Source organism: Balaenoptera physalus, assembly GCF_965194825.1.
Source record: "Balaenoptera physalus genome assembly, chromosome: 16".
NCBI lineage: Eukaryota > Metazoa > Chordata > Mammalia > Artiodactyla > Balaenopteridae > Balaenoptera > Balaenoptera physalus.
In genome coordinates this window covers 27487604-27559692 of record NC_138898.1, presented here as the reverse complement: position 1 = coordinate 27559692, position 72089 = coordinate 27487604, and the positions used below count along the sequence as shown (strand labels likewise).

At 38.6% G+C, this 72089-nt stretch overlaps 1 protein-coding gene and 1 long non-coding RNA gene across 2 annotated transcripts; both read right to left on the bottom strand.

Annotated features, from left to right (window-relative positions):
* Positions 1 to 2538: 2538 nt before the first annotated feature.
* LOC309646198 lies at positions 2539 to 19939 on the bottom strand. Its single transcript, XR_014255210.1, has 3 exons — positions 15745 to 19939; positions 10341 to 15405; positions 2539 to 2843 (listed from the first exon to the last, which is right to left on the bottom strand). It is a non-coding gene; the product is annotated as an uncharacterized lncRNA (long non-coding RNA).
* A 30762-nt stretch (positions 19940 to 50701) lies between these two features.
* On the bottom strand, positions 50702 to 71019 carry LOC309645123 (beta-defensin 119). Its single transcript, XM_082429757.1, has 2 exons — positions 67501 to 71019; positions 50702 to 58733 (listed from the first exon to the last, which is right to left on the bottom strand). Exons 1-2 carry the CDS (start codon positions 67556 to 67558, stop codon positions 58540 to 58542), a joined length of 252 nt encoding a protein of 83 aa, XP_082285883.1. The 5' UTR covers positions 67559 to 71019; the 3' UTR covers positions 50702 to 58539.
* Positions 71020 to 72089: the final 1070 nt, after the last annotated feature.

The window sequence follows — 72089 nt, the reverse complement described above, 5'->3', positions numbered from 1 at the left end:
TGTTGAGATTTTGGAAGTGGTTGAGATGTGATGAATTTATTTTCCATGTGAGATGAAATCTTTGGGAATTAGAATGTGGACTTTAGTAGGCAGAATAATGACCTCCCAAAGATGTCTACGTCTTAATCCACATAACTTGTGGATATGTTACATGGCATAGGAAAATGGAAATAAGGTTGTAGATGGTATTAGAGTTGATAATCATCCAATCTTAAAATAAGAAAACAATCCTAGTTTATCTGGGTTGGGGACTGATATAATCATGTGTCCTTTAATATGGAAGCAGAAGGCAGAATAAGAAGTTAGAATAGTGTGATATGATAAGACCCACTGTTAGTGGCTTTTAAGATGGAATAAAGACAAGGAATGTAGAAAGTCTCTAAAAGATGGAAAGAGCAAGGAAACAGAATATCTCCTAGGGCTTCCAGTAAGAAATTCAGCCCTGACAAAACTTTTATTTCACCCCAGTAGGATTCATTGTGAACTTCTGAAATACATAACTGTAAAAAAATTAATTTTTGTTGATTTAAGTTACTAAGTTTGTTGTAACTTATTACTGCAGCCATAGAAAACTAAGACAGTAGGCAAGATATTGGACTAAGCAGAGAAAGACTTCAATGCAGTTATTATAAATATGTTCAAATAACTAAAATAAACCATGTTTAAGTAATTAAAATAAAATATGATGATGATAGCTTATCAAATTTGTTTGAGTTCATTTATTGAGTGGTTTCAGGGTCATGGGTACAGCAATAGCTTGAGACTCAGTGCATAAGAACTTTTCAAGCCTATGCTTGTATTGTTTTTGTTAACATCCCATTGGCCTAAGTAAGTCACTTGGCCAGACTACAGTCAAGTAGGTACCTTTAAATGGGAGGATATACAACATCCCATTGCAAGGGCATGGCTGCTGGTGGGGGTGGGGGAGAATCTGTAGCCTTTATACAGTCTTGTGTAGGAACAGAGAGTTTTTTAATGGATTATCTTCATCTTGATAAATATGCTATTTTTATTAATAACTTACTTTGAGGCCTTAAATTCTGAGTGATAAATAAATACTTGATATATTAATACATTGAAATTTCAAAGTTTGTTACCTCAGCTTAACTGAAAAGATGTAGGATAAAGCCTTCCTCTCCTGGACAGATGTGTGACTAACTTGTATATTAAGAAGTTTCAGGAAAAAAAACCCATGTCCTTAAAGAATAGAGCCATAAGAATAGGAAGTTCGCATGATGTGAATAGTCCTACAGAGAATTCTGGCCATAACCCTAAGTCTCTTGGGTCTTTTTAAAAAATAATCATTTTACTTGAAGCATAACATATCTATAAAACAGTGCAAAAAGCATAAGTATATAGTCTGATGAATTATCACAAAAGTAACAAGTCCATGTCACAAATACCCAGGTCAAGAAATAAAATTACCAGCATTATAGACATTCAATTCATTTTCCTTTGCAAAGGTTATCACTATCCTGATTTCTAATACCATATAACTATTTTTATTCTTTTTAAACTCTATGTAAAAGGGAATCATGGTTTTCTTTACTCACCATTGTGTTAGCGAGTTTGATCCATGTTATTGTGCAGAGAAACAGTCTATTAATTGTCATTGTAATGTAGTATATTTATTCTCTTGTTAATGCACTTTACAGCTAAGAAAATGCTTCTACGAACATTCTTGTACATGCCTTTTTGTGAACATATGTACTCATTTCTGTTATGTATATGTATATGGTGAAGCATATGAGATGCATATGTTGAGTTTTTCATTTATATACCTACAAGGAGTATATAAGGGTTCCAGTTCCTCCGCACCCTTAGCAACATATGGAATTATCATATGTTCAGCCATTTGTCATATGTTAAGTAACACCTCACTGATGTGGTTCTTTTTTTTTAATATAAATTTATTTATTTATTTAATTTTGGTGACATTGGGTCTTCGTTGCTGCACATGGGCTTTCTCTAGTTGTGGTGATTGGGGGCTAGTCTTTGTTGTAGTGCATGGACTTCTCATTGCGGTGGCTTCTCATTGTGGATCACAGGCTCTAGGCGCATGGGCTTCAATAGTTGTGGCATATGGGCTCAGTAGTTGTGGCTCGTGGGCTCTAGAGCACAGGCTCAGTAGTTGTGGCGCACTGGCTTAGTTGCTCCATGGCATGTAGGATCTTCCTGGACCAGGGCTCGAACCCATGTCCCCTGCATTGGCAGGTGGATTCTTAACCACTGCACCACTAGGGAAGCCCCTCACTGATTATTTAATTGAGTTTTACTTGATAGCTAATGAGTATTGACACCCTGTTTAGTGACCATTTAGATACCCAATTTTGTGACTTGCTTGCTCATGTTTTTTTTCACACTCTGTGGTAAGCAAGCAAGATATAATCTCCCTTCCTCTGTATTCTCTACATCTACTGAACTATCCCAGAATTTTATTTGTTTTTTTTTTTCTGGAACATTTTACCAAATTCTATGGCTTCCTCCCAACTTTCCTCCTCTAATCATGAATCTTCATAGAGTAAAAGACAGACCGAGGAGGCTGGAATGAAATTTAATAATGAAAAAAAAATTGACAGGAAGGTTTTCAAAAGGGGAAAAGGTTGATAATCTTCAGTAAGTAGGTTGACTTGTGGTGACTATAAATTTTGACCAGTTAATATTCTCCTCTACTACATGAGAAAGCATGGTCGAATATGATTTCATACAGCACTTTCTGCCATTTGCACAGTAGTGCAGTTCAACTTCATAAGTTCTGCATTTCTTTCTGCATAATCCTTGGTCTTTCTCACATGTACTTCCAAAATCTGTCTTCTGATTTCTTAGTAAGTTCTTCATGCTTCCTGAGAAAGATATGACTATGGTTAATCTCTATGCAACATGATACCAGAAGACATACAACGTTAAGTGCATAGGAGCTGTAATAAAAATCATCTAGATTCAAACCTTGGCTCTGTCATTTACTAGATCTTGGTCTTTGAACAAGTAACTTAAGCTCTCTGTCTCTCTATTGTTCTCATCTCTACAATGGCAATAATAATAAACTACATTTTAAGGTTATCGTGAGTTAATGACATGAGTTAATGTCTTTTAAAATGTTTAGAATAGTGCCTGGCACTTACTAAGAGGTAACCAAACTTTAGCTTTTGTTGTTGTCCCTAGTGTTATTATTATTACATAAAGGTATTTTCCTGAGAGTTTAAGAAAACAGTATTTGCCTATGTGAGCATTGTTGGGCAAGATGTCATTTGCCTGAACAGATGTCTGCTCCTAATGCTCAACTACTTCAAGATAGCCAGGGTCTACTTCAAGTCAGGACACACATATATTTGCTCACATGTTTATCAATACCTCCATGCTTTTAAACAATAAACATGTACTATGTATGAAACACTTTGTGCACTGAGAGAGGTACAGTATATCAATGGGCACATTGGCATGTATACATGTGTACAATTCAATTTATTTACAGATCCATAATCACACACAAACTGAACATGGACATAAGGGCTTACTATACACACCCATTGGTGTGCCTTCATAACCATGTATCAATCACATGCCAACAAATCAGTCACTCAGATATATACCTGTGTATACAAGACTGTTGACTAAAAATACTTTAGTGATAAAGTTCCTGACATATTCTATAAGCATTAATTATTAGAAATATTTAGGTTTCTTAAAAGAAAAAGAGGCCTTTAGAAAGAAAATAATGACAATTATCAAACATTTAACACTACTTGTGCCAAGAATTTTTATTGAATATTGATTTTTCAATGAAAACTTACAACAACCTGTCATTATCTCTATTTTTCAAATAAGAAAACTGAAGCACAAAAAAAGACCATGTTCCTGCTAAGACCACCAAACTGATAAGGGAGAGAGCCAAGATTTAATTTCTGGTGTACATGACTCAAAACTGTGGAGTGACAACTCTCTTGGGAGAGGGAAGGGAGGTGGGGCAAGATATGTGTAGGGTATTATGAGGTGCAAACTATTATGTATAAAATAAATAAGTAATAAAATATATTGTACAGCACAGAGAAATGTATCCATTATTTTGTAATAACTTTAAATGGAGTACAGTTTATAAAAATATTGAATCACTATGTTGTACACCAGAAACTAAATAATATTGTAAATAAACTATACTTCAACTTTAAAAAACGATTTCAGGGTAATCATAAAAAGGCTCAATGAAGAAGAATGGATTAACACCATGAGAAGTTGAAATAAGAGTTAGAAAATAGAAACAAGAACCAAAGAGCTGAAGTGTACAAAAACTGAAATAAAAAATACACCAGAAGGAATCAACAGTACATTAGATGATACAGAAGAATGGAACAGCAACTGGAAGGCAGAGTAGTGGAAATCACCCTAGTAGTACCACAACAAAAATAATTTTAAAAATGAGGACAGTTTAAGAAAACTCTGGGACAACATCAAGCATAATAACATTCACATTATGGGGATCCCAGAAGAAGATAGAAAAAAAGGGACAGAGGGCATATTTGAAGAAATAAAAGCTGAAAATTTTTCTATACTGGGAAAGGAAGAGACATCCTTACCCAGGAAGCACAGAGAGTCCCAAACAAAAACAACCTAAAGCATTCCACACTGAGGCACCTTATATTCAAAATGACAAAAATTAAAGATAAAGAGAGATTATTAAAAGCAGCAAGTGAAAAGGCAACTGCTTATGTACAAGAGAACTTCCGTAAGACTATCAGCTGACTTTTCAATGGAAAAGTTGCAGGACAGAAGGGAGTGGCAAATACATTTAGAGTAATGAAATGGAAAAACTTACAACCAAGAATACTCTACCCAGCAAGGCAATCATTCAGATTTGAAGGAGAGATAAAGAGTTTTACAGATAAGCAAAAGCTAAAGTTCAGCACCACTAAACAAGCTTTGCAAGATATTAAAGGGATTCCTATTAGTGGCGGGGAAAAAAGACCACAACTAAAAATATAAAAGTTGTGAAAGGAAAAATCTCATTGGTAAAGGCAAATATACAGTAAAGGTAGTAGATCAACCTCTTATAAAAAGTGAGTAGAAATGTTAATAAAACAAAATCTATATACACAGAAAGTAGTAAAGGGATACACAAAGCAAAAAGATGTAAAATACAGTGTCAAGCATAATTAATATGGGGAGGTAGTAAAAATGCAGGATAGTCAAAATGAATTGAATTTAAGAGATCAACTTAAAATAATCCCATATATATGTTGTTATATATGAACTTTATGGTAACCAAAAACCGAAATATCTGTAAGATGTAAACACACCAAAAAGAGAAAAGAATCCAAACATAATAGTAAGATAGTCATCAAATCACAAAGGAAGACAGAAAAAGAAGAAAGGAACAAAAAAGAACTACAGAAACATGTCAAAAACAATTAACTAAATGGCAATAAGTACATAACTATCAATAATGACTTTAAATGTGAATGGATTAAATGCTCCTATCAAAAGACATAGAGTGGCTAAACAAATAAAAGAAACACACACACACACACACACACATATTGCCTATGAGAGACTAACCATATATAAAAACACACACAGATGGAAAGTGAGGGGATGGTAAAATGTAATCCTCACAGATTGAAATTAAGAGAAAGCTAGGGTAGCAATACTTATATCAGACAAAATAGACATTAAAACAAAACCTGTAACAAGAGACAAAGAAGGACATTACATAATGATAAAGGGATTGATCCAACAAGAAGATGTAACTTTTCTAAATATATATGCACCCAACATAGGAACACCTAAATACATAAAACAAATATTAACAAACATTAAGGGAGAAATTGACAATAATATAAAAATAGTAGAGGAATTTAACTTATACTTACATCATGGACAGATCATCCAGGCAGAAAATCAATAAGAAAACCTTGGCCTTAAACAACTCATTAGACAGGATGGACTTAATATATATGTAGAACATTCTATCTAAAAGTAGCAGAATACACATTCTTTTCAAGTGCTCATGGAACATTCTCCAAGATAGATCGATCACATGCTAGGCCACAAAACAAGTCTCAATAAATTTAAGAGGAGTGAAATGACACAAGCATCTTTTCTGACCAGAACACTATGAGACTAGAAATCAACTATAACAATAAAACCCTGCCAAAAAAAAAAAAATTGACGCCTAAACATATGATACTAAAAACCAATAGGTTACTGAAAAACTCAAAGAGGAAATAAAAATACCTAGAGAAAAAATGAAAATGAAAATACAATGATCCAAAATCTAGGGACTTCCCTGGTGGCACAGTGGTTAAGAATCCGTCTGTCAATGCAGAGGACATGGGTTTGAACCCTTGTCTGGGAAGATCCCACATGCTGCAGAGCAACTAAGCCCGTGCATCACAACTGCTGAGCCTGTGCTCTAGAGCCCGCGAGCCACACCTACTGAAGCCTGCATGCCTAGAGCCTGTGCTCCGCAACAAGAGAAGCCACTGCAATGAGAAGCTTGTACAGAACAATGAAGAGTAGCCCCTACTTGCTGCAACTAGAGAAAGCCTGCACACAGCAACGAAGACCCAACACACCTAAAATTAAAACTAATTAATTAATTAATTAATTAATTAATACAAAATCCATGGGTCACAACAAAAGAAGTTCTAAGGGGAAAGTTTATAGTGATACAAGCCTACCTTAAGAAACAAGAAAAATCTCAAATAAACAACCCAACATTACACCTATAGGAAAAAGAAAAAGATGAACAAAGAAATCCCAAAGTCAAAGAAAAAGAAATATTTAAGATCAGAGCATGAATAAATGAAAAAGAGACTAAAACAAAATAGAAAACATCAATGAAAATAAGAGTTGGTTCTTTGAAAAAATAAACAAAATTGATAAACATTTAGCCTGACTCATAAAGAAAAAAAAAAAACAGAAAGGGTTCAAATCAATAAAATCAGAAATGGAAAAAAAAAAGATATTCTGACACCACAGAAATGCACAGAATTATAAGAGATTACTCTGAACAATTATACACCAATAAAATGGACAACATAGAAGAAATGGGCAAATTACTAAGAATGCACAATCTCCTAAGACTAAATAAGGAGGAAATAGAAAATATGAACAGACCAATTACTAGTAATAAAATTGTATCAGTAATTTTAAAATAACTTACAAACAAAAGGCCAGGACCAGAGGGCTTCACAGGTGAATTCTACCAAACATTTAGAGAAAGAGGAAACATCTATCTTTCTGAAGCTATTCCCCAAAATTGCAGAAGGAACACTTCCAAACTCATTCTATGAGGCCACCATCACCCTTATACCAAAACCAGACAAAGATATCATGAAAAAGAAAATTACAAGTCAGTATCACTGGTGAACATAGCTCCAGAAATCCACAACAAAATACTAGCAAACAAACTCCAAAAATGCACTTAAAGGCTCATACACCATTATCAAGTGGGATTTATCCAAGGGATGCAAGGATTTTTCAATATCCACAAATCAAACAATGTGATACACCACATTAACAAATTGAAAATAAAAGTCAAATGATCATGACAAAAATCTCTCAATAATGTGGTTATAGGCAGAATATACCTCAACATAATAAAGGCCATATATGACAGGTCCACCGCTAACATCATACTCAATGGTGAAAACCTGAAAACATTTTCTCTAAGATAAGGAACAAGACAAGGATGTCCACTACCACCTCTTTTATTCAACATAGTAAAGGAAGTCCTAGCTCCAGCAATAAGGGAAGAAAAAGATATAAATTAATCTGAATTTGAAATGAAGAAGTAAAACCATCACTGTTTGCAGATGACATGATACCTTATATAGACAATCTTAAACATGCTTCCAAAAATTCATTAGAACTAATACATAAATTCAGTAAAGTTTCAGGATACAAAATTAATATACAGAAATCTGTTGTGTTTCTATACATTAACAATGAACTATCAGAAAGAAAAGTTAAGAAAACAATCTTATTTACAATTGCATTCAAAAGAATAAAATACCTGGAAATAAATCTAACCAAGGAGGCTCCAGGCTACCAGTGGGCTCCTGTGAATTCAGGCCTTCTGCTCACCTCAGTGCCTGACAGCTCCAGTGGTCCCAGGCAGCCCCTGCTACCCCAGGCAATATCTGTGGCACCAGGTTCCTGGCAGGCCCCTGCAAATCCAAACCCCGAACTCATCCCAGCATCTGCTGGCTCCTGAGGTCCCAGGCAGTGTCATTGGTGTAGACTACTGATAGGTCCTGTAAATCAAGGGCCCCAGCTCAATCTGGCATGTACTGGCTCCAGGCAACTTCCATGGAACCAGGTGGTTTCCAAAGCACTAGGCTTCCTGTAAGCTCCCACAAACCCAAGACCAATCAAAAAAAAATGGCTGAATGCATTAAAAACAACAACAAAAAAAACAAGACCCAACTATATGCTGCCTATAAGAGATTCACTTCAACATTAAAAGAACACATGAGCTCAAAGTGAAGAGACAGAAAAAGATACTCCATGCAAACAGAAACCAAAATACAGAATGAGTATCTGTTATAATATCAGACAAAATATATTTTAACTCAAAAACTATCTCAGGAGACAAAGAAGGTTATTATATAATGATATAATATCATATACTAATGGTATATGTTATTATATAAGTCAATTCATCAAGAGGACATAAAAATTGTAAATGTATATGTACCCAACATGAGAACACCTAAATATGTTATGCAATTACTAACATATCTGAAGAGAGGAATAGACAACCATACAATAATAGAAGGGAACTTAATACCTAACTTTCAATAATGGATAGATCATCCAGACAGAAAATCAATAAGAAAGCAAAGGACTTGAACTATACCTTAGACAAAATATATCTAACAGACACATATGGAACATCCCAACAACAACAGAATAGACATACTTCTCACACACACACAGAACATTCTCCAGAATAGATCATACATTAATTCATAAAACAAGCCTTTGCAAATGTAAGAAGACTGAAATAATGCCAAGCATCTTTTACAACCACAATAGTATAAAACTAGAATCAATAATAGAAGAAAAATAGAAAAATTCAAAAATGTGTGGAAATTAAATAACACACTCCTGAACAACCAATGAGTCAATGAATAAATCAAAAACAGAAATCAGAAAATATCTTGAAACAACTGAAAATGGAAACAAAACATATCAAAATTTGGGGATGCAGCAAAAGGAGTTTTAATATGGAAATTTAAAGCAATAAATGTCTACATTAAGAAAAAAGAAATCTCAAATAAGTGACCTAATATTATACCTCAAGGAATTAGAAAAAGAATAAAAAACGAAGCCCAACTAGCAGAAGTAAGGAAATAAACATCTAGTGAGAATAAATGAAATAGGAACAAGAAAAAAAATTAAGAAAGATCAATAAAACTAAGAGCTGGTTTTTTAAAAGATAAACAAAATTGAGAATGCTGAGCTATAATAATTAAGAAAAAAAGGAGAAGAATCAATTAAATAAATAAATAAGAAATTAAGGAGAAAAATTATAACTGATGCAACTAAATATAAGGAATCATAAGGGATTACTATGAACAATTATAGGCCAAAAAATTGGATAATGTAGAAAAAAATGTATAAATACCATAAATATACAACCTATTATGACTGAACCATGATAAAATAGAATATTTAAACACACCAATAATGAGTAGGGAGATTAAATCAGTAATTTAAAAAAACAAAACAAAAACAAAAATAAAACCCATCAAAAAAAGCCTGAGACGTTATGATTTCATTGGTTAAAGAAAAACTAACACTTACGCTTCTCAAACTCTTCCAAAAATTCAAGAGGAGGGAACACTCCCAAACTTATTTTATAAGACCAGCCTTACTCTGATACCAAAGACAGATAAGGACACTACAAGCAAAAACAAAAACCAAACAAACAGAGGAGACCTTCAAGATGGCGTAGGAGTAAGACGTAGAGATCACCTTCCTCCGCACAAATACATCAGAAAAACTTCTACATGTGGAACAACTCCTACAGAACACCTACTGAATGCTGGCAGAAGACCTCAGACTTCCCAAAAGGCAAGAAATTCCCCACGTACCTGGGTAGGGCAAAAAAGAAAAAAGAAAAAACAGAGAAAAAGGAATAGGGATGGGACATGAACCAGTGGGAGGGAGCTGTGAAGGAGAGAAAGTTTCCACACAGTAGGAAGCCCCTTCACTGGTGGAGACAGGGGGTGGCAAGGGGGAACCTTTGGAACCACGGAGGAGAGCACAGCAACAGGGGTGCGGAGGGCAAAGCAGAGAGATTCCCGAACAGAGGATCGGTGCCGACCAGCACTCACCAGCCCGAGAGGCTTGTCTACTCATCCGCTGGGACGGGTGGGGGATGGGAGCTCAGGCTCGGGCTTCGGAGGTCAGATCCCAGGGAGAGGACTGGGGTTGGCTGAGTGAACACAGCCTGAAGGGGGCTAGTGCAGTACAGCTAGCTTGGAGGGAATCTGGGAAAAAGTCTGGACTTGCCTAAGTGTCAAGAGACCATTGTTTCAGGCTGCGCAAGGAGAGGGGATTCAGAGCACTGCCTAAATGAGCTCCAGAGACTGGGGCGAGCCACGGCTATTAGCTCGGACACCAGAGACGGGCATAAAATGCTAAGGTTGTGGCTGCAGCCACCAAGAATCCTGTATGCAAGGACAGGTCACTATGCACACCTCCCCTCCCGGGAGCCTGTGCAGCCCGCCACGGCCAGGGTCCCATTATCCAGGGACAACTTCCCAGGAGAACACCTGGCACACCTCAGGCTGTTGCAACGTCATGCTGGCCTCTGCCACTGCAGGCTTGCCCTGCATTCCAATTATAACTACCGTACCCCTCCCTCCCCTGGGCTAAGTGAGCCAGAGCACCCTAATCAGCTGCTACTTTAACCCTGTCTTGTCTGAGTGAAGAAAAAAGGCCCTCAGGTGACTTACACACAGAGGCAGAGCCACATCCAAAGCTGAACACCAGGAGGTGTGCGAAAAAAGAAGAGAAAGGGAAATTTCTCCCAGCAGCCTCAGGAACAGCCGATTAAATCTCCACAATCAACTTGATGTACCCTGCATCTGTGGAATACCTGAATAGACAACGAATCATCCCAAAATTGAGGCGGTGGACTTTGGGAGCAACTGTAGACTTGGAGTTTGCTTTCTGCATCTAATTTGTTTCTGGTTTTATGTTAATCTTAGTTTAGTATTTAGAGTTTATTATCATTGGTAGATTTGTTTATTGATTTGGTTGCTGTCTTCCTTTTTTTTAATATATATATATTTTTTTCCTTTTTCTCTTTTTGTGAGTGTCTATGTGTATGCTTCTTTGTGTGGCTTTGTCTGTATAGTTTTGCTTTTACCATTTGTCCTAGGGTTCTGTCTGTCCAGGGTTTTTTTTGTTCTTTTTTGGTTTTCTTTTTTTTTTTCTTTTTAGTATAGATTTTAAGTGCTTGTTATTATTGGTGGATTTGTTTTTTGGTTTGGTTGCTCTCTTTTTTCTTTCTTTCTCTCTTTTTTCTTTTTTTAATTACATTTAATTTTTTTCCTTTTAATAGTTATTTGTTTATTTTTTATTTTAATAACTTTGTTTTGTTTTATTTTATATTTTCTTTCTTTCTTTTTTATCCCCCTTTTCTTCTGAACCGTGTAGCTGACAGGGTCTTGGTGCTCCAGCCAGGCATCAGGCCTGAGCCTCTGAGGTGGGAGAGCCAAGTTCAGGACACTGGTCCACCAGAGACCTCCTGATTCCATGTAATATCAAATGGTGAAAGCTCTCCCAGAGATCTCCATCTCAACACTTAGACCAACTCCACTCAATGACCAGCAAGCTACAGTGCTAGACACCCTGTGCCAAATAACTAGCGAGACAGGAACACAACTCTACACATTAGCAGAGAGGCTGCCTAAAATCATAATAAGGTCACAGAACCCAAAAACACACCACCAGAGATGGTCCTGCTCACCAGAAAGACAAGATCCAGACTCATCCACCAGAACACAGGCCCTACTTCCTATCACCAGGAAGCCTACATAACCCACTGAACCAAATTTAGCTGGGAGCAGACACCAAAAACAAAGGGAACTATGAACCTGCAGCCTGCAAAAAGGAGACCCTAAACACAGTAAATTAAGCAAAATGAGAAGACAGAGAAACACACAGCAAATGAAGGAGCCAGGAAAAAACCCACCAGACCAAACAAATGAAGAGGATATAGGCAGTCTACCTGAAAAAGAATTCAGACTAATGATAGTAAGCATGACCGAAAGTCTTGCAAATAGAATGGAGGAAATACAAGAAACGTTTAACAAGGACCTAGAAGAACTAAAGAGCAAACAAAAATGATGAACAACACAATAAATGAAATTAAAAATTCTCTAGAAGGAATCAATAGCAGAATACCTGAGGCAGAAGAACGGATAAGTGACCTGGAAGATAAAATAGTGGGAATAACTACTGCAGAGAAGAATAGAGGAAAAAAGAATGAAAAGAATTGACAACAGTCTCAGAGACCTCTGGGACAACATTAAACGCACCAACATTCGAATTATAGGGGTCCTAGAAGAAGAAGAGAAAAAGAAAGGGACTGAGGAAATATTTGAAGAGATTATAGTTGAAAACTTCCCTAATATGGGAAAGGAAATAGTTACTCAAGCTCAGGAAGTTCAGAGAGTCCCATACAGGATAAATCCAAGGAGAAACACACCAAGACATATTGGCCAAACTATCAAAAATTAAATACAAAGAAAAAATATTAAAAGCAGCAAAGGAAAAGCAACAAATAACATACCAGGAAATCCCCATAAAGTTAACAGCTGATCTTTCAAAAGAAACTCTGCAAGCCAGAAGGGAGTGGCAGAACATATTTAAAGTGATGAAAGGGAAAAACCTACAACCAAGATTACTCTACCCAGCAAGGATCTCATTCAGATTCGACGGAGAAATTAAAACCTTTACAGACAAGCAAAAGCTAGGAGAATTCAGTACCACCAAACCAGCTTTACAACAAATGCTAAAGGAACATCTCTAGGCAGGAAAAACAAGAGAAGGAAAAGACCTACAATAACAAACCCAAAACAATTAAGAAAATGGTTATAGGAACATACATATTGATAACTACCTTAAATGTAAATGGATTAAATGCTCCAACCAAAAGACATACACTGGGTGAATGGATACAAAAACAAGACCTGTATATATGTTGTTTACAAGAGACTCACTTCAGACCTAGGGATACATACAGACTGAAAGTGAGGGGATGGAAAAAGATATTCCATGCAAATGGAAGTCAAAAGAATGTTGAAGTAGCAATTCTCATATCAGACAAAATAGACTTTAAAATAAAGACTCTTACAAGAGACAAAGAAGGGCACTACATAATTATCAAGGGATCAATCCAAGAAGAAGTTAAAACGATTGTAAATATTTATGCACTTAACATAGGATCACCTCAATACATAAGGTAAATGCTAACAGCCATGAAAGGCAAAATTGACAGTAACACAATCATAGTAGGGGACTTTAACACTCCACTTTCACCAATGGACAGATCATACAAAATCAAAATCAATAAGGAAACACAAGCTTTAAATGATACATTAAAGAAGATGGACTTAATTGATAGTTATAGGACATTCCATCCAAAAACAATAGAATACACTTTCTTCTCAAGTGCTCATGGAACATTGTCCAGGATAGATCATATCTCGGGTCACAAATCAAGCCTTGGAAAATTTAAGAAAATTCAGATCTTATCAAGTATCTTTTCTGACCACAACGCTATGAGATGAGATATCAATTACAGGAAAAAAATACGTAAAAAATACAAACAGATGGAGGCTAAACATTACACTACTAAATAAACAAGAGATCACTGAAGAAATCAAAGAGGAAATCAAAAGTACCTAGAAACAAATGACAATGAAAACACGACGACCCATAACCTATGGGATGCAGCAAAAGCAGTTCTAAGAGGGAAGTTTATAGCAATACAGTCCTACATCAGGAAACAAGAAACACCTCAAATAAACAACCTAAACTTACACCTAAAGCAATTAGAGAAAGAAGAAGAAAAAAACCCCAAAATTAGCAGAAGGAAAGAAATCATAAAGATCAGATCAGGAATAAATGAAAAAGAAATGAAGGAAACAATAGCAAAGATCAATAAAACTAAAACCTGTTTCTTTGAGAAGATAAACAAAATTCATAAACCATTAGCCAGACTCATGAAGCAAAAAAGGGAGAAGACTCAAATTAATAGAATTAGAAATGAAAAAGGAGAAGTAACAACTGACACTGCAGAAATACAAGGGATCATGAGAGTTTACTACAATCAAGTATATGCCAATAAAATGGACAACCTGGAAGAAATGGACAAATTCTTGGAAAAGCACAATCTTCTGAGACTGAACCAGGAAGAAATAGAAAATGTAAACAGACCAATCACAAGCACTGAAATTGAAACTGTGATTAAAAATCTTCCAACAAACAAAAGCCCAGGACCAGATGGCTTCACAGGCGAATTCTATCAAACATTTAGAGAAGAGCTAACACCTATCCTTCTCAAACTCTTCCAAAATATAGCAGAGGCAGGAACACTCCCAAATTCGTTCTATGAAGCCATCATCACTGTGATACCAAAACCAGACAAAGATATCACAAAAAAAGAAAACTACAGGCCAATATCACTGATGAACATAGATGCAAAATCCTCAACAAAATACTAGCAAACAGAATCCAACAGCACATTAAAAGGATCATACAGCATAATGAAGTGGGGTTTATCTCAGGAATGCTAGGATTCTTCAATATATGCAAATCAATCAGTGTGATATACCATATTAACAAATTGAAAGATAAAAATCATATGATCATCTCAATAGTTGCAGAAAATGCTTTCAACAAAATCCAACACCGGTTTATGATAAAAACCCTCCAGAAAGTAGGCATAGAGGAAACTTACCTCAACATAATAAAGGCCATATATGACAAACCCACAGCCAACAACGTTCTCTATGGTGAAAAATGGAAACCTTTTCCACTAAGATCAGGAAGGAGACAAGGTTGCCTACTCTCACCACTATTATTCAACATAGTTTTGGAAGTTTTAGGCACAGCAATCAGAGAAGAAAAAGAAATAAAAGGAATCCAAATCAGAAAAGAAGAAGTAAAGCTGTCACTGTTTGTAGATGACATGATAGTATACATAGAGGATCTGAAAGACTCTACCAGAAAGGTACTGGAGCTAATCAATGAATATGGTAAAGAAGCAGGATACAAATTAATGCACAGAAATCTCTTGCATTCGTATACATTAATGATGAAAAATCTGAAAGAGAAATTAAGGAAATACTCCCATTTACCACTGCAATGAAAAGAATAAAATGCCTAAGAGGGCTTCCCTGGTGGTGCAGTGGTTGAGAATCTGCCTGTCAATGCAGGGGACACGGGTTCGAGCCCTGGTCTGGGAAGATCCCACATGCCGCGGAGCAACTGGGCCCGTGAGCCACAATTACTGAGCCTGCGCGTCTGGAGCCTGTGCTCCGCAACAAGAGAGGCCGTGATAGTGAGAGGCCCGCGCACCGCGATGAAGAGTGGCCCCCACTTGCCACAACTAGAGAAAGCCCTCGCACAGAAATGAAGACCCAACACAGCCATAAATAAAATAAATAAATAAAATAAAATAAAATAAAAAAAGAAGAGAATCTTTAAAAAAAAAAAAAAAACCTAAGAATAAACCTACCTAAGGAGACAAAAGACCTGTATGCAGAAAACTATAAGACACTGATGAAAGAAATTAAAGATGATACAAATAGATGGAGAGATATACCATGTTCTTGGAATGACAGAATCAACATTGTGAAAATGACTCTCCTACCCAAAGCAATCTACAGATTCAATGCAATCCCTATCAAGTTACCAATGGCATTTTTCACAGAACTAGAACAAAAAATTTCACAATTTGTATAGAAACACAAAAGATCCCGAATAGCCAAAGCAATCTTGAGAAAGAAAAACGTAGCTGGAGGAATCAGGCTCCCAGACTTCAGACTATACTACAAAGCTACAGTAATCATGGCAGTTTTGTACTAGCATAAAAACAGAAAAATACATCAATGGAATAGGATAGAAAGCCCAGACATAAACCCACACACATATGGTCACCTTATTTTTGATGAAGGAAGCAAGAATATACAATGGAGAAAAGACAGCCTCTTCAAAAGTTGTGCTGGGAAAACTGGACAGCTACATGTAAAAGAATGTAATTAGAACACTCCCTAACACCATACACAAAAATAAACTCAAAATAGACTAAAGACCTAAATGTAAGGTCAGACACTATACAGCTCTTAGAGGAAAACCTAGGAAGAACACTTTATGACATACATCACAGCAAGATCCTTTTTGCCCCACCTCCTAGAGAAATAGAAATAAAAACAAAAATAAACAAATGGGACCTAATAAAACTTAAAAGCTTTTGCACAGCAAGAGAAACCATACCCAGACAAGAAGACAACTCTCAGAATGGGAGAAAATATTTGCAAATGAAGCAACTGACAAAGGATTAATCTCTAAAATTTACAAGCAGCTCATGCAGCTCAATATAAAAAAAACAAACAACCCAATCCAAAAATGGGCAGAAGATCTAAATAGACATTTCTCCAAAGAAGATATACAGATTGCCAACAAACACATGAAAGGATGCTCAACATCACTAATCATTAGAGCAATGCAAATCAAAACTACAGTGAGGTATCACCTCACACCAGTCAGAATGGCCATCATCAAAAAATCTACAAACAATAAATGCTGAAGAGGGGGTGGAGAAAAGGCGACCCTCTTGCACTGTTGGTGGGAATGTAAATTGATACAGCCACTATGGAGAACAGTATGGAGGTCCCTTAAAAAACTAAAAATAGAACTACCATACGACCCAGCAATCCCACTACTGGGCATATACCCTGAGAAAACTATAATTCAAAAATAGTCATGTACCGCAATGTTCATTGCATCACTATTTACAATAGCCAGGACTTGGAATCAACCTAAGTATCCATTGACAGATGAATGGGTAAAGAAGATGTGGCACATATATACAATGGAATATTACTCAGCCACAAAAAGAAACGAAATTGCATTATTTGTAGTGAGGTGGATGGACATAGAGTCTGTCATACAGAGTGAAGTAAGTCAGAAAGAGAAAAACAAATACTGTATGCTAACACATATATATGGAATCTAAAAAAAAAATTGGTTCTGAAGAACCCAGGGGGAGGACAGGAATAAAGACGCAGATGTAAAGAATGGACTTGAGGACACCCGGAGGGGGAAGGTAAGCTGGGACGAAGTGAGAAAGTGGCATGGTGTTATATATACTACCAATGTAAAATAGATAGCTAGTGGGAAGCAGCCACATAGCACAGGGAGATCAGCTCGGAGCTCTGTCACCACCTACAGGGATGAGATAGGGAGCGTGGGAGGGAGACACAAGAGGGAGGATATATGGGGATATATGTATATGTATAGCTGATTCACATTGTTATATAGCAGAAACTAACACCATTGCAAAGCAATTATACTCCAATTAAGATGTTAAAAATAAAAGCAAAAAACAAATACTACAAGCGAATATCCTGGATGAATATGGATGCAAACATTCTGAACAAATACTGGCAAACCAAATTCAACAGCACATTAAAAGGATCACATTCTCTGAGCAAATAGGATCCGTGGGACTCAAGGATGGTTCAACATATGCAAATTAATCAATGTGATACCTCACATTAATAAAATGAAAGATAGAAAATCTTATGATAATCTAAATAGGTGCAGAAAAAAATTTGACAAAATTCAAAATTCTTTCATGAGGAAAACTCTCAAGACATTGGGTATAGAAAGAACATATGTCTACAAAATAAAGGCCAAATATGACAAAACCACAGCTAACACCATACTTAATGGTGAACATTTGAAAGCTTTCCTGCTAAGATCAGGATCAAGACAAGGATTCCACTCTCAGTAATCCCATTCATCATGGTACTGGAAGTTTTAGCTTGAGCAATTAGGCAAGAAAAAGAAATAAAAGGTATCTAAATTAGAAAAAAATGTAAAATTGTCATTATTGGTAGATATGATCTTCCATAGAGAAAACCCTAAAGATTCCACAAAAAAAGACTGTTAGAACTAATAAAAGAATTCAGAAAATTTACAGAATACAAACTCTACTTGCAAAAATCAGTTGTATTTCTATACACTAACAACATCACAATTCCTAATTTCTAACTTTATTACAAAACAATAGTAATCAAAACAGATGATACTGGAATAAAAATTGACACAGAGACAAATGGTACAGAATAAACAGCTCAGAGATAAATCCACCCATATAAGGTCAACTAATATTTGACAAGGGAACCAAGAAGACTTGATGGTGGAAGGAGAGCCTCTTCAATGAATGGTGTTGGTAAAACTGGATAGCCATATGTGGAAGAATGTAACTGGATGCCTTTTTTACACCCCTTACAAAAATTAAATCAAAATGGATTAAAGACAAATGTAAGACCCCAAACTGTAAAACTCCTATAAGAAAACACAGGTAAAAAATGCCTTGACATTGGTCTTGGCAACAAATTTTTGGATATGACACCAGAAAACAAGCAACAAAAGCAAAAGTAAACAGGAGGAACTACATCAAACTAAAAAGCTCTCGCAAATAAAAGAAACAATGAGCAAAATAAAAAGATAACCTACAGAATGGGAGAAAATATTTGCAAATCATCTAGCTCATAAGGTGTTAAAACCAAATATAGGAGGAACTCATACAAGTCACTAGCAAAAAAACAAACAATTTAATTTTTAAATGGACAGAGGACCTGAATAGACTTTTTTTTTCAATAAGACATAAAAATGGCCAACAAGTCCAAGAAAAGATGTTCAACCTTATTAATCATCAGGGATGTGCAAATCAAAACCACAATGAGATATCACCTCACACCTGTTAGAATGGTTATTATAAAAAAGACAACAGACAACAAGTGTTAGCAAGGTTGTAGAGAAAAGGAACCCTTGTGAACTGTTGGTGGAAGTGCAGATTGGTACAGCCACTATGAAAATATAGTGTATAAAGTATAGAGGTTACAAAGGATAGCGTATATAGAGTACACAGAGTACACAAAGTATAGAGGTTCCTCAAAAAATTATAAATAGTTCCAGCATATTATCTAGCAATCCCACTTTTGGTATATATCCAAAGGAAATGAAATCACTGTCTCAAAAACGTACCTGTACCCATATATTTATTGCAGCATTATTCACAACAGCTAAAACATGGAAACGATACAAGCGTCTATCGATGGAGGAATGGATAAAGAAAATGTGGTAAATATACACAATGGAATATTATCCAGCCATAAAGTAGAAAGAAATCCTACCTTTTGTGACAATATGGATAAAACTTGAAGGCATTATGCTAAGGGAAATAATTCAGGCAGAGAAAGATAAATACTGTATGTTCTCACTTATAAGTTGAATCTAAAAAATCTGAACTCAAAGAAACAAACAGTAGAATAGTGGTTTCCAGAGATTGGGAGGCAAGAGAAATGGGGAGGTGTTAGTCAAAGAGTACAGACTTCCAGCTCTGAGATGAATAAGTTCTGGGGATCTAAGGTATAGCATGGTGACTATAATGAAAATACTGTATTATATAATTGAAATTGGTTAATAGAGTAGATCTTAAATGCTCTCATCACACATATAAATCTAATTATGTGAAGGGATGGAGGTATTAACTAACTTTAAAGTGGCAATTACCTTGCAACATATACATTTATCAAATCATCACATGTATACCTTAAACTTACATGTTATATGTCAATAATATCTCAATAAACCTAGGGAAAATAATAAATATGAAATTCCTTTTAAAAAAGGAATGAGGGCTTCCCTGGTGGCACGGGCTTCCCTGGTGGCGCAGTGGTTGAGAATCTGCCTGCCAATGCAGGGGACACGGGTTCGAACCCTGGTCTGGGAAGATCCCACATGCCGCGGAGCAACTAGGCCCGTGAGCCACAATTACTGAGCCTGCGCGTCGGAGCCTGTGCTCCGCAAAAAGAGAGGCCGTGATAATGAGAGGCCCCGCGCACCGCGATGAAGAGTGGCCCCCACTTGCCACAACTAGAGAAAGCCCTCGCACAGAAACGAAGACCCAACACAGCCATAAATAAATAAAATAAATAAAATAGTGTTAAAAAAGGAATGAGATTGGGAGACAGAAAAGGAAAGAATGATGAGATGTGAAAAGTTTTGTGCTGGTGCCACAGAAATCCAGAAAGACACGCAGTTGTTGCTACATTAGCCAATCTTAGTCAAAGAGAGGAAGATAAAAATTGCACCTTTCAGCCATGGTCCAGCATCATGGTACCCCTGTGGTCTCCACCTCAGTCCTTGCCCTCATCGTGTGATATGCTCCCTCTTCTGGCACCATCCTACTTAGTGACACACTCTTCTGGCTAGTAACCTGAAGTGTCTCCCTTTCTCCCAAACCCCTTGAATGGAAATTATGACACCCTACCTCCATCTGTAGTCACAAGAGGGATGGGTAGGAACATATATACCAAAAATAAGTATAAGGAAGGATTCCTTTTCCCCATCTCCACATGTAAAGTGTCCCAAAACAACATAGGAGGATTCTGCCTACTGGTATCCAAAGAATACCCCAAAAGTTTTGTTGAAGGTCTTTTCTCTCCTTACTCCAGACCAGCTTCTCTGACGTCATGTTTACCTGAATTATTATGCATTTTTGACACACAAATAAAATTAATGTCACCTTTGAATTATTTCCCTTTTCTGACCAGGAAATGGAGGAGATTTGCTTTCAAATCCCAACATGGCCTCTAACAATGATTTTATGCCTAAACTCTATAAAACTAGTCTTTCTATCTCAGAAAAAGGGTTAGAGGAGTTTGAACAGATATCAGGTGTTTATAGAAAAAGAAGTTATAGAGGCATGAATACACTAAAATAGTCTGGGGAAATTTTAAAAATTCTCACTCTACATCACTTTCTCCAGAGATTCAGTAGGCCTGGGTAAAGTCCAGAGCAAAGGTCCAGAGCAAGTATACTTTGCAAGAGTTCACCCCCAACGCCAGCACACCAGCAATTATAATAAACTTCTACTTGATGTGAATTCTTCAACTCTTCCTAATCCTGACCTTCTAACACTCACATTTAGATATTTCCCATACCATCTCCCCTGCAGACATATTTTAAGATGTATATTTTAAGATCAATTTAATAGATCATAAATCAAGTAACATCAGCAAATAAGAACCTGCAATGTACTCTTTCTGAGAGCTCCACCCAGAGCTCAAACATACCTGATGTACTTATATTTTGCAAGCTGGGCACCCCAAAATTTATCCTCTCCAAACTTCAAAGATCTTGCCCACTAATCTACATTTCTTATGGCCCACTATTTTTATTTATTTAGTCATAAATCATATATTAATTCATTCAACAGACATTTACTAAGAAAGTAAATAAATAAAACATTTATCTTAACATGAGAGATACAGAGATTTATAAGACAGTCTTGGCTTTCAAATAGATCAAGTAGGTTTTAATTTTCTTATGGAGTAGATTGTTCAAAATAGTTTCTGGAAATGAGTTATTCCAGATGGATATATTAAATAATCATTAAGGAAACATAATTCTTTATAATTCTTGAAGAATAAGGCTCTGCCTTCCTTTTATTTGTAAATCCACTTGCAGTGACCATTACTATTCCAATGTTGTACTGAGCATGGGAAGAAGTATACCTCAAGGAAAAAGATAAAATAGGTCAAGGAATAGGGGGTAGGAGGATGGAGAGTAAGAAGAAAGGGATGGTAAAAAGGAAGAAATGTTGGAGCAGGAGAGGTAGAAGGAGGGGAAAGAAAAGTCTAAACACAGAAATTCTGAGCTCAAGCCCAAAAAAGAGGTAACAATCTTGGTTGTCTATATGGATAGTTAAAGCTTCTCCTGTGTTTTTGTTGTCTTTTGTTATAATCTGGGGTGTTTTGGGGGTGGGGAGAGGTTTACTTGACATGCCAAGGTTTGAAGGCATCTGGAGACATCAGAGATTCCAGGTTTTATTTACTTGCACTGCCTTCTCTTACATCTAAGGTTATTTATGGTTAATGAGAGTTTCATTCAAGGAAGATTTTGCAGAATGTTAACAGAGCATTGAATACATTTAATCCAGAGCTGGTTGATTGCCTTTTTAATAACAGCCCAGCTGTGATCAACTCAGGGGGTCTCAGTCAAATCCAACCAGCCCATGCCCCAGACTAACCCAAACTGTATCCATATCAACCTCACATTCACCCTCCTTGAAACAAACACCTGTAAAAAAACTAACTCCAAATCCCAGTTCTATCTCTATCCTATGCCCACACAAACCCCAATCTCAAGACAAACAGAACACTAATCAAGCCAACCAACGCCAACATCCAGCTTCAACCCAACAACGAGCCCACATAGAAAGCCCATCTACTCCCAGCTTCACCCAACTTCACTGCAAGATCCGTTAAACCACAAATATAATTTCCAACCCAACATATCTCAAACCATCAGCCCAGCTTAATGCCATAAATACAATCCCTCACTTCCCATTAATCACTATTTATTTTCCTACAATCACTCCAACCAAAAGGTCCTATCCTCTCTGCAACACAGTTCATTTCCTAATCTCCAAAGCAACCCCTTGATTGATCTTATAAATTCTCAGCTTGGACTCAATTCCACATACCTAACCCATGTCCCAAACTCTCACCTGAATGACATTGCTATTTTGATACATTCTATGCCCAATTCTCTCCACCATTACTCCACCCAAGAGCACAAAGCCCTTAAGTTAATCATAGCAGTACAAAGCCAGTAAGATTATGGCATGATATGAACTTGGGCTTAACAACCTAAGCTGCCTGACACAAGATCACCAAAATCACAAACCATATGCAGGACCCCAGAACCTTTGAGAGTAGCTTGACTTACCTGAAGTCTTATGAACCAGGATCGAAAGGATGAAAATGGTCATTAAATAAGGCTTCATAACTGACAGGTGCTGAGAGAATAAAGGGTACACACAGAGGACAGAACAGAGATTTTTGCAGCAGGGCAGTGTCTTGCTTTATTAGTTTCAAAAGTAGGCCAAGGTTGTGGGCAGTGAACTAAGAAGGATGGGACATACCCGAAGTCAGTGAGGCAGAAAGATAACGTGTATTACATACTTTATCCGGACACTCTGTGTGAGTGTAGGAGCTTTGCCAGCACCCATGATGAGGTGAGCCTTCCTTCCCAGTAAGAGACAAAGTAAAATTAGAGCCAGTTTGTGTTTTGTGTAAGACAAACTGGAATGAATGAGAGAATTGATCAATCAACAAAACAATAAAATGAGTAGGTAATTATTAGAATTAAATAAACTTTTAAAATATGTATTTCTTTATACTTCTGTAAAGAGTATATCATATTAATTAGTAGCACTTACTGCATATCCAGCACTATACAAGCAATCAAGACAAGAGAAAAGAAAAAAGATGAGAGAAAATTGAAGGAGGGAGGATAGAAAAGGGAGGAAAAGATGGAAGGTAAAAAAGTAAAAGTCAGGGAGTGATGTCAGCAAGATGGCAAACTAAGAGATCCCAGTACTCATCTCCCAACAAAAACAGCGTTTAATAAGTATCCACTAAAGAAAATAGCTCTGAGGGATCTCCAGAGTACAATGAAGAAGTTACAACAACCCCGTGGAGCCTAAAAACAAAGGATGGCTGCATAGAAAAGTGTAGAAAGCATTTTACTTGCATCACCACATCCCCCAGCCTAGCGAAGTGTAGCGCCAAGAAAAATCCTTCAGCAGTGACCTCTGACTCCAGGGGAAAAGGAGAGAGGAAGGACCCCAGAAGACTTTGTCACCAAGGAACAAAGCAGCCCTCACTGCCACAAAAAAACACCTAAAGCTTTTACTACTGAGGACCCCTGCAGTCTCTGCCAATGCTAAACCTAGCTAAAAGAGATGCCCAGAGCCCACACTGCTACAGGAATACTGTACTCAGCAAAATTATACTCTAAAAATGAAAGAGAGACAGTTTTTCCTAGAGAAAAACTGAGAAAGTTTGTCGCCACTAGACCTGCCTGACAAGAAATGCTTAAGGAAGTTCTTTAACTTGAAATGAAAGCACACTAAACAGCAATGTGAAAGCATAAATTTTACTAGTAAAGGTAAATATATAGACAAATGCAAAGTAATGTAAAACTGTAGTGGTGCGTAAATTAATTTTAATCCCCCAAATTAGTTGAAAGATACACAATATAAGAAGCAAACTGTGACTACAAGAACAAAAAGTGTGTGTAGAGGGAAATAAAAGTACAGAGTTTTTATATGTGACTAAAGTTAAGTTGTTATCAACTTAAAATAGATGATTATAACTACAAGATATTTTATGCAAGCCTTAAGCTATCCACAAAAAATAAAACTTAAAATAGATACACAAAAGATAAAGAGAAAAAAATCAAAGCAAATCACTACAAAAATTCATCAATGTGTGGCCAATATGGTGGAGTAGAAAGACCCTGAGCTTACCTCCTCCCACACACCAAATTTTGGCACCAAAATTACAGCTACCTACAGAAAAGCTATCTATAAGCACAACCTGAAGATTAACAGAAAAAGTTTTCCACAACTAAAGACATAAAGAAGGAATCACAATGAAATGGGTAGGAGGGACAGAGACGCGGTATATACACCACAGGGTAGGCAACACACAAACAGGAGGATAATCACATTTGCAGAAGTCTTCCCAAAGGAATGAGGGGTCTGGGCCCCACATGAAGCTCCCCAGCCTGGGGGTCCTGCACTGGGGAGACAAGCCCCCAGAACATCAGGTTTTGAAAGCCAGCAGGACTTGTGTGTGGCAAAGCTGGAGGGCTGTAGGAGATAGAGACTCCACTCTTAAAGGGAGCTTGCAAAATCTCACACACTCCGAGTCCTAGTGCAGATGTGGTAATTTGAAAGAAGCCTGGGTCAAACCTACTTATTGATCTTGGAGAGCCTCTCCGAGAGGTAGAAGGCAACTGGGACTCCTCTTGGGGGCATAGATGTTGATCCTAGCCATCTTTGGGAGCTCATTCTATCATGAGGACACTGGGACTGGTAAGCAACATTTTGGAGTCCTCCTGCTAAACTATTAGTGATGGTCCGGCACCAAACATAGGCACTCCTGGCTCTGCAGCCAACCACCCCAGGATACAGCCCCAATCACCAGTGGGCCTACACTAGTCCAACCCCTCTCCCCAGACACTGCATCAAGCCACTCAGATCAGGCTATGCCTATCTTCAGGCTGGCACCAGCACCAGGAACACCTGCACCACACAACCAGCCACACTGGGAATTGGCCCCACCTGCCAGTGGGTCAGCAGCCACCACACAAGGCAGGGCCTGGAAGCCAACCAAGCCAGGGGATAGGCCTGCCTACCAGCAGGCTCAAAGTAGTCCTCCCCAAAATAAAAGAGGGGCCCACAAAGCATATAGCTCTGGTGACCATAGGGGAGTTTGCTGCTGGGTCCCATAAAATGACTCCTATATAAGGCCAGTTATCCAAGGTTAGAAAATGTAACCTACCTACATACTACATAGAAATAAATGCAGATAATTAGGCAAAATGAGGAGATAGATGAATATGTATTAAACAAAGGAAGACGTCAAACCCAGAAGAACTAAGTGAAGTGGAGACAAGCAGTCCTCCTGATAAAGAGTTCAAGGTAGTGATCATAAAGATGCTCAGTAAACTCAGGAGAAGAAGAGATGAACAAAGTGAGAAATTTAACAGAGTTAGAAAATATAAACAAAAATTTAAAAGCTGAATAGTACAATAACTGATGAAAAATATACTAGAAGAAATCAACTGTACATTAGATGATACAAAGGAATGGATCTAGTGGAAATCACCCAAGTTGAACAGAGAAAAAGAAAAGGAGATTGATTGGTGATCAGGATGGTAGAATAGAAGGACGTGGAGCTCACCTCCTCCCACAAATACATCAAAAATGCATCTACACCAGGAAAAAATCTCACAGAACACCCACTGAACACTGGCAGAAGATCTCATACGACCAAAGCTGCAAGTAAGATCACCACATAGCTGTCAAGGATGAAAGGGGGAGGGGGGAAAGGAATTGAGTCAGGACCTGCACCCCTGGAAGGGAGCTGTGAAAGGGGAAATGTTTCTTCACCTGGGAACCCCTTTCACTGACTGGTAGGTCGGCCAGGAGAGATAGGGAGCCTCAGAGCCTCAGAGGAGAGTGCAACAGCAGGCTTGCAGCAGGCAGAACAGAGGGAGACCGGCACAGATGATTCATGCCACCTAGTTACACTTCCCAGCCCGAGACGTGTGACTGCTGGTGTGTGCAGTGGTTAGGTGCTGAAACTCGGGCTTCAGTGGACGGATCCAGAGACAGGACTCAGTTTGGCTATGCAGAGACAGCCCAGTGGGCCTGGAGTGTGGTCTGGGGTGCAACTGGGGATGTCTGTAGACTAAGCAGAGTCTGCCATAGATGCCCCATTATTAACACGAAGGCAAAGGGAGGGGCATAGCCCCACCATAGCAGCCTCATTCTTGGCATGCTCACAGCAAGCACAGCTCTGTGCTAGGAGCTCTGGGAGCAAACAAGTGCAAGAGGTTGTCCACAGGCAGGGCTGAAATTTGAGTCAATTCTTGGCGGGTGCACAACTTCAATGAATTTATGCTGGCAGCAGTGCCTGGGGAACATCTGAGTGGATTACTGGCACTCCTATAACTGAGGCATATCTAGTGCCAGCAGCAACAGTCTTTATGGACATGCACACATGAAAGTGGGGCTGAAATCAGAGCCAGTTACTGCATCCCCACAGGGGAGGCAGGGCCAAGGACAGGGCCAACATCAGTGTACATTGTGAGTGTGCACAATGGGGGACAGACAATATAACAGAGTACACATCCCAGTAGACAGATCCTGGGGAGGAATATGCAGTGGCTCCTTTCCCAGCAGGAGTGCTCCAGTTCTGACTACCTCACACCACAGTTTAGAACTGGATCTGGGGGTTTCTTCTCCCACAACTGGGGTGCAGACCCTACCCCCAATAGGGCTGTGACAACCACAGAGCAAAGAGGAGGCCCTGCCCAACATCCAGTGCAGGCTCTTGTCACTACAACACCAATCACACCCTCTATCAAGGGGATGACAGCCAGCACACCCTAAGGAAAGACATGGCAGGCAGACATCTATACCAAAAACAGCCCTCACTCCAAAAATATTGGACTCACACAGTCTACACAGTGATGCTCCCACATCAAAAAAAAAAAAAAAGTAACCTTCGAGAACACAACAGATAACTGTTTCCCCTAAATTCATAGAGTCAGAGAAATATAAGTAAAATGAAAAAGCAGAGGAACCACTCCCAGTTAAAAGAACAAAAGAAATCCCCTGAAAGAACAAACAATGAAGCAGATCTCTCTAGCCTACCAGACCCTGATTTCAAAAAGGTGGTAATAAGAATGCTGAAGGAATTAACAAAGGCTACTGATTAGAAATGCAGATCACTGTAACAAGGAACTAGAAACTATAAAGAGCAACCAATCAAAATTAGCCAACTCAATTGTTGACTAAAAACTCTGTTAAAGGCAATAAATAGTAAACTAAATGCAGAAGAACAAAAAAGTGATCTGGAAGATAGAATAATAGAAATCACCCAATCAGAACAGCAGATAGAAATACAAATGAAAAAAAAAAATGAAAGCAACATACAAGACCTATGGGATAATATAAAGTGTTCCAATTACACAAAATTGGGATCCCAGAAGGAGAAGAAAGAGAAAAGGGGATTGGAAATGTATTTGAATATATTATGGCAGAAAATTTCCCAAACCTGAAGAAGGAAATAGGTATCCAGGTACAGAAAGCACAGAGGGTACCAAACATGATGAACCCAAACACACACACACCAAGACATATCATAATTAAAATGGCAAAACTTAAAGATAAAAAGAGGATTCTAAAGGTAGCAAGAGAAAAACAAAGAGTTAATTACAAGGGAGCCCCTGTAAGGCTATCAGCTAATTATTCTACAGAAACTTTGCAGACCAGAAGAGAGTGATAAAATACATTCAAAGTCCTGAAAGGGAAAAAAACCCCTGCCACGTAGTATACTAAAACCAACAAGAATATCATTTAGAATAGAAGAAAGAATTTCTCAGACAACCAAAAATTAAAAGAATATAGCAATACTAAATGTATCCTAAAAGAAATATTGAAAGTAATTCTCTAAATAGAAAAGAAGCAAGAATCTATAGAAAATGAGAATCACAATAAGAAAAGCAAATATATAACAGGATTGTAGATCACTTAAATAAGCCAGTACATAGATTTCTTTTTTTAAAAATCAAGAATTTTTGCAAAAGTGATTATAACTATAATGAAGAGCAAAAGGATAAACATGAAGATGAAAAATAGCACATCAAAATCATAAAATGTGGGGGACACAAGTAAGAAAATGTAGATTATTTTTTAGAATGTGTTTGAGCTTATATGACTACGAATATAAAGCAAATAGATATAGTAATGGGTTACCATACTTGAAAACCAGAGTAACCACAAGTCAAGAACATAAAAGAGATTCACAAAAACGAAAAAGAGAACTCAAATATAATACAAGAGGAAACCATCAAACCACAAAAGGAAAACAAAAAGAAAAGGAACAAAAAAGAAATACAAAATCAACTGGGAAAAAAGTTCAAAATGGCAACAAATACATACCTATCAATAATTACCTTAAATGTCAATGAACTAAAGGCTCCAATCAAACGACATGAAAAGGCAACCCTCAGGATGGGAAAAAGTATTTGCAAACGAAGCAACTGACAAAGGATTAATCTCCAACCAGCTCATGCAGCTCAATATAAAAAAAACAAACAACCCAATCCAAAAATGGACAGAAGACCTAAATAAACATTTCTCCAAAGAAGATATACAGATTTCCAACAAACACATGAAAGGATGCTCAACATCACTAACCATTAGAGCAATGCAAATCAAAACCACAATGAGGTGTCACCTCACACCAGTCAGAATGGTCCATCATCAAAAAATCTACAAACAATAAATGCTGAAGAGGGGGTGGAGAAAAGGGAAACCTCTTGCACTGTTGGTCGGAATGTAAATTAATACAGCCACTATGGAGAACAGTATGGAGGTTCCTTAAAAATCTAAAAATAGAACTACCATATGACTCAGCAATCCCACTACTGGGTATATGCCCTGAGAAAACCATAATTCAAAAATAGACATGTACCACAATCTTCATTGTAGCACTATTTACAATAGCCAGGACATGGAAGCAACCTAAGTGTCCATCAAGAGATGAATGGATAAAGAAGATGTTGCACATATATACAATGGAATATTACTCCGCCATAAAAGGAAACAAAATTGAGTTATTTGTAGTGAGGTGGACGGACCTAGAGTCTGTCATACAGAGTGAAGTAAGTCAGAAAGAGAAAAACAAATACCGATGCTAACACATATATATGGAACCTAAAAAAAAGGAAAAAGGTTCTGATGAACCTAGGGGCAGGACAGGAATAAAGACTCACAAGTAGAGAATGGACTTGAGGACATGGGGAGGGGGAAGGGTAAGCCGGGACGAAGTGAGAGAGTAGCATTCACCTGTATACACTACCAAATGTAAAATAGATAGCTAGTGGGACACAGCTGCACAGCACAGGGAGATCAGCTCGGTGCTTTGTGACCACCTAGAGGGGTGGGATAGGGAGTGTGGGAGGGAGGCGCAAGAGGGAGGGGATATGGGGATATATGTATACGTATAGCTGATTCACTTTGTTACACAGCAGAAACTAATACAACATTGTAAAGCAATTATACTCCAATAAAGATGTTAAAACAATTATTCGGTTCAAGAGGTTGTAAAGTAGATGCCTCTTATAAGGTAAAGATGTTATTTACTTTGGCCAGCTTCAAACGTTTTTGGAAGGAGCTGGGTGTCAGTACATAAAAATATAGTTGCACTGACTTCAATTTTGTAGAAAGAAATTTGGTTCTGATACTTTGAACTGCAATTTCTAACTCATGACCCCCCTCCTCAGCTGTAATTCTACAGAAATTTTCCATTAAGGGCAGAGCACATTAATTTGATCTTTGAGCTAATATGTACACTTTACTAAAGTATTTCATACGTTTTTAAAATTGTTATTGCTTTTTAGACTATCAGACGTAAAAATATATGAAGTCTATTCAAACATGAAATAACTCAGATTGTTGCTGCTTGTAATCCTTTTCTTTCAGTGAGATAATTCAAGTTTTGTTTCTCCCATATATGAGATCTCAACTAGCTTAAGCAACCAGGGGTGAAATCAAATCAAGTCATCTGGCTCAGGATTAAATTTAGATGATAATTCTCAGTAACTATTTTGGCTGAAATTCATACAGAATAATATCCTAATAGCTATTAATATAGTGAAAATTTCACTATCATCTATCAGAATGCATAGCACCCAAAGAAGAATCACTAACTATTGTGCATTTTCATTAAATTAACACCTTTGACCCAAAAGTTGCAATACAAGAATTAACAAAAATAAAAACATTTTTGCATCAAACCAAAAGACCCATGACATACCAGTTCTACCTATGTCCCTTCATACATACATGGTCAATAACGCTGTTTCCTTTTCATTACAACATTGTTCTTTTTTTTTACATTAATATGTTTTATTTGGGAAGATTGTTCACATATATTTAAAGATTTCTGGTTAATAAAATTCTATTTATTCAAACTGAAAAAAACCCCAAAAGACATAGAGTGGCATATTGGATAATACAATAAGAAACTGCAATATGGGCCTACAAGAGACCAACTTTAGGACAAAGGACACAAATAGATTGAAAGTGATGGGATGGAAAAAGATATTTCATGCAATTGGAAGTGACAAGAAAGCAAAGGTTGCAATATTCATATCAGAAAAAATGGACTTTAAAACAAAGGCCACATTTTTGGATTGGGTTGTTTGTTTTTTGTTATTGAGCTGCATGAGCAGCTTGTAAATTTTGGAGATTAATCCTTTGTCAGTTGCTTCATTTGCAAATATTTTCTCCCATTCTGAGGGTTGTCTTTTGGTCTTATTTATGGTTTCCTTTGCTGTGCAAAAGCTTTTAAGTTTCATTAGGTCCCATTTGTTTATTTTTGTTTTTATTTCCATTTCTCTAGGAGCTGGGTCAAAAAGGATCTTGCTGTGATTTATGTCATAGAGTGTTCTGCCTATGTTTTCCTCTAAGAGTTTGATAGTGTCTGGCCTTACATCTAGGTCTTTAATCCATTTTGAGTTTATTTTTGTGTATGGTGTTAGGGAGTGTTCTAATTTCATACTTTTACATGTACCTGTCCAGTATTCCCAGCACCACTTATTGAAGAGGCTGTCTTTTCTCCACTGTATATGCTTGCCTCCTTCATCAAAGATAAAGTGACCATATGTACGTGGGTTTATCTCTGGGCTTTCTATCCTGTTCCATTGATGTGTATTTCTGTTTTTGTGCCGGTACCATACTGTCTTGATTACTGTAGCTTTGTAGTATAGTCTGAAGTCAGGGAGCCTGATTCCTCCAGCTCCATTTTTCATTCTCAAGATTGCTTTGGCTATTCGGGGTCTTTTGTGTTTCCATACAAATTGTGAAATTTTTTGTTCTAGTTCTGTGAAAACTGCCAGTGGTAGTTTGACAGGGATTGCATTGAATCTGTAGATTGCTTTGGGTAGTAGAGTCATTTGCACAATGTTGATTCTTCCAGTCCAAGAACATGGTATATCTCTCCATCTATTTGTATCATGTTTAATTTCTTTCATCAGTGTCTTATAATTTTCTGCATACAGGTCTTTTGTCTCCTTAGGTAGGTTTATTCCTAGGTATTTTTTTCTTTTTGTTGCAATGGTAAATGGGAGTGTTTTCTTAATTTCACTTTCAGATTTTTCATCATTAGGTGTATAGGAACGCAAGAGATTTCTGTGCATTAATTTTGTATCCTGCTACTTTACCAAATTCATTGATTAGCTCTAGTAGCCTTCTGGTAGCATCTTTAGGATTCTCTATGTATAGTATCATGTCATCTGCAAATGAAGCAACTGACAAAGGATTAATCTCCAAAATTTACAAGCAGCTCATGCAGCTCAGTAACAAAAAAACAAACAACCCAATCCAAAAATGGGCAGAAGACCTAAATAGACATTTCTCCAAAGAAGATATACAGATTGCCAACAAACACATGAAACAATGCTCAACATCATTAATCATTAGAGAAATGCAAATCAAAACTACAATGAGACATCATCTCACACCGGTCAGAATGGCCATCATCAAAATATCTAGAAACAGGCTGGAGGAGAAGATGGCAGAAGAGTAAGACGCAGAGATCACCTTTCTCCCCACAGATACATCAGAAATACATCTACACGTGGAAGTGCTCCTATAGAACACCCACTGAACGCTGGCAGAAGACGTCAGACCTCCCAAAAGGCAAGAAACTCCCCACGTACCTGGGTAGGGCAAAAGAAAAAAGAAATAACAGAGACAAAAGAATAGGGACAGGACCTGCACCAGTGGGAGGGAGCTGTGAAGGAGGAAAGGTTTCCACACACTAGGAAGCCCCTTCGTGGGCGGAGACTTCGGGTGGCAGAGGGGGGAAACTTCGGAGCCACGGAGGAGAGCGCCACAACAGGAGTGTGGGGGGCAAAGTGGAGAGAATCCCGCACAGAGGATCGGTGCTGACCAGCACTCACCAGCCCGAGAGGCTTGTCTGCTCACCCGCCTGGACGGGCGGGGGCTGGGAGCTGAGGCTCAGGCTTCGGGCGGATCCCAGGGAGAGGACTGGGGTTGGCAGCGTGAACACAGCCTGAAGGGGTTAGTGCACCACAGCTAGACGGGAGGGAGTCTGGGAAAAGGTCTGGAGCTGCCGATCAGGCAAGAGACTTTTTCTTGCCTCTTTGTTTCCTGGTGCACGAGGAGAGGGGATTCAGAGCTCTGCCTAAACGAGCTCCAGAGATGGGCGTGAGCCGCAGCTATCAGCGTGGACCCCAGAGACGGGCATGAGACTCTAAGGCTGCTGCTGCCGCCACCAAGAAGCCTGTGTGCAAGCACAGGTCACTATCCACACCGCCCCTCCCGGGAGCCTGTGCAGCCCGCCACTGCCAGGGTCCCGTGATCCAGGGACAACTTCCCCGGGAGAACGCACAGCACGCCTCAGGCTGCTGCAACGTCACGCCAGCCTCTGCCGCTGCAGGCTCGACCCGCATCCGTACCCCTCCCTCCCCCCGGCCTGAGTGAACCAGAGCCCCCGAAGCAGCTGCTCCTTTAACCCCGTCCTGTCTGAGCGAAGAAAACATGCCCTCAGGCGACCTACACGCAGAGGCGGGTCCAAATCCAAAGCTGAACCCCGGGAGCTGTGCAAACAAAGAAGAGAAAGGGAAATTTCTCCCAGCAGCCTCAGAAGCAGTGGATTTAAGCTCCACAAACAACTTGATGTACCCTACATCTGTGGAATACCTGAATAGACAACAAATCATCCCAAATTGAGGAGGTGGACTTTGGGAGCAAGATATATTATTTTTTCCCCTTTCCCTCTTTTTGTGAGTGTGTATGTGTATGTTTCTGTGTTCTAGAAAATACTCTAGAAGGGATCAGTGGAGGCAAGAGATTTTTGTCTGTATAGCTTTGCTTTCACCATTTGTTCTAGGGTTCTGTCCGTCCGTTTTGTTTTTACTTTAAAAAAATATTTTTTTCTTACTAATTAATTTTTATTTTTTATTTTAATAACTTTATTTTATTTAATCTTACTTTATTTTATTTTATTTTATCCTCTTTCTTTCTTTCTATTTTTTCTCCCTTTTATTCTGAGCCGTGTGGATGAAAGGCTCTTGGTGCTCCAACCAGGCATCAGGGTTGTGCCTCTGAGGTGGGAGAGCCAACTTCAAGACACTAGTCCACAAGAGACCTCCCAGCTCCACGTAATACCAAATGGCAAAAATCTCCCAGAGATCTACATCTCAACATCAAGACCCAGCTTCACTGAACGACCAGCAAGCTACAGTGCTGGACACCCTATGCCAAACAACTAGCAAGACAGGAACACAACACCACCCATTAACAGAGAGGCTGCCTAAAATCATAATAAGGCCACAGACACCCCAAAACACACCACCAGATGTGGACCTGCCCACCAGAAATACAAGATCCAGCCTCATCCACCAGAACACAGGCACTAGGCCCCTCCACCAGGAAGCCTACACCACCCACTGAATCAACCTTAGCCATTGGGGACAGACACCAAAAACAATGGGAACTATGAACCTGCAGCCTGCGAAAAGGAGACCCCAAACACAGTAAGATAAGCAAAATGAGAAGACAGAAAAACACACAGCAGATGAAGGAGCAAGGTAAAAACATGCCGGACCTAACAAATGAAGAGGAAATAGGCAGTCTACCTGAAAAACAATTCAGAATAATGATAGTAAAGATGATCCAAAATCTTGGAAATAGAATAGACAAAATGCAAGAAACATTTAACAAGGACGTAGAAGAACTAAAGAGGAACCAAGCAACGATGAAAAACACAATAAATGAAATTTAAAATACTCTAGACGGGATCAATAGCAGAATAACTGAGGCAGAAGAACGGATAAGTGACCTGGAAGATAAAATAGTGGAAATAATTACTGCAGAGCAGAATAAAGAAAAAAGAATAAAAAGAATTGAGGACAGTCTCAGAGACCTCTGGGACAACATTAAATGCACCAACATTCGAATTATACGGGGTCCAAGAAGAAGAAGAGAAAAAGAAAGGGACTGAGAAAATATTTGAAGAGATTATAGTTGAAAACTTCCCTAATATGGGAAAGGAAATAGTTAATCAAGTCCTGGAAGCACAGAGAGTCCCATACAGGATAAATCCAAGGAGAAACACACCAAGACACATATTAATCAAACTATCAAAAATTATATATAAAGAAAACATATTAAAAGCAGCGAGGGAAAAACAACAAATAACACACAAGGGAATCCCCATAAGGTTAACAGCTGATCTTTCAGCAGAAACTCTGTAAGCCACAAGGGAGTGGCAGGACATATTTAAAGTGATGAAGGAGAAAAACCTACAACCAAGATTACTCTACCCAGCAAGGATCTCATTCAGATTTGATGGAGAAATTAAAACCTTTACAGACAAGCAAAAACTGAGAGAGTTCAGCACCACCAAACCAGCCTTACAACAAATGCTGAAGGAACTTCTCTAGGCAAGAAACACAAGAGAAGGAAATCACCTACAATAACAAACCCAAAACATTTAAGAAAATGGGAAAAGGAATATACATATCGATAATTACCTTAAATGTAAATGGATTAAATGCTCCCACCAAAAGACACAGACTGGCTGATTGGATACAAAAGCAAGACCCGTATATATGCTGTCTAAAAGACACCCACTTCAGACCTAGGGACACATACAGACTGAAAGTGAGGGGATGGAAAAAGATATTCCATGCAAATGGAAATCAAAAGAAAGCTGGAGTAGCAATTCTCATATTGGAGAAAATAGACTTTAAAATAAAGACTATTACAAGAGACAAAGAAGGACACTACATAATGATCAAGGGATCAATCCAAGAAGAAGATATAACAATTGTAAGTATTTATGCACCCAACATAGGAGCACCTCAATACATAAGGCAAATACTAACAACCATAAAAGGGGAAATCGACAGTAACACAATCATAGCAGGGGACTTTAACATTCCACTTTCACCAATGGACAGATCATCCAAAATGAAAATAAATAAGGAAACACAAGCTTTCAGTGATACATTAAACAAGATGGACTTAATTGATATTTATAGGACATTCCACCCTAAAACAACAGAATACACATTTTTCTCAAGTGCTCATGGAACATTCTCCAGGATAGATCATATCTTGGGTCACAAATCAAGCCTTGGTAAATTTAAGAAAATTGAAATCATATTAAGTATATTTTCCAACCACAACGCTATGAGACTAGATATCAATTACAGGAAAAGACCTGTAAAAAATACAAACACATGGAGGCTAAACAATACACTACTTAATAACGAAGTGATCACTGAAGAAATCAAAGGGGAAATCAAAAAATACCTAGAAACAAATGACAAGGGAGACACGATGACCCAAAACCTATGAGATGCAGCAAAAGTAGTTTCAACAGGGAAGTTTATAGCAATACAAGCCTACCTAAAGAAACAGGAAACATCTCAAATAAACAACCTAACCTTGCACCTAAAGCAATTAGAGAAAGAAGAACAAAAAAACCCCCAAAGTTAGCAGAAGGAAAGAAATCATAAAGATCAGATCAGAAATAAATGAAAAAGAAATGAAGGAAATGATAGCAAAGATCAATAAAACTAAAAGCTGGTTCTTCGAGAAGATAAACAAAATTGATAAACCATTAGCCAGACTCATCAAGAGAAAAAGGGAGAAGACTCAAATCCATAGAATTAGAAATGAAAAAGGAGAAGTAACAGTTGACACTGCAGAAATACAAACGATCATGAGAGATTACTACAAGCAACTCTTTGCCAATAAAATGGACAACTTGGAAGAAATGGACAGATTCTTAGAAATGCACAACCTGCCGAGACTGAACCAGGAAGAAATAGAAAATATGAACAGACCAATCACAAGCACTGAAATTGAAACTGTGATTAAAAATCTTCCAACAAACAAAAGCCCAGGACCAGATGGCTTCACAGGCAAATTCTATCAAACATTTAGAGAAGAGATAACACCTATCCTCCTCAAACTCTTCCAAAATATTGCAGAAGGAGGAACACTCCCCAACTCATTCTACGAGGCCACCATCACCCTGATACCAAAACCAGACAAAGATGTCACAAAGAAAGAAAACTACAGGCCAATATCACTGATGAACATAGATGCAAAAATCCTCAACAAAATACTAGCAAACAGAATCCAACAGCACATTAAAAGGATCATACACCATGATCAAGTGGGGTTTATCCCAGGAATGCAAGGATTCTTCAATATATGCAAATCAATCAACGTGATACATCATATAAACAAACTGAAGGAGAAAAACCATATGATTATCTCAATAGATGCAGAGAAAATTTTCGACAAAATTCAACACCCATTTATGATAAAAGGCCTGCAGAAAGTAGGCATAGAGGGAACTTTCCTCAACATAATAAAGGCCATATATGACAAACCCACAGCCAACATCGTCCTCAATGGTGAAAAACTGAAATCATTTCCACTAAGATCGGGAACAAGACAAGGTTGCCCACTCTCACCACTATTATTCAACATAGTTTTGGAAGTTTTAGCCACAGCAATCAGAGAAGAAAAAGAAATAAAAGGAATCCAAATCGGAAAGGAGGAAGTAAAGCTGCCACTGTTTGCAGAGGACATGATACTATACATAGAGAATCCTAAAGATGCTACCAGAAAACTACTAGAGCTAATCAATGAATTTGGTAAAGTAGCAGGATACAAAATTAATGCACAGAAATCTCTTGCATTCCTATACACTAATGATGAAAAATCTGAAAGTGAAATTAAGAAAACACTCCCATTTACCATTGCAACAAAAAGAATAAAATATCTAGGAATAAACCTACCTAAGGAGACAAAAGACCTGTATGCAGAAAATTATAAGACACTGATGAAAGAAATTAAACATGATACAAATAGATGGAGAGATATACCATGTTCTTGGACTGGAAGAATCAACATTGTGCAAATGACTCTACTACCCAAAGCAATCTACAGATTCAATGAAATCCCTATCAAACTACCACTGGCATTTTTCACAGAACTAGAACAAAAAATTTCACAATTTGTATGGAAACACAAAAGACCCCGAATAGCCAAAGCAATCTTGAGAACGACAAATGGAGCTGGAGGAATCAGGCTCCCTGACTTCAGACTATACTACAAAGCTACAGTAATCAAGACAGTATGGTACTGGCACAAAAACAGAAATACACATCAATGGAACAGGATAGAAAGCCCAGAGATAAACCCGCACACATATGGTCACCTTATCTTTGATAAAGGAGGCAAGCATATACAGTGGAGAAAAGACAGCCTCTTCAATAAGTGGTGCTGGGAAAACTGGACAGGTACATGTAAAAGTATGAAATTAGAACACTCCTTAACACCATACACAAAAATAAACTCAAAATGGATTAAAGACCTAGATGTAAGGCCAGACACTATCAAACTCTTAGAGGAAAACATAGGCAGAACACTCTATGACATAAATCACAGCAAGATCCTTTTTGACCCAGCTCCTAGAGAAATGGAAATAAAAACAAAAATAAACAAATGGGACCTAATGAAACTTAAAAGCTTTTGCACAGCAAAGGAAACCATAAACGAGACCAAAAGACAACCCTCAGAATGGGAGAAAATATTTGCAAATGAAGAAACTGACAGAGGATTAATCTCCAAATTTACAAGCAGCTCATGCAGCTCAATAACAAAAAAAAACCAATCTATTCTAAAAATGGGCAGAAGACTTAAATAGACATTTCTCCAAAGAAGATATACAGAGGGCCAACAAAGACATGAAAGAATGCTCAACATCATTAATTATTAGAAAAATGAAAATCAAAACTACAATGAGATATCATCCCACACCGGTCAGAATGGCCATCATCAAAAAATCTAGAAACAATAAATGCTGGAGAGGGTGTGGAGGAAAGGGAACACTCTTGCACTCTTGGTGGGAATATAAATTGATACAGCCACTATGGAGAACAGTATGGAGGTTCCTTAAAAAACTAAAAATAGAACTACCATATGACCCAGCAATCCCACTACTGGGCATATACCCTGAGAGAATCATAATTCAAAAAGAGTCATGTACCACAATGTTCATTGCAGCTCTATTTACAATAGCCAGGACATGGAAGCAACTTAAATGTCCATCATCGGATGAATGGATAAAGAAGATGTGGCACATATATACAATGGAATATTACTCAGCCATAAAAAGAAACGAAATGGAGGTATTTGTAGTGAGGTGGATGGAGTTAGAGTCTGTCATACAGAGTGAAGTAAGTCAGGAAGAGAAAAACAAATACAGTATGCTAACACATATATATGGAATCTAAGGGGAAAAAAACAAGGTCATGAAGAACCTAGTGGCAAGACAGGAATAAAGACACAGACCTACTAGAGAATGGACTTGAGGATATGGGGAGGGGGAAGGATAAGATGTGACAAAGTGAGAGAGTGGCATGGACATATATACACTACCAAACGTAAAATAGATAGCTAGTGGGAAGCAACCACATAGCCCAGGGAGATCAGCTCTGTGCTTTGTGACCACCTAGAGAGGTGGGGTAGGGAGGGTGGGAAGGAGGGAGATGCAAGAGGGAAGAGATATGGGAACATATGTATATGTATAACTGATTCACTTTGTTATAAAGCAGAAACTAACCCACCATTGTAAAGCAATTATACTCCAATAAAGATGTTAACAAAAAAATTCAACATACAATTACCATATGATTCAGCAATTTCACTTCTGGATATATACTCCAAAAAGTGAAAGCAAGGATTCAAATAGATATTTGTACATTCATGGTCATAGCAGCATTATTCACAATAGCCAAAAGTGGGATAAACAAAATGTTGTGTATACATACAATGGAATATTATTCAACCTTAAAAAGGAAGGAAATTCTGCCACATACTACAACATGGATGAATTTAAAGATATAATGGTAAGTGAAATAAGCCTATCACAAGAGTACAAATGTTGTATACTCCCACTTACATGAGCTATCTGGAGTAGTCAAACTCATAGACACAGAAGTAGAATGATAGTTGCTAGGGGCTGGGGAGAAGAGGAGAAGGAGAGAATGGGGAGTTAGTGTTTAATAGACTCAGAGCTTGTCTAATAGTAATGTTATTCTAGTCAGATGTGACCTTTTTTTAAATGAAGTATAGTTGATTTACAATGTTGCATTAGTTTCTGGTGTACAGCAAAGTGATTGTGATTCAGATATAGATATATAGATATAGATTCTTTTTCAGATTCTTTTTCATTATAATTTATTATAAGATATTGAGTGTAGTTCCCTGTACTATACAGTAGGACCTTGTTGCTTATCTACTTTATATATAGTAGTGTGTATCTGCTAATCCCAAACTCCTAATTTATCCCTCCCACCACCCTTTCCCATTTGGTAACCATAAGTTTGTTTTCTATGTCTGAGTTTGTTTCTGTTTTGTAAACAAGTTCATTTATACCATATTTTAGATTCCACGTATAAGTGATATCATATGATATTTCTCATTCTGTGTCTGACAGTTCACTTAGTACGATAATCTCTAGGACAATCCATATTGCTGCAAATGGCATTATTTCATTCTTTTTTATGGCTGAGTATTCTATTTTATATATATATATATATGTATGTATGTATATATTTCACATCTTCTTTATCCATTCCTCTGTCGATGGACACTTAGGTTGCTTCCATGTCTTGGCTATTGTAAATAGTGCTGCTATGAACACTGGTGTGCATGTATCTTTTTGAATTAGAGTATTCTCTGGATATATGCCGAGGAGTGAGATTGCTGGATCACATGATAACTCTATTTTTTTTTCACGTTCTTTTATTTATTTATTTATTTATTTATGACTGTGTTGAGTCTTCGTTTCTGTGCGAGTGCTTTCTCTAGTTGCGGCAAGTGGGGACCACTCTTCATCGCGGTGCGCGGGCCTCTCCCCATCGCGGCCTCTCTTGTTGCGGAGCACAGGCTCCAGACGTGCAGGCTCAGTAATTGTGGCTCACGGGCCCAGTTGCTCCGTGGCATGTGGGATCTTCCCAGACCAGGGCTCGAACCCGTATCCCCTGCATTGGCAGGAAGATTCTCAACCACTGCGCCACCAGGGAAGCCCGATAACTCTATTTTTTAAGTAATCTCCATGCTGTTCTCCATAGTGGCTGCACCAATTTACATTCCTACAGTGTAGGAGGCTTCCCTTTCTTTTCCCCACACCCTCACCAGCATTTATTGTTTGTAGACTTTTTGATAATAGCCATTCTGACTGGTGTGAGGTAACACCTCATTGAGGTTTTGATTTGCATTTCTCTAATAATTAGCGATGTTGGAGCACCTTTTCATGGGCCTGTTGGCCATCTGTATGTCTTCTTTGAAGAAATGTCTACTTAGGTCTTCTGTCCATTTCTTGATTGGGTTGTTTGGTTTTTTAAATATCGAGCTGTATGAGCTCTTTGCATAGTTTGGAAATTAAGCCTTTGTTGGTCACATCGTTTGCAAATATTTTCTCCCATTCCGCAAGTTGTCTTTTCATTTTGTTTATGGTTTCCTTTGCTGAGCAAAAGTTTTAAAGTTTGATTAGGTCTCATTTGTTTATTTTTGCTTTTATTTCTTTTGCCTTGGGAGACTGACCTAAGAAAACATCGTTACAATTTATGTCAGAGGATGTTTTGCCTATATTCTCTTCTAGGAGTTTTATGGTATCATGTCTTAAATTTAAGTCTTTAAGCCATTTTGAGTTTATTTTTGTGTATGATGTGAGGGAGTGTTCTAATTTCATTGATTTACATGTGGCTGTCCAACTTTCCCAACACCACTTGCTGAAGAGACCCTCTTTTTTCCATTGCATATTCTTGCCTCCTTTGTCGAAGATGAACTGACCATAGGTGTGTGGGTTTATTTCTGGGCTCTCTATTCTGTTCCACTGATGCATATATCTGTTTTTGTTCCAATACCATGCTGTTTGATTACTAGGTGTAACTTTTTGAACCCAGGTGTTCAATTGCCAGATCCTAAACAAACAGTGAACATGACTGCCTCCCAGTTCTAGAAGATACTCAACCTCAGTCTGCTATATCTGATATTTCTATTCCCAATGTTGACTTAATATAGTTCACTAATGGATCTTGTATGAGAGACACACAGGGAAATATAAAAGCATTTATGCAATAGTCAGTCCTCATGAGGTTTTAGAGGCTTACTTTCTCACAAACATAAAATCAGCCAAGCAGTAGCACTCATGGCTATTATGTGAGCTTTTGAATTAGCCACCAGCCTTAAAGTGAATATCTATACTGATAGTAAATATGTGTGTGGGACCTGCATACTAAAGACCAAATTTGGAAAAATGGAGACTCTCTAACATCAATAAGAACTAAAATATCACATGGGAATTAATTGCTGATTTATTAGAGTCGTTGAAATTTCCCATACAGATTTATGTAATTCATTGTAGAACTCATACCAGACAACAACATTTCCTTTAGAAAAGGAAATGAATTTACACAAAAATGTCTAAGGTTTGGACTGAGGAAATTGAAGTCCCATTACTTCTATCCAGGGACTCCCATTCACAGTTTCAGAATTACACAACTCTTCTCAAATTGGAAAATTGGGATTCAAGGGGAGGTAAATGAGCACCATAGAAATATAGGATTACCCAGTGGTATTATTCTTCTGTACCCCAATTGTATGCATCCATAGCTTTTCATGTAATCTAAGCAGCAATATCATTCAAGTGATATGAATATAATTAAAATCTTGGAATCATACCACTAATATATAAGTAACAAATAATTCAGTAAATAATACAAAGATGTGCTGATTGTTAGAAAAATTTTTTACAGGAAACACTGAGGCCCACATCATCTAGGACTTGATAGCAAATGAACATTGTAGAGCTTCTGCCATCAGAAGGTAAGAAATACTGTTCAGTTATGGTATGCATGGTGTCTGGATGACCAGAAGTATTCCCATTGGCTAAAGCAGATCCCCAAATAGTGATCAAAGCCCAACTGAATTATATCATCCCAATCTTTGGAATTCCTGAACATCTGGGATCTGACAGAAGATTTTTTTCTATGGTATATCAGGGGCTCTATAAAACCTTACAAATACCAATACTTATCACACTCCTTATCATTCCAAGTTTTCTGAACAAGTAGAATGGATGAATTTTACCCTAAAAATTCTTTGGCTAAATTATACAACTTGCTTATGGTGACCATCAGCCTTACCTTGGTTCTATGAAAATTAAGATTAACTCCCTTTAACAAGCATGATATTTCTCCCGTTGAGTTAATGTTTAGAAGATTTATGAATTTAGAGATTAAGTCTAGCCCCTTACCTGATAACAATGGAAAACACTCCTGATCAGATATATAAAGGGTTTGCTTGTTCCCTAGGCTCATTCTGCCATCAAGTGGCCAGATGATGGAAGAATCCCCATGAGAAAGTGTCGTCAATATAGACCAGGAGACAAAGTTTGCAGTAAAGTGTTCTAATGGCAGGCTGGATTGTCATTATGTTGGAGAGGACCCTACCAGGGGTTGTTGACAGCTCACACCACTGTCAAAGTAAAGAAGCAGAACAGTTGGATGCATGCTTCACATGTGAGACCAGCATCAATGATTGACTGGGTCATAACTCCCATTAAGTACCAAGATTATATGCTCCAGACAGTAACTTACAATATATACAAGATGAAGAAAAAGAGTCTCTAATGGACTTATGGTAAAAGAGACAGACTAATGTTAATTTCTTTTTAGTTATCTTGACCATTATAATTCTAATATTTTATTTTGTACCAGTTAAACATGGAACTTATAGTTTTACCCTTCCTACTCTTAAAAATAAGCATCTCAAACTCATGGAATTTTGTACCAACCAACTAAAAACTGTCCTGAATATGAAGTAAAAGCTCGAAATCCCTTCATTTGTCTATAACAACTCAGATCCACTGATTGGGTAGTTTAAATTTAAGAAAATGGAAAATTTCAAATTTTCCACAGACTGAAATCAATATTACCCAAATAATAAACTCTTAGATATCACCTCTTACTGTATTACTAAAGTTTGAAGGAATAGTTAATCAAGCTGGATACAATTATACTCAAATTACAATCCACAGGACTCCAACTGCTCATCTTTCATAGCCACTGACCTGGTTTATATGGGAAAGGAATCTAAAAAGAGTGGATATGTTAGGAACTAAGATGGCAGAGTAGAAGGACGTGCTCTCACTCCTTCTTGCGAGAACACCAGAATCACAACTAGCTGCTGGACAATCATCGACAGGAAGACACTGGAACTCAACAAAAAAGATACCCCACATCCTAAGACAAAGGAGAAGCCAAAATGACATGGTAGGAGGGTTGCAATCACAGTAAAATCAAATCCCTAACTGCTGGGTGGGTGACTCACAGACTGGAGAACACTTATACCACAGAAGTCCACCCACTGGAGTGAAGGTTCTGAGCCACACGTCAGGTTCCCAACCTGGGGGTCCGGCAATGGGAGGAGGAATTCCTAGAGAATCAGACTTTGAAGGCTAGTGGGATTTGATTGCAGGACTTTGACAGGACTGGGGGAAACAGAGACTCCATTTTTGGAGGGCACACACAAAGTAGTGTGTGCATCAGGACCCAGGGGAAGAAGCAGTAACCCCAGGGGAGACTGAACCAGACCTACCTGATAGTGTTGGAGGGCCTCCTGCAGAGACGGGGGGTGGCTGTGGCTCACCGTGGGGACAAGGACACTGGCAGCAGAAGTTCTGGGAAGTACTCCTTTACATGAGCCCTCCCAGAGTCCGCCATTAGCCCCACCAAAGAGCCCAGGTAGGCTCCAGTGGTGGGTTCCCTCAGGCCAAACAACCAACAAGGAGGGAACCCAGCCCCACCCATCAGCAGTCAAGAAGATTAAAGTTTTACTGAACTCTGCCCACCAGAGCAACAGTCAGCTCTACCCACCACCAGTCCCTCCTATCAGGACACTTGCACAAGCCTCTTAGATAGCCTCATCAACCAGAGGGCAGAGAGCAGAAGCAAGAAGAACTACAATCCTTCAGCCTGTGGGGAAAAAAACCACATTCACAGAAATATAGACAAGATGAAAAGGCTGAGGGCTATGTACCAGATGAAGGAAAAAGATAAAACCCCAGAAAAACAACTAAATGAAGTGGAGATAGGCAACCTTCCAGAAAAAGAATTCAGAATAATGATAATGCAGATGATCCAGGACCTTGGAAAAAGAATGGAGGCAAAGATCGAGAAGAAGCAAGAAATGTTTAACAAATACCTAGACGAATTAAAGAACAAACAAACAGAGATGAACAATACAATAACTGAAATGAAAACTACAATAGAAGGAATCAATAGCAGAATAACTGAGGCAGAAGAATTGATAAGTGACCTGGAAGGCAGAATGGTGGAATTCACTGCTGCGGAACAGAATGAAGAAAAAACAATGAAAAGAAATGAAGACAGCCTAAAAGAACTCTGGGACAACATTAAATGCAACAACATTCACATTATAGAGGTCTCAGAAGGAGAAGAGAGAGAGAAAGGACCCGAGAAAATATTTGAAGAGATTATAGTCGAAAACTTCCCTACCATGGGAAAGGAAATAGCCACTTAACTCCAGGAAGTGCAGAGAGTCCCATACAGGATAAACCCAAGGAGAAACAGTCCAAGACACATAGTAATCAAACTGGCAAAAATTAAAGACAAAGAAAAATTATTGAAAGCAGCAAGGGAAAAATGACAAATAATATACAAGGGAACTCCCATAAGGTTAACAGCTGATTTCTCAGCAGAAACTCTACAAGCCAGAAGGGAGTGGCATGATATACTTAAAGTGATGAAAGGGAAAAACCTACAACCAAGATTACTCTACCAGGCAAAGATCTAATTCAGATTCGATGGAGAAGTCAAAAGCTTTACAAACAAGCAAAAGCTAAGAGAATCCTGCACCACCAAGCCAGCTCTACAACAAATACTAAGGAACTTCTCTAAGTGGGAAACACAAGAGAAGAAAAGGACCTACAAAAACAAACCCAAAACAATTAAGAAAATGGTAATAGGAACATATATATCAATAATTACCTTAAACGTGAATGGATTAAATGCTCCAACCAAAAGACACAGGCTTGCTAAATGGATACAAAAACAAGACCCATATATATGATGTCTACAAGAGGCCCACTTCAGACCTAGGGACACATACAGACTGAAAGTGAGGAGATGGAAAAAGATATTCCATGCAAATGGAAATCAAAAGAAAGCTGGAGTAGCAATACTCATATCAGATAAAATAGACTTTAAAATAAAGAATGTTACAAGAGACAAGGAAAGACACTACATAACAATCAAGGGATCAATCCAAGAAGAAGATATAACAATTATAAATATATATGCACCCAACATAGGAGCACCTCAATACATAAGGCAACTGCTAACAGCTGTAAAAGAGGAAATAGACAGTAACACAATAATAGTGGGGGACTTTAACACCTCACTTACACCAATGGACAGATCATCCAAACAGAAAATTAATAAGGAAACACAAGCTTTAAATGACACAATAGACCAGATAGATTTAATTGATATTTATAGGACATTCCATCCAAAAACAGCAGATTACACTTTCTTCTCAAGTGCGCACAGAACATTCTCCAGGATAGATCACATCTTGGGTCACAAATCAAGCCTCAGTAAATTTAAGAAAATTGAAATCATATCAAACATCTTTTCTGACCACAACGCTATGAGATTAGAAATGAATTACAGGGAAAATAACGTAAAAAACACAAACACATGGAGGCTAAACAATACGTTACTAAATAACCAAGAGATCACTGAAGAAATCAAAGAGGAAATCAAAAAATACCTAGAGACAAATGACAATGAAAACACGATGATCCAAACCTATGGGATGCAGCAAAAGCAGTTCTAAGAGGGAAGTTTATAGCTATACACGCCTACCTCAAGAAACAAGAAAAATCTCAAATAAGCAATCTAACCTTACACCTAAAGGAACTCGAGAAAGAAGAACAAAGAAAACCCAAAGTTACCAGAAGGAAAGAAATCATAAAGATCAGAGCAGAATAAATGAAATAGAAACAAAGAAAACAATAGCAAAAATCAATAAAATTAAAAGCTGGTTCTTCGAGAAGATAAAAAAAATGATGGGATGCAGCAAAAGCAGTTCTAAGAGGGAAGTATATAGCAGTACAATCCTACCTAAAGAAACAGGAAACATCTCAAATAAACAACCTAACCTTGCACCTAAAGCAATTAGAGAAAGAAGAACAAAAAAACGCCAAAGATAGCAGAAGAAAAGAAAACATACAGATCAGATCAGAAATAAATGAAAAAGAAATGAAGGAAACGATAGCAAAGATCAACAAAACTAAAAGCTGGTTCTTTGAGAAGATAAACAAAATTGATAAAACATTAGCCAGACTCATCAAGAAAAAAGGGAGAAGACTCAAATCAATAGAATTAGAAATGAAAAAGGAGAAGTAACAACTGACACTGCAGAAATACAAAGGATCATGAGAGATTACTACAAACAATTCTATGCCAATAAAATGGACAACGTGGAAGAAATGGACAAATTCTTAGAAATGCACAACCTGCTGAGACTGAACCAGGAAGAAATAGAAAATATGAACAGACCAATCACAAGCACTGAAATTGAAACTGTGAAAACAAAAGCCCAGGACCAGATGGCTTCACAGGCGAATTCTATCAAACATTTAGAGAAGAGATAACACCTATCCTCCTCAAACTCTTCCAAAATATAGCAGAGGGAGGAACACTCCCAAACTCATTCTACGAGGCCACCATCACCCTGATACCAAAACCAGACAAAGATGTCACAAAGAAAGAAAACTACAGGCCAATATCACTGATGAACATAGATGCAAAAATCCTCAACAAAATACCAGCAAACAGAATCCAACAGCACATTAAAAGGATCATACACCATGATCAAGTGGGGTTTATCCCAGGAATGCAAGGATTCTTCAATATACGCAAATCAATCAACGTAATACACCATATTAACGAATTGAAGGAGAAAAACCATATGATTATCTCAATAGATGCAGAGAAAGCTTTGACAAAATTCAACACCCATTCATGATAAAAGGCCTGCAGAAAGTAGGCATAGAGGGAACTTTCCTCAACATAATAAAGGCCATATATGACAAACCCACAGCCAACATCGTCCTCAATGGTGAAAAACTGAAACCATTTCCACTAAGATCCTCAAGAAGACAAGGTTGCCCACTCTCACCACTATTATTCAACATAGTTTTGGAAGTGTTAGCCACAGCAATCAGAGAAGAAAAAGAAATAAAAGGAATCCAAATCGGAAAAGAAGAAGTAAAGCTGTCACTGTTTGCAGAGGACATGATACTCTACATAGAGAATCCTTAAGATGTTACCAGAAAACTCCTAGAGCTAATCAATGAATTTGGTAAAGTAGCAGGATACAAAATTAATGCACAGAAATCTCTTGCATTCCTATACACTAATGATGAAAAATCTGAAAGTGAAATTAAAAAACACTCCCATTTACCATTGCAACAAAAAGAATAAAATATCTAGGAATAAACCTACCTAAGGAGACAAAAGACCTGTATGCAGAAAATTATAAGACACTGATGAAAGAAATTAAACATGATACAAATAGATGGAGAGATATACCATGTTGTTGCATTGGAAGAATCGACATTGTGAAAATGACTGTACTACCCAAAGCAATCTACAGATTCAATGCAATCCTTATCAAACTACCACTGGCATTTTTCACAGAACTAGAACAAAAAATTTCACAATTTGTATGGAAACACAAAAGACCCCGAATAGCCAAAGCAATCTTCAGAACGACAAATGGAGCTGGAGGAATCAGGCTACCTGACTTCAGACTATACTACAAAGCTACAGTAATCAAGACAGTATGGTACTGGCACAAAAACAGAAATATAGAGGAATGGAACAGAATAGAAAGCCCAGAGATAAACCCACACACATATGGTCACCTTATCTTTGATAAAGGAGGCAAGAATATACATTGGAGAAAGACAGCCTCTTCAATAAGTGGTGCTGGGAAAACTGGACAGGTACATGTGAAAGTATGAAATTAGAACACTCCCTAACATCATACACAAAAATAAACTCAAAATGGATTAAAGACCTAAATGTAAGTCCAGACACCATCAAACTCTTAGAGGAAAACATAGGCAGAACACTCTATGACATAAATCACAGCAAGATCCTTTTTGACCCAGCTCCTAGAGAAATGGAAATAAAAACACAAATAAACAAATGGGACCTAATGAAACTTAAAAGCTTTTGCACAGAAAAGGAAACCATAAACGAGACCAAAAGACAACCCTCAGAATGGGAGAAAATATTTGCAAATGAAGCAACTGACAAAGGATTCATCTCCAAAAGTTACAATCTGCTCATGCAGCTCAATAACAAAAAAACAAACAACCCAATCCAAAAATGGGCAGAAGACCTAAATAGACATTTCTCCAAAGAAGATATACAGATTACCAACAGACACATGAAAGAATGCTCAACATCATTAATCATTAGAGAAATGCAAATCAAAACTACTACAATGAGATATCATCTCACACTGGTCAGAATGGCCATCATCAAAAAATCTAGAAACAATAAATGCTGGAGAGGGTGTGGAGGAAAGGGGGAACCCTCTTGCACTCTTGGTGGGAATGTAAATTGATACAGCCACTATGGAGAACAGTATGGAGGTTCCTTAAAAAACTAAAAATAGAACTACCATACGACCCAGCAATCCCACTACTGGGCATATACCCTGAGAAAACCATAATTCAAAAAGAGTCATGTACCACAATGTTCATTGCAGCTCTATTTACAATAGCCAGGACATGGAAGCAACCTAAGTGTCCATCAACAGATGAATGGATAAAGAAGATGTGGCACATATATACAATGGAATATTACTCAGCCATAAAAAGAAATGAAATGGAGGTATTTGTAATGAGGTGGATGGAGTTAGAGTCTGTCATACAGAGTGAAGTAAGTCAGGAAGAGAAAAACAAATACAGTATGCTAACACATATATATGGAATCTAAGGGAAAAAAAAAAAAAAAAAGGTCATGAAGAACCTAGTGGCAAGACGAGAATAAAGACACAGACCTACTAGAGAATGGACTTGAGGATATGGGGAGGGAGAGGGGTGAGATGTGACAGGGTGAGAGAGTGTCATGGACATATATATACTACCAAATGTAAAATAGGTAGCTAGTGGGAAGCAGCTGCATAGCATGGGGAGATCAGCTCGGTGCTTTGTGATCACCTAGAGGGGTGGGATAGGGAGGGTGGGAGGGAGGGAGATGCAAGAGGGAAGAGATATGGGAACATATGTATATGTATAACTGATTCACTTTTTTATAAAGCAGAAACTAACACACCATTGTAAAGCAATTATACTTCAATAAAGATGTTAAAAAAAAAAAAGAAGAAGATGTGGCACATATATACAATGGATTATTACCAGCCATAAAAAGAAACGAAATTGAGTTATTTGTAGTGAGGTGGATGGACCTAGAGTCTGTCATACAGAGTGAAGTAAGTCAGAAAGGGAAGAACAAATACAGTATGCTAACACATATATATGGAATTTAAGGGAAAAAAAAAAAAAAAAGGCCATGAAGAACCTAGGTGCAAGACGGGAATAAAGACACAGACCTACTAGAGCATGGACTTGAGGATATGGGGAGGGGGAAGGGCAAGCTGTGACAAAGTGAGAGAGTGGCGTGGACATATATACACTACCAAACGTAAAATAGCTAGCTAGTGGGAAGCAGCCGCATAACACAGGGAGATCAGCTAGGTGGTTTGTGACCACCTAGAGAGGTGGGATAGGGAGGGTGGGAGGGAGGGAGACGCAAGAGGGAGGAGATATGGGGACATATGTATATGTATGGCTGATTCACTTTGTTATAAAGCAGAAACTAACACACCATTGTAAAGCAATTATACTCCAATAAAGATGTTAAAAAAAAAGAGCTAGAGGGACTGGGATTCAGGGGAGGCTTTGTTTGAGTGATGAGAATGGAATGAGAGAAAGAGTATTTGAAGAGAGAACTATCTTAAGTTGGGACGTGGGCTCCAAGGCAGAGCTTTGCCTGCAAGAATTTATTGGAGAATGCTCTTAGGAATAACACATATAAGGGAGAGAGAGAGAAGCAGACTTGGGCAGGGGGAATAATTGAATTGTCATATAGTCACAACAGAGCCCTCAGTAAATTTAATGGAGAGTTCTGGAACCTAGATGGCCTCCCTAATTGAGGCAAAGGGGCCCAAACCTCCATATCAACTATCATTAGATGTGGGATGCTCTCCAAAAGGAGACTTAACTTTGAGTGCGGCAGCTCCCTTTGAGGGCAATTATCAAAGAGAGCCTGGCAGCTGGAGGAATGAGTGCCTTCTTCTGGAAAGGGAAGTCCAGGCATCTACCACAGCAGCTGTCATTCATTTGGGGGAATATTGAGAATAGTGATGCTAGGAAGATAGGATTTGAAATGTTCTCCTACTCGTTAAGTGCACACTCCTCCCTCTCCACTTTAGCATTTTCTTTACAACCGAAGTGAATATTAACATTTCTTTCAATTATATCTTTCCATTGTTGTTGAAATCATTATTATTATTATTATTATTATTATTATTATTATTATTATTATTATTATTATTATTATTATTATTTGATTGACCCTATGCAGAAATTGGGCCATATGTGACCGGCTTTATTTCTGGGTTAAATAAATTTTGGAATAGAATTAATTGTGATGGTGACCAAGAAGGGAAAAATATGCAAACAGAAGATGGTAGATTTACTAAGAAAAGAAGGTAATTGAAAAATGGTTGTCTTGGAGAAGTAGAAAAAAGCAGATCTAATAGGGCAGAGAGTGGTGAAGTAGAAGGTTGTCACCAGAGAATAAAACTTCTCCTAGAACACTAGGAGATGGAACAGTTTCGGTCAGGAATTGGCAAACTTTCTTATAAAGGGCCAGATAGTAAATGTTTTAGGCTTTTGGGGTCTTCTGGTCTACTCAACTTTACTGTTGTGTAAAATCAGCCATAGACAATACATAATCGAATGTATGTGACTGTGTTCCAATAAAATTTTATTTACAAAAAAAAAAAACAAGATATTTCATGGCTATGCTATATATTTTATTATATTTTCTAGTTAGTTACTGTTGGTGTAGAAAAGTGCAATTGAGTCTTATAAGTTGATATTGCATCTGACATAATTACTGAACCCTTACTAATCATAATAGTTTGTTGGTTCCTTTTTTATATTATGACTGCTAGAATGAATGACAATTTTCTCTCTTTCTTTCCAGTCCTTATACTCTTGTTTGGTTTTGGTTTAGGTTTTGGTTTTTTCCTTAAAGCATTGGCCAGGTCCGCCACTACTATTTCAAACAATAGTAATAATAGAGAGTATCTTTGTTTTCCTGACCTCAATGGGAATTAGTTTCTCCTTTAGATAATGTTAGTTCTAGAATTTGATACATAACCTTCACCAAATTAAGGAAATTCCCACTCTTCTTGTTTGGCTAGTTTTCATCATAAGAAAACATTGAACTTTATCAAGTCATTTTTCTGTGTAAAATAATATAATTCTATTATTTATCTCCTTAATTCTATAAAGGTAGTGAATTTCTTTGAAGGATTTTTTAATGTTGGATGGTAATTTTGCTTTTGGAGTTAAACCCTACTTGATCATGACGTATTTTAGTACATTGTTGAATTCAGTTGACTAATACTTTATTTAGGATTTTTAAAATCTATATTTATAAAGAAAATGGACATATTATTTTCTAGTTTTAGAACCAAGATTATAGTTGTCTCACAAAATGACCCAGACAGCTTTCCTTTCCCCCCGCATCTCTATTTTCTGGAACATTTTGTATAAGATTAATACTTGGATCTTCTGTGAAATTAGTAGAACTCACCTTTAAAATCATCTAGAATAACAGTATTATTCACAATAGCTAAAAGGTGGAAGCAATCCAAATGTCCATTGATTGATGAATAGATAAACAAAATGTGGTATATATTATACATGCAATGGAATATTATTCAGCTTTAAAAAGGAAAGAAATTCTGAAACATGCTACAGTATGGGTGAACACTGAAGATATAATGCTAAGTGAGATAAACCAGTCACAAAATGACCAATACTGTATGATTCCACTCACATGAGGTACTTAGAGTAGTCAGATTCATAGAGATAGAAAACAGAATGATGATTGCCGGGGAAATGGGGATGAGGGTATTTTTTAATGAGTACAAAGATTCCATTGCAAGATGAGAAGAGTTCTGTGGGTGGATGTTGGTGATGGCAACACTATACACTTAAAAATGGATAAATTGGTAAATTTTATGTTATATGTGTTTTACCAAAATTGTAAAAATCATCTAGGGCTGAGGCTTTGGGGAAGAAGAATTTTTTCACTACCATTTCAATTTCCAAACACTTATTGATTTATTGAGGTCTATAATTTCTTCCTAGGCCATCACTGGAACATTTTTAGGAAGTTATGTGTTTCATCTAGGTTTTCAATTTTATTAGCGTACAGTTGTTGATAATTCTTTTCTGTTATTTTTAATATGTTGTGTCTGGTTTTATTTCACCATTTCACTAGGGATGTCATTTTTATTTCCCTCTTTTTTTTTCTTAATCAGTCTTTCCAGAAGTTTTCTGTCTTCATGAACTTCTAACTTATATTATTTCTGATTTTATTACTACCTTTCTAATTTGTTTTATTTTTTATATATTGTTTAATTTTCAAATACATGGGATTTTAAATTCTAATTTTATTGCATTTGATTAGAAAACATAGAATGTCTGATATTAAACAAATGGAACTTATTAAGGTTTTTTTAGGGCCTGAAACCTTGCTACATAAAATGTAGTCCATGCCAGCAGTACTGGTGTCACCTAGAGGATTGTTAGAAAAGCAGAAACTCAGACCCTTTCCTACCAACTGAAACAAGATTTGCATTTTAACAAGACTTCTGTGATTCATATGCAAATTACAAAGTTTAAGAAGCACTAGCCTAATATTTGAGTAAACGAAGAATCTCAGGAATACTTACACTATTCTAAGGTTCTATTAATGTTCTATTTCTTAATCAGAATGCAGGTACATGGGTATTCATTTTAATATTTTTTTAAAGTACAGAGATACATTTTATATACTTATTTGAATGTATATTTTGAATGTATTCAAAGAAATTTAGCCATGTAGAGTATGAGCAATGCAAATAACTCAATTACAGTGAAAACAGGATGAACTTGCTTTATGTGGATAACTTCACACAGGCCCAGTTAGCTTCATTATAACTAGTTCCAATTCCTTGTGACTAAGAAGTTTATTTTCATTTATAGCAAGATGCATCTCACTTTCAGAAAAATTTTTTAAATGGGCAGATAGGAGGTTGGGAACAGATATTTTTAGAAACACGGTATTTACCAGGCCTGAGCTGGGAATCTTGCAAAGTATGGGATGCCAAATATACAGCCATGCTTGTAAAATTGAGAGCATCACTAACCTAAAATCAGTGGTCTTTCCTTTTATTTTTCAGCCTATGGTGGTAGAAAAAAATGTTGGCACAACTCAGGGCACTGCAGGAAAAAATACAATGTTGATGAAATAATAAAAGCAGTATGTAAAAATCATCAATCCTGCTGCGTTCCAGACCAAGGACAAATGTCTTCAGACAAGAAAGCTACCACATCTCCCGCATCCACATATGGCTCGAGAGGAGATGCTATTGATAGAATTGTAACAAGTAGTATCTGCTACAACCAACTGGGAATAAACATCAGGAATAAAGAAGATTAAAAGTCTGACCCAGCACTGAAAACCAGACCTCTCTCCCAGAAGTTCTTCAAAGCTCATGACTTCCTCTTAGACGTCACTCTCTCTGTCCTCAAAGTGATAGATTAAGTCACACAGGTTAATGCACTGAAGATACCACAATGACCCACTCCCACCCTCCATCAATGTGTAATTTTAGATAAAAAGGTTGTGTAAAGAAGTCCAAAATTTTCCAATATTTCCAGTGATAAACTCCTCAATGCTTTTCTTGAAATTTCAAATTATCTCCATAAGTTTTAATCCATTTTTAGTGTCCCTAGTTTGCAGGTTACCTAGCCACAGCCTTAATTACTTGAAGTATTCCAACACTCATCTTACCATTTGTCCTTCTGTCTTCTCAACAAGTGTTTTGGGATACCAGAGGCATCCCTTCTGTTAGTTCTGCCTCTTGATGGCAGCATAAATGGCCACAATCAAAATTCCAAGTCCCTGTATTTAGGAGAGTAGCTTCTAGGACACCACACGCTTTCTTTATAACAGCAGACACCTCAGGTGAAAGCATCCATTTTACTACTATCTTTGGTCCTAACGCCCTATGTTAATCACTCACTGTAGGAAACTGGCTGGCCCAGGTGTGAGCTATAAGGACTCCTTTTTACCGCAGTTGCTTCAAGGTTGGAATAAAATTTGTTGAAATACTGGCTTCATAGGCACATTTCCTTAACCAAGCCTTGATCACATATGGACATCCAAGGATCAGGATGGCCCCTTAATTGTGGGTGAAAAGATGAGTCATTTTGTCACCTTATTACTGAAAGCTTTATTTGTCTCCCTCTGATGGCACAAAAATATATTCACACCCCATCTCCTGTCAGAGAGGTCCATCCATGCAACTCTACCACATACCTCATTGTTACAAATCTACTAATCTTGTTCTTTCTGAGACCCTGGACTACCCACCACTCAACCCCATATCACTGTCCATGAATTACTATAGATCCATACCTTAGATTCTCCCTCTTTCTACTGAAAAGATTCCCTTACTTATTTCAGGGCCACCTCTAAATTAGGCTATCAAGCAGCACTCCTGGCTGGTGCTAGCATATCATGTAAACCGCTCCACAAACCCAGCCTTGCTTTTTCCTCCTTTGTTAGCTAACCATAGGAATTGATACCATTAGTATGTAATAAAGGAGAGGCAATAAAGCAAGTACCATAGGCATCTGAGCCACTTGCTCCTGCAGTTTATTTCTGCTTTCCATGCCTAGTAAGTCTCAGTTCTGAATATACCATTTCCACCTAACATTGGAGTGTTTCTTCATAGGGGTCAGATAATACCCTATTGATGATGGGAAATTCAAATCTCATTAATTCATTTTTTCAAATTATTATTAAAAGTATTATTACTAGTAATTCTAATATTTTGTCTTTGAAAGTCTTAATCTCTGGCCTATGGTTTCTGCTGGCCTAAATACATGGTGCCCTAATTCCTTGTGTGTTTTATGATTTGGGGCTCTAATCTTTGCATTTTCCTTGGAACTTTACCTGAGTAAATTAGTTGAGTCCTGACACCTGCTTCTGTCAGTTGTCTTTGGCACTTTCTAGTTTGAGACAACTTTAAGCTAAATCATCAGCTTGATTTTTTTTTTTTTTTCAAATCATCCATATACCATGAATTCAGGCTAAGAGACTATGTGAGATCCAGCGAGATCCAGCTGGAGGCTGTAAATTCTCGGTGGAGATTTTTCCTATATACTGAATATCAACGTTCAAGACCAAGCAATTTTCTTTGAAAACATCTGGTGAAGGAGAAGGACTGTTGTATCTTTACAAAGCATACGTAACCCTTTCAGGAAAAAGGTTTATCTAGGAGTTTCCTCTTAGACTCACTCTTTTTCAGACCCTAGGCACTGTCTCCTCTCCCCTGCCAGCTTGCACACTGGCCAAAGTCATGGCAACCAAAGGTCAAGTTCACCTGATTCAGCAAGTGCTTTCAAGACAAAAGTCAACTTTAGTTACTGCCTTCAGAAAAGCACCTGGTTTCACTTGACCTTAATATTCTTTACTTTTTTTGCAAGATCAAGGATGCTTAAGAAGTTTTGTATATATTTTAAATGTTATTTTACATATTTTCAATGGTAGGGTTAATCTGTGTTCTTAGACTATTACTCTGCCAGAAACAAAGGTCCAAAACCAACACTTTTCTCCAGACCATAAGCTTTGTAGTTGCAAGAGGTTGTGTGGTCTCATGGAAGGAAGGACAAAAGAAGATAATTATCAAAGGATGAAACTGTCACTTAATGTCTGAAACCAAAATGCTGAAGTGTTTGATTCTTTCTTAAATAAAATAGAGCCATCCTGGTCAGGCATAGGCTCAATAAGCAGAGCAAAGTGCTGAACTTACATAGCATTTGTGGGAAGCATTTGGGGGAGTAGTGTTGGGTTCAGATGTGAGGATGAGATGATGACAACTTAGAAGTGTGTACACTGAAGTGTATCCAGCGTTGACTGACTGACTTTCAAAGCGTAACACTCTCATGGATAATCTGGCTTTCAGAGGTGTGTTTGCTGAAGCAAGTTGTCACTGATCAATGAGAAAGATTTAAAACCTTTCAAAGTATTTACCTGTTATCATGGCTATAGAACCGTCAGTCTTTCTCCAGGAATGTTGGGGGTGGGGGGTTATTCTCACAAGAGAAGAGAAACTTCAGAGGAATGCAGTGAGGCAAATGACAGAAAAGGAACTCCAAAAGATCAGTGAGAAGGAGCAGCCCAAAAGTTAGGAGGAAAACAAAGAATGAGTGAAGTCACAGAAGCCAAGTTAAGATTTTCAAGGAGGAAATGAACTATGGTTGGAAATGCTACCAAGAGGCAGAGTGGTATATAATTTGAGCAACATCCATGAAAATTTTAAAAACAAAGTCCACTGGTGACCATGGCCACAGTCAGTTCAATAGAACAATAACCAGAAAAGTAAGTTGTAATGAGTTGAGGAGAAGTAGAGAAATAGAAAGATAATTAGCAAGCATAGCTACTCTCCTTTTGACAAAATGGAACTAAAGATGGAGAAAAAATAACATATTAGTAGAGGTAAGACATAAAAAGTAAAATTAGAATTTTACCTTTAAAAGATAGTGTTGGTTGTAATTGAGGGCACAAGCCTCCTAGATTTTCAAGAAGTAAAAGACCTTAACAATCATCAGAAAGAACAACAGCATCCAATGTTCCAATTCCTTTCACAATAATCACCAAATAGATCTTCAGCATCACAACTTGAAACCTTGGCAAGACAACTTATTCTATATTACAACAGCTGGTTAGGAATGTCTTCAATGGGTTAAGATGTATTTGTCTACAAGACCTCCACCTACTGCCCTATGTGTCATTCCCACTAGTGTGGTCCCCCTCTGAGCCCGATATAGCACAGATTAAGCAATGGCTCTGCCTAAACCCTTCAGCACTTCCTCAATTGACTCAAGCACATTCTCTGCCCCATCATTACTGACTGATCTAGATTCTTCTTGTCACTCCAGTTTTTTCCAGCCTTCTCTCTCTCACAGGTTTGGATCCAGAATAGGACAGATATCTCACCATGCAAAACTCAGTCTCACCATGATTTCCAAAGGATGAAAGACACACAAGTGTGGCAGGTTCATGAATTTTAATGAAGGTTATTGGCAGCAGGTTGAAGATGGTGATCACTAGCACTCAAGATATTTTTGGCCAGCGGTTCTCTTGGCTCCAGTCATTTTTTCCCTCTTTGCCAGAAATGTCTATTCTTACGTAGGAATGGAGGCAGCATGATTGATAATTTCTGCAATAGAGGTAGGGTTGTTCAGACTTTTTGCAAGAGGCTCTACAGATTCCCAAGTTACCCATGCATCGAAGGATGTGACGTTTGCCTGGCCAAAAAAAAAAAAAAAAGTTAATTTCTATTTAGCAGTAACAGATCTGACAAATCAGAGAGCATAGTAAAAACATAAAGGGCTAAAACAATAATGAGATACCATGGCACACCTATTAAAATGGCCCAAACCTGGAACATTGAAAACATTAAATGCTGGCAAGGAAGTGGAGCAACAGGAAGTCTCACTCATGGATGGTGAGAATGAAAAATGGTATAGCCATTTTGAAAGACAGTTTGGCTGTTTCTTACAAAGCTAAGCATACTCTGACCATATGATCCTATAATTCCACTCCTTGTTATTTACCCAAAGGACTTGAAATTTTATGTCCAGACAAAAATCTGCACACAGATGTTTATAATAGCTTAATTTATAAATGCCAAAATTTGGAGGCAACCAAGATGCCCTTCAGTAGGTGAGAGGATAAATAAACCATGATACATCCAGACAACAGAATATTATTCAGGGCTAAAAAAAGAAATGAGCTATCAAACTATGAACAGACATGGAGGAAGCTTAAATGCATGTTACCAAGTGAAAGAAGCCAAACTGAGAAGGTTACATACTGTATGGTTCCAACTATACAACATTCTGGAAAGGATACAATAAAAAGATCAGTGGTTGCCAGGGGTTGGAATGGGGGAAGAGATGAGTAGGTAGAGCACAGAGGATGTGGGGCGTGGTGAAAGTACTCTATGTGATACTATAATGTTGGATTCATGTCATTATATATTTGTCCAAACTCATAAAATGTACAACACCAAGAGTGAATCTTAATGTCACAGATCTTAATGTAAACTATGGGCTTGGGGTGATTATGATGTGTCAATGTAGATTCATCAATTGTAATAAAGTACCACTCTGGTGGGAGATGTTAGTAATAGGGGAGGCTGTGCATGAGGGGGGCAGAGAGCATATGGGAAATCTCTGTGCCGCCTTCTCAATTTTGCTGTGAATCTAAAACTGGCCTAAAAAAATAGTCTTTTTTTAATGAATACCTTAAAAAATAAAAAAAGCTGTTATGAACATTTATCTACAGGTTTTGGAACTAAATTTTCATTTCTCTGGAATAAATGCCTAAGAGTGCATTTGCTGGGTAGTATGGTCATTGTATATTTAGTTTAGTTTTTTTTAAAAGAAACTGCCAAACTATTTTCCAGAGTGTGGTTGTACCATTTAACATTCACAGCATTGTATAAAAGATTCAGTTTCTCTGCATCCTTGTCAGCATTTGGTATTGTCACTATTTTTAATTTTAACTGTTCTAATAGGTATGCAGGTAATCACATTGTGGTCTTAATTTGCATTTTCCTAATTGCTAATGATGTTGGACATCTTTTTATGTGCTTATTTGCCATCTATATATCCTCTTCAGGGAAATATCTTTTCATGTTTTTCTTCCAATTGGATTGCGTGCTTTTTTCTGTTGAGTTTTGAGAGTTGTTTCTATATTCTAGATACAAGTTCTTTGTCACATATGTGGTTTGCAAATATTTCTCCCAATCTGTAATTTGTCTTTTCATCTACCCTTTTCACAGGGTCTCTCAGAGTGAAAGTTTTAAATTTTGATTAAGTCCAATTTATTGGGTTTTTTTTCTTTTATGAATTGTGCTCTTCATCTCTAAGAACTTCTCACCTAGCCCTAGATCTGAAAGTTTTTCCTATTTTTTCTTCTAGAAGTTTACATTTTACATTTAAATCTATGATCCATTTTGAGTTGATTTTTGTGTAAGTTGTGAGGTTTAGATTGAGAGTCTATTTTTTTTTTTTTTTTTTGCCTACAGATATCCAATTGCTACAGCAACATTTGTTGAAAAAGATATCTCTCTTCCATTGGATTGCTTTTGCACATTTGTGAAAAATCAGTTGGTTTCACTTGTGTAGGGCTATTTCTGAGTTTCCTATTCTGTTTCATTGATCTGTGCATCTTATCTCTCCACCAGGACCACACAATCTTGGTTACTTTAGCTATATACGTCTTGAAATCTGGTAGAATGATTCCTCCAACTTTGTTCTTTGTTTTAGCTATTCTCATTCCTTTGCTGATTTCTCTACAGATGAGATATAGACAGAATAATCTTGTCTATATCCGCAAAAAACCTTTCTGTGATTTTCTTAGAAATTCTGTTAAATGTATCTATCAATTTAAGGAGAATTGACATCTTTCCTAGTTGAATCTTACAATCTATAATCACAGTATGTCTCTTCATTTATTTATATCTTCTTCGGTTTTTTTATCAGCATTTTATAATTTTCAGCCTACAATTTCTGTATATGTTTTATTAGATATACACTTAAACATTTTATTTTTTTGGAATGATTGTGAATGATAATGTGTTTTTAATTTCAGTGTTCATATGTTCAGTGATAAGATATAGAAATATAATTGATTTTTATATGTTTATCTTGTATCCTGTGATCTTGCTAAACTTACTTATTAGTTCTAGATTTTTTTGTAGATTGCTTTGTATTTTCTACATAAACCATTATGACATCTGCAAATACAGTTTTATTCCTTCCTTTCTAATCTGAATGCCTTTATTTCCTTTTCTTGCCTTAAGGCACTGGCTAGAACTCCCCAGAATTAAAAGGAATGATCTATCTATCCACATAACTTGGATGGATCTCAAGAACATAATGTTGAGTGAAAAAAGCCAATCTCAAAAGATCAAATATGATTCTATTTATACAACAGTCTTAAAAAGACAAAATTATAGAGATGAGAAAAAGATGAGTGGTTGTCAGGGATTAGGGATAGCGACAGAGGGTGAGGGCAGAGAGGAGAGTCTGTGCCACTAGAAAGGAGTAGCAGGAGGGAGATCTTTATGGTGATAGAATAATCTTGATTATAATGATGGTTACATTACACTTGTGATAAAATGTCATGGAAGTATGCACATGCATTGCACCAATAGCAGTTGTACTGCTGTACAAACAGAAGCTGAACTGAGCTTAAGCTACACCAGCAGGCCTATGTATCAACCCCAGGAAAGGTCCAGGACAGGCACCCAGTCTTCCCTGTTTTGGGGTCACAATGCGTCTACAGCTGCCAGGTAAACGCCCCCATCCCAGGGGGTCTACTCTTCACTGACCAAGTTTCTAATCCTCTTCACCCCTCAGCCTACAAGGAAAAAAAAGAGATTCAAGGAGGCCTTATAAGCACAAAAATGACACTCTTCCTGTCATATCTCCTGGAGATAAAATCCCTTTCTACTTTCCTTGAGAAGGAGGGCCAATGTGAGATTTGCATCCAAAAGAAGGGTGCATTTAAGATGGTAGAGCAGGCAGGCAAGCCTGCTTCAAACTTTCCCCCAGGAGAGAGGCCTTGGCACTGCTGAAAGGGGTTTCAAAGGTGCTCAAACTAACCTCAAAACTTTTGTCAGGGTCTTTGCAGCTCCTAACACCTGCCCTCCTATCAGCCCCATATCACTGTGTGCCACCGCTCACTGTATCACCCATGGCAACCTAACGTCACCTTCAATGTTCCTGCAGCCCTCTCACCAGAAGTCAGAGAGAACCTGCTTATTAATCCCAGCATTGTCTTGGACCTGCTTATGAACATAGGTCACTTTTCCTCCTTGGGCCTCCGTTTCCCCAACTGTGAAATGAGAAGACAGGGGAAAGTTGCATAGATCAGAGATTCTCACAGTTTGAGGGCTATCTGGAATCGAGAAAGTTTGACAGGGAGTTGTGGGGGTGGGGGTCTTATCTCCCAAAAGAATAATCTAAGGGAATTTTCAAAATTTCACATGCCCAGACTCTAAGTCCAGAGATTCAAACAAAGGGGTTAAGTGTCTTCTGAAGACTTATGGTGGCTCAACAGTGAGCTCCAAGCCCTTTTTTCACCCCCACCATCCTATCACTCCTGATGGTTGTCTCTACGTAAAACACAGAGGAGTTTCTTAATAAATGTTGTTGACTGAGTGTAGAGTCCATGCCTCATAATGAATTAATTTTGTGGGAGCATGAAAGGCTGTGTGTGAAGAAGTTAACACCAGGCCCCAGGTATTGGGGAATCCCTAGACTCTTCCCTCTCACGCTGTGAAATCTATGTGTTTTAAGAGCAAACACTAATGAATGAATTATAAGAATCCACTTGAGCAAGACCCAGGAGCTGCTCTGCAACCTTCCTAACATGGCCAGCTAGAGCCAAATATACCTGAGGCAGTGGTCCTCTGATCCCTCTAGCCCAGAAAGGATCCCTCGCTGATTCATGCCTGGTGCACCAGCCATGTGTACACCCTCCCCAAATCCATTCATGCTTTCACACAGGAATTCATCTTTCACCTATTCATTCACCCACGAAACACTAAGTCACGTCTGACCTGAGGGCTGGGCTTAACACCAGGCATACAGATGTAAATAAGATGTTGTCTCAACCCCTAAGGCTTTCCATCTGGTATGTGTGTATTTGGGGATTAGTGAGAAGGGGACAGTGATTGAAATAATTACACAAGAACATGATATGTGCCATACCTTCTTAAGAATGACACTTTGTGAAGCCAGTCAGAACTTATTTGAGGGCTTCCCTGGTGGCGCAGTGGTTGAGAATCTGCCTGCCAATGCAGGGGACACGGGTTCGAGCCCTGGTCTGGGAAGATCCCACATGCCGCGGGGCAACTGGGCCCGTGAGCCACAACTACTGAGCCTGCGCGTCTGGAGCCTGTGCTCCGCAACAAGAGAGGCCGCGACAGTGAGAGGCCCGCGCACCGCGATGAAGAGTGGCCCCCGCTTGCTGCAACTAGAGAAAGCCCTCGCACAGAAACGAAGACCCAACACAGCCAAAGATAAATAAATTTAAAAAAATAAAATAAAATTAATTAAAAAAAAAAAGGAACTTACTTTGAACCCCTGCTCTATCTTAATGCTGTGTGACCTTGGCTAATTATATCACCTCTCTAGACCTCAGTTTCCTCATCGGTAAGATAGGGATAATAAGAGGATTGTATAAGAACAGGATGATTTCAGGCCTATAAACACCAAGCACAGTGCCTGGCACATAAGAGGTGTCAATGGTAACTATTATATACCTACTATTATTATAATAATTAAGAAATAGTGAGAGCTTATGTAAAGGCTTTCAATGGAAGGGACATTAACTGGGCTCTGCAGGGTGAGAAGGAGTTCATCACAGAGATAAGCCTGGTGATGGGGACAAGGTGGAAGGGAACCATGGGCCAAGGCAGCATGAGGGGCAGTGGAGGACGGTGAGAGCTGAAGAGAAAGTCTGTGAGTGGCAGTCATGGGAAATGAAGCTGGGCCACCATGTGAAGGTCTTGAATGCCCAATCCTGAGCAGTGAGGACCAAAGGAAGATATCTAAGCAGGAGAGCAACATAGTCAGATGAATTTCCCAGAAAGAATCCTTCTGACAACAGAGGCTAAAGCAAAGAAAATCTGGAGGCAGGGAGGCCAGCAAGGAAGTATCTTGGATGGTCCCATCCAGGGCCTCAAGGCACAGGTAGCTCTGGTGTGCAACCTGAGAGTCCCCAGATCACAGACAGGCATTGAGACTGTGAAAGCACAGGTTCTGCAGCTCCTGCCTCTGAAGTGGGCTTGGAGATGGGTTATGAGGCAGAACAGGATCTGAATTCCAGACACAGCCCTAATGGTTGTGGGTCCAGGGACAAGAATACAAATGGAGGCTCTTGTATCATATGTTTGAATATTTAACAATTATAAGTCAAACTAACAAATGGGATAAAGAATTGCCCTTTATGAAATGTCCCTTCACAATGACCTGAAAGGTCAGATCTGGATTTATAATTCTTGGATTCTTCAGAGTTCCATGCAGCACAAGGGGAGCTGGCTCAGCTCACAGCCCAGATCTCTTCCTGCCTAACCCCAGCTCCGCCCAATTCTGTGAGGAGTCTCATGCACAGATGTGAACACTCCACCCTGAACATCCAAGCTCTGCCCACAGCCCCTGCAAAGAGGAATGTCCCTTGGCACTCCTCCTGCTTAGGGGTGCACCCAGAGTGGACCCCACCCTCCAAGGGTAAGCCTGGGGGAAAAGCCCATGCAGTCCCTGAAAGCAGGCACAAGGGTGCTTTGGGTGAGGAATACCAGGCCCCACATACTCAAAGCATGGTCTAGTGGAGCGGAGGGGAGGGCGGGCACTATCTCTAGGTGGATATATTCCCATTGTCCCCTACAACTCTTCACCCTATGAGGAGACACTTAGCCAGAGGAAGCCCAGAGTAGGACCAGGATCAGAGGAGGAGAGGTCTCTCCTTCCAGAGTCTAAGAGCAGAAATATTGAAATGAGAAAAATTATCTCCATGGATATGAATGAACTCCCTCTATCTGTCTCTGTGTCCTGCACCAAGCTTCACAGAGTATTCTTGGTCTCTGACCTCACTGTGGAGAACACAGTTCAGGGACGAATGACTGTGCTGGATAAAGGAGACCCAGAGAAGAGGATGTGAGATAACAAAGCCTGGGAAGACACTCAGGTCCTCTAGATTTCCAATCAGAATTCTTCATTGTTCCCCATGGTTTAGTCTTCTCCCAAACTAAAGTCTTAGTTCAAATGAGACAGGTGTCTGTCTTCCTCAGAGTCTAACATAGTTAGAAGGCACACAGAACATATTCTTCACATACTTGAATAAAGCAGTGAGCAATAGCAACAGCTAACATTTACTGAGGGCTTACTATGTACTGGGCACTGTGCTCTACATTGTCTCATTTCATTCTCACCACAATCCAAGATAGATTTTGTTAATCCAATTTTAAAGATGGGGAAGCTGAAGTTCTGAGAGGTGTAGGTGTATAGAGTCTAACAGTGGTAAGGGGCCTAGCTGAGGTGAATGAATGAATAAATAAATGCACAGAAGAACATAAAAAACAACTGATGAACAAATTCAATTATAAATGAGTAAATTTATGTGCTTTATCTTTTTTTAGTACTTGGAAACCTTCTGATCTTTGGGGCTGTGAGCTCTCAAGCATCAAAAGGCATGTCAGCCAACTTCCCTAGAAATCCAAGGATTTGGGCTCTGCTCAGTCCCTGCCCACCCCAGCTCATTCACCCCCAAGACAGACCAACTCTCCCATCCCAAGGATGCTCCCACTCTCCAGGTAGCAGCTGTGTCTTTAAGTCTCTTGGCTTCCCACACATGCTCCTCAATCCACTCCTGATCCAATATCCTTTCCTGCATCTGGTAGATGAGGAACCATGTTCAAGACTGTAATCATCACCCCATTGCCTTGGCCCACCCCCATTGGCTTCTCTCTGCTAACTCTTAACGTCCTTCCTACCATCCCCTTACCCTCAATCCATTTGGAGTATCATTCCTCATGAATGACAGACACAAGAAACAGATCTGTGAGTTTTAATGGAATGTAGGAACTAAGGAACCTGAAGCAAAGTCATTTCTATCCACGATTTCCATGTATCTTCCCTGTATTGTCAGGTTTGGCCATGGCCTACTTGTTCATTCGCACGAGGAGTGGTCCAAGGGAGCATTCGATCAATTGTCATTGGTACAATTGTCAAATAGCGACTAAGGATACAGCACCATTTACGATTTGAGCAACGTGTGATGCTGTCTTCATCACTTTTGCACACCAACCGGCATTGTCCATTCAGCCAACAGTCTGTTACTGGGCATAGGAACAACCATTAAGTAGATGTTAGTATCCCTCAAGTGGAGAGACAAGAAGAGGCAGAGGAGGAGCAGGAGGTCAGGGGAGAAGGGGAGGGAGAGAGTTAAGTAGGTAGTGTTAGACCCAATCCCAGGAAAGGAGAGAAGAGATCTTGCAAGGGGAAAGAACTGAGATAATTGTTCCAAGGTTGGGAACTCAAGGTTTTTAAGAAAGCCTTCTTCAGAAACCCAACTTTCTGTCTTCCTATCCCACAACTTCCTACTCCTAACTTTGAGATCAAATGATGCCAATGAAGTTCCTACTTGATGGTGCTTGAGAATAATGGGAAAAAGACAATGAACATCTGTCTTATTAGGGAATGGAGGAGATTCACCCATGTTTCCACAGATTCGGCTTATTATCAGTTGTCTAGATTGAACCCAACAAGTCCCAGCTCCAGCCATAGCCCAATCTCCAATCCTCCTTGACCCCATATTCACCCAATTCAAACTGAAATACCAGTCCAATCTTAATTAGAACTCCCAGCCTTACCCAACTCAATGCCTCTGGAGCCCCAACTCCAAGCCAAACCCAAATCTAATCAAGTCACCAACCTCAATCCTGAGCAACAGTCCATCACCTAGCTGAACCTCAAACACCCTGCACCATCCAGTACCAACTCACAACCTCAGCTCAAGCCCCAATCTAATCCCCAGCACCAGCTCCACTCAACCAAAAATCCCATGTCCCCTCCAGCCTACTCCAAACCATCAAGGAAGCCCAGCTCCTCACCTCTGGCTCATCCTCATCTTCCCTCTATTATTCCAATCCCAAAGTCTTTCCACCTCATCACAACTCACCCCCAGCCTTCAGTGTAATCTCCCAAAGCCCCCAAGGAGTCCCCAACCTGCACCAGACCCTTCACCCCTAAACCCTCTTCCAAGATTCCAGCAGAATACTAGCTTGCTCTTAAGTGTTAGGTGCTCCAAACATCTATCATCCCACCACCTTGGCAAAAATGAACCAGGGAGAGATGTGGACATGAGATGATTGTGAGAAAACCTCCCAAAGTCACATGAAATGAGAAAAGCCTTCAGATGCTGCCCACAGTGAGGGGGAAGAGGAAGGGGAGAAGTGTATGACCAAGATCCCAGACATCTGAGAGACACCCAAGTTACCTGATACCACTGGTTCCATGGTCAGAAGGATGGCAAGAAACAGGAAAAGAAACTTCATGGCTGGAAGGTCACAGGAGAAGGAGGTGGCTGTGCTGCAGGGTATGGAAATAGAGTTCTCCTCCACAGGGATGAGCCTTGCTTTTATTGGCAGGACCGTGGCCAGTGAATTATAGCAGAAGAGGATTTATATCAGATCAGCCAAGCCAAAGGACAATGTGTAGCAAATGTCGTAACAAAGCACAAGACGAGAGTACGGGAAACTGGCCAGCATCGATGCCAAAAAATGCCTTTTTTCCCTCCGGGTAAGGAGACAGGCAAATTAAAGCCATTCGGCCTTTTGAGACTCACAAAGGAATTAATTATTTAAAGCATAAATGCAAATCAAGAAACATTTAATTTTTAAAAAATAGTTATTCTCAACTTTCTAACAGAAAGATACACACGTGTATGTCTTTCTGAACCTTGAACTTGCCAATCTCATACCCAGTTCAAACCCTTAGCATTTGTAATTTGTTCTTCCTGAAAAGTTCTTCCTTCAGAGCTTCCCATGGCTGGCTCCTGTTCATCATTCAGTCTCATCTTAAATGTCACTTTCTTGGAGAGGCTTTCCCTGGTCACCTTAGATTAACAGTACTCCCACCCACAGTCACTCTGCATCATAATAACTTTTGTGACCTTCATACAGTTATCTGTTTGGTTTTTTTTTTTTAGCATCTTTATTGGAGTATAATTGCTTTACAATGCTGTGTTCGTTTCTGCTGTATAACAAAGTGAATCAGCTATACATATATCCCCATATCTGTTCCCTCTTTCGTCTCCCTCCTACCCTCCCTATCTCATCCCTCTAGGTGGACACAAAGCACCGAGCTGATCTCCCTGTGCTATGCGGCTGCTTCCCACTAGCTATCTATTTTACATTTGGTAGTGTATATATGTCCATGCCACTCTCTCACTTTGTCCCAGCTTACCCTTCCCCCTCCCCATATCCTCAAGCCCATTCTCTATGTCTGCGTCTTTACTCCTGTCCTGCCCCTAGGTTCTTCAGAACCTTTTTTTTTTTTTTTTTTTTTTTTAGATTTCATATATATGTGTTAGCATATGGTATTTGATTTTCTCTTTCTGATTTACTTCACTCTGCATGACAGTCTCTAGGTCCATCCACCTTACTACAAATAACTCAGTTTCGTTTCTTTTTTTTTTTTCCAGTTTTTTTTTTTTTTTTTTTTTTTATTTATTTATGAGCCCTGGTCTGGGAAGATTTAATTAAATAGAAGAACTTTTGTAAATTGTTTAGCAAAGTACCTGACACATAGTAGTGCTGAATAATTAGTAACTATGATTGTTTTTCATCATTGTTAGTATTATCATTCTCATATTTATCATTATTATCATCATCCTCAGAACAATCCTCAGAAGTGGAAATCATAAACCTCCAACTCACACGTGACAAAATTGAGACTTAGGTAAAGTGAACAGCTCAACGGCCACCTGGGTGGGGAGAAGAGTGGAGAATAGAAAGCAGATTTCCAAAGAGGAAATTCAGGAGAATGGTTGGTAAGCAGCTGTGGCTGTGAATGTTTTAAATAGAAGGGGAGGTGAGGCAGACACCAAACCACCATACAGGACCTTCAATGCCATGCTCAGGGGTTTGGAATTCATCTGTAAGCAATGGGAAATAGTAAGATCTTTTAGAGAGGAACATGGTGGCATGGTCAGATTTTTTTTTCTTTACCTAGAAAAATCACTCTGCAGTCCGTGTTGAAGATAATTGCCAGGGCAGAGGCAAGAAAGGGAAGATTTACTAAAGAGGCTATTTCTTCCCCGGGAAATCACAGGGCCTTCAACATAACTGAGAGGGATAAACAAAAGGAGTGTGAGAGAAGAAAAACACCACTGAAAGCTGGAACTCTCAGAGAAGACACCCTCCTCCAAGCTGTGGGAGTAGCCACAGTCACCAGCTAATGAGCACTGACTCTCTGTTAGGTTGGTGACAAGTATTTCACAGGTATAGCCTCACTTCATCCTCACACAACCAGATAGAGTTTTTCCCACATTGTACTAGCTTGAAAACTAAAATTGAGAAGTGCAAGCAATTTGCCCAAGTGACCAAATGGGGAATCCAGGATTTGAACGCAAGTCTGACTGGCTCCCAATTATGGTGTTTCTATCCACAACCTGGTCTCCTATTGTTTCTTCAGACTTGGGCTAGCAGGGGTCCCAGTTAAGCGAGGAAGCCAGTCAGAAGGAAACCTTTAGTGATTCTTGCCTAGAAAAATTTGAAGTCTTTGCAGAAAGAAGGTAGAGGTAAGATCAGAGAAATGAAGGTCATTTGTTTGTGACCCTCCTTATTTTATAACAGGTTTACTGAAGTATAATTTACATGCCATAAAATCCACTCATTAAGTGTACAATGCAATGAGTTTTATAGAGTTGTATAATACCACTGTCACTATAGTCCAATCTTGAATGTTTCCATCACCCCAAAAATATCCTCCGTACCCATTTGTAGTTACTACCCACTCCATCCCCAGCCATGATGAAACCACTTTCTTTTTTTTTTTTTTTTTGGCTGTGTTGGGTCTTCGTTTCTGTGCGAGGGCTTTCTCTAGTTGCGGCAAGTGGGGGCCACTCTTCATCGCGGTGCGCGGGCTTCTCACTGTCGCGGCCTCTCTTGTTGCAGAGCACAGGCTCCAGACGCGCAGGCTCAGTAGTTGTGGCTCACGGGCCTAGTCGCTCCGCGGCATGTGGGATCTTCCCAGACCGGGGCTCGAACCCGTGTCCCCTGCATTAGCAGGCAGACTCTCAACCACTGCGCCACCAGGGAAGCCCCCACTTTTTATAATAATATCATCGACCATGTATTAAGCATCATCTGGGGTTAATCCTCACAAGGAGATACGTATGGCTAAGGAGGAAGCCATCGCTCAGAGAGATAAAATGACTGAACCAGGGGCCCTGAGGGGGTCAGTGTTCAAATCCAGAACTCTCCCCAAAAGGACCCAGACCAAGGGGAAGGTCCTGAGGAAATGTATTTGTAAAAATGTGGGAAATGTATCATTTTTTAAGCTGAGGGGAAATACACTGTGTAACCAGAGATATTGAAAATACAAAAGAAGAGGGTGTTTGCTGATGGAGAAAAATTCAAGCAGCAACAGGAGATGGAGTCAAAGAATTAAATAAAAACACTAGACCTTAACAGAGGGAGACCTCTTTTTGAGAGAAAGGGGGTTTACAGAATGACTTCATAGCATTGTCCTTAAAACCTTAAACTTTTATGTCAAGCAGACCTGAATTCAAATTCGGCCTCTGCGACTTGCTATCTGTGTGACTGCTGTAGATATTTGTCTCTTCTGTTTTGGTTTTTTTTGCCTGTCTACCATCTGTATCCATCTTCCCATTTGGGATAATCCACTCACCATAGCAGTCTTGGGAAGGGGTAGTGCCGCCTCCCATAGTTCAAACACTTGTTTTCCTTGCAGCCGAGATGTGAGCACGTGGCCTAGGCTCAGCCAATCAGATGCTCCGGATTCCAGGAAGCAGTAACAGTGGAGGGTTTATCTTAGCAAAAGAACCGCAGTGATATCCAGTGTCGGGGCAGTAGGGAAGCATGGCAACTAGGAGTGGAGCTCAGGGTCCCAAGCAATGGGGATCAGTGGCAGCTGTGTCCTCACTGAACTGGGTCTGAAGGGTGATTCTTCATTCTAGCTCTTCCTATCCCACCATTTTCTCAGCGTGACTCTGTGCATTCTCTGAGCTGCCAAATAGTCAAAGTTTCCTTTGCTAAAAACCCTGGCAAGTTGTTTAACCAATTTGAGGATGATAATCATGTCTACCTGGTGGTTTGTTGTGACCTTGAAGTGGTTAAAAATGCCTATCCAGTGTTTGGCACAGTGCCTGGCAGGTAGTAAGTGCTCAATACATTTTAGTTACAATTTCTTTGTTTTGAGGTGAGAGAGAAAGGAATGGGAACCTTGAGCAGGTTTGGCCTCTACTGTCTCAGTGAAAGTGGAGCTAAGTTCCTCTGCTGGGTGGGTGGATGGGGCTTGGAGAAAACGGATAGTCTAGAGAAGCCACTGTGGGTGACAGAGGAGAGAGCTGCGAGGGTAAAAGCTGAGAGGGAGGCCGGGGCTGGACGGCCCAACAGGAAAACAGCACATGCTCAGAACCCCCGGCAAGGCACAGGCCAAAAATAAAGTAAGAGAATCTGAAAACCCATTTTAATTTCAGCATAAGAAAATGTTTCGTGTCATTTCACAGATGTTCATTTTTATTCCAGAGTTGAGTATTGCTTTATTTTGAAAGCTACTTGGGCAGCACCGGGCACTTCTCTGTGTTTAAGATCACTCACTCCAGCTGTTGGCAGGACTTGCTCGGTGTGCAGTGGTGCTGATCAGGATGAGGGAGTGTGGGGGGCACCATCCAGCCGTGTGATGGAGATGCCAGGCATTGGGTTTGGTCTGGGGTTGGGGGCTGAGTATCTTACCATGTATCCTTAAGTATGTCATTCAGTGTCTGCAGGACTCAGCATTGAATGAGACAACATAGCAAAATGTTGACAAGCCTGTATTCTGAAGTTAGACTCCTGGCTG

Coding starts and splice junctions, on each gene's coding strand:
- LOC309645123 (XM_082429757.1), bottom strand. CDS start 67,558: ATGAAGTTTCTTTTCCTGTTTCTTGCCATCCTTCTGACCATGGAACCA. Junction 58,734..67,500: donor CATGGAACCAGTGGTATCAG/GTAACTTGGGTG, acceptor TTTTTTGGCCAG/GCAAACGTCACATCCTTCGA.